The 71,095-nt window shown below is 43.7% G+C and overlaps 3 protein-coding genes across 8 annotated transcripts; all 3 read left to right on the top strand.

Annotated features, from left to right (window-relative positions):
* Positions 1-13,243: 13,243 nt before the first annotated feature.
* On the top strand, positions 13,244-50,743 carry atp2b3b (ATPase plasma membrane Ca2+ transporting 3b). 5 transcript variants are annotated; one of them, XM_076275511.1, is made up of 22 exons: positions 13,262-13,475; positions 19,041-19,238; positions 20,922-21,179; positions 22,509-22,634; positions 23,909-24,058; positions 25,808-25,831; positions 26,462-26,503; positions 27,420-27,584; positions 28,383-28,597; positions 28,772-29,014; positions 30,762-31,003; positions 31,726-31,960; positions 32,319-32,498; positions 32,734-32,821; positions 33,083-33,189; positions 35,286-35,477; positions 36,657-36,870; positions 37,312-37,523; positions 38,597-38,704; positions 39,312-39,494; positions 43,100-43,186; positions 50,204-50,743. In XM_076275511.1, exons 1-22 carry the CDS (start codon positions 13,262-13,264, stop codon positions 50,651-50,653), a joined length of 3,933 nt encoding a protein of 1,310 aa, XP_076131626.1. In that variant the 3' UTR covers positions 50,654-50,743. The 5 variants fall into 5 exon arrangements, with proteins under 5 accessions (XP_076131627.1, XP_076131628.1, XP_076131626.1 ...); XM_076275512.1 differs by lacking the exon at positions 43,100-43,186 and having other exon boundaries at positions 13,244-13,475; positions 23,909-24,034; positions 25,769-25,831; XM_076275515.1 differs by lacking the exons at positions 25,808-25,831; positions 43,100-43,186 and having other exon boundaries at positions 23,909-24,034; positions 50,204-50,390; positions 50,514-50,743.
* Positions 50,744-56,837: 6,094 nt separating this feature from the next.
* Positions 56,838-64,933, top strand: haus7 (HAUS augmin-like complex, subunit 7). Its single transcript, XM_076276239.1, has 10 exons — positions 56,838-56,905; positions 59,302-59,417; positions 59,701-59,762; positions 59,909-59,970; positions 60,352-60,473; positions 60,912-61,079; positions 61,839-61,944; positions 62,701-62,925; positions 63,413-63,524; positions 64,711-64,933. The coding sequence occupies exons 1-10, from the start codon at positions 56,840-56,842 to the stop codon at positions 64,773-64,775; spliced, it is 1,104 nt and encodes a 367-aa protein (XP_076132354.1). The 5' UTR covers positions 56,838-56,839; the 3' UTR covers positions 64,776-64,933.
* Positions 64,934-65,032: 99 nt separating this feature from the next.
* Positions 65,033-70,003, top strand: LOC143114572 (ninjurin-1). Of its 2 annotated transcripts, none has more exons than XM_076276240.1 (4): positions 65,033-65,596; positions 67,079-67,310; positions 68,708-68,837; positions 69,219-70,003. In XM_076276240.1, exons 1-4 carry the CDS (start codon positions 65,531-65,533, stop codon positions 69,283-69,285), a joined length of 495 nt encoding a protein of 164 aa, XP_076132355.1. In that variant the 5' UTR covers positions 65,033-65,530; the 3' UTR covers positions 69,286-70,003. The 2 variants fall into 2 exon arrangements, with proteins under 2 accessions (XP_076132355.1, XP_076132356.1); XM_076276241.1 differs by having other exon boundaries at positions 65,034-65,596; positions 68,708-68,871.
* The last annotated feature ends 1,092 nt before the right edge of the window (positions 70,004-71,095 follow it).

The following is a 71,095-nucleotide window of genomic DNA, read 5'->3' as shown; positions in this document are numbered from 1 at the left end:
ATCAACAGCCCTTGGCAAATATGTGTTCACTTGTTAGTGGGAGCAACTTCATGACATCATTGCAGCTGCTAAAAGAGCATCCCAACACACTGATCATTTTTTATTTGCTTGATTGCCAATACAGCTGCTCCAAGCTCCATTCAATGGCCATTGATAACATTTTTTTGACTAAAAAATCAAAACCAGGGTTGTACTTATAAGCATGAATGCAATGAGTGTGGTTTTGTGGTACACCACAACCCATCTCTGCAGTACAGTACAGTAGCCTCTTCACCATCATTGAAGTTCAGAGAGGGATAGAATGAGGATAGTTTGATGCTGGCACATTCTGACTTGCTGTTGGAGCCATTTGTTATTTTCCTATAAGCACATGCTGGACCTTCTTGTACAGTTGTTGTAATATCATTCTGGATGTGAATCCAATGTGATATTTCTGGCTTCTCATGTACCAGTTCACAAGCATGCACGCACCAACCATATGCACACCATCCCGCCTCTCTCTCTGTCTCCCTCCCCCTTCTGCAGTGAGTATGGCATGTGTCCTAATGCCGGGCATGATGAATTATGGAGAGGGTACATGTGCAGCCGCATTCACTTCCATCAATAAAACATCAGCATGTTCTTCAGTAAAGGAGAAGGGTGCCCAGTAAAGCTGGGCTGGGATTGAAAGTGCAAGTTTGCCCCGTCTCCCGTTCCAACTCCAGTCTGCCATATTCTTCTCGCTTCTTCCTCTTGCACTCCCTGCGTTCTGTGTGCCGTCTCGTGTCTTATGTGGTTCCCGCAGTCCGTTTCAAGCTTCGACTCCGCCGTTGAATTCCCTCTCTGACGTCACTCCTCTCAGCCTCTTCCAGGCTGAGCCTTGTTGTGCTATACCCCGTTGTCTCTTGGAATATTTTCTCTCTCTCTCTCTCTCTCTCTCCCTCTCTTCACCTGTTTGTTAAGATCACAATCCAAAACTAAGCTTAGCTCCTTTGCTGGGTGCCCCCCCCCCCCCCCCCTCTCTCTGCCATCCCTGCATGGCTTTTCAAAGTTCCCTTTATTGTCTCTGCCATGTTTTCGCTTCACCAGCTTCATGGGCCATTTGGGGGTTGTTTTCTTTTTGTTTTGTTTTTTTTAACTCAAGGGGAGGACAAAACACTCAAATAAACAAACAAACAAAAAATAAGTGTATGTCCACTCAACAGAGAGTTTATCTTGGTTGATAGTGGCAATGAGTAGGACAAATGAGATAGGACAAAATGAGTTCTAATCACTCTTCTCCTGCTCACAGACTTCTCCCTCTTCGCCCGTGAGCTTTTCATCACATGTCAACGCTGAGGGCTTGAAACCGACTGGGCAAACGTTGTGAACGGAGTGGTTTCTTTGTCGCCTCAGAAGCCTGAATCACTGCCAGTAGTTTGGGCTGACGCCAAATCAATCAACTTTCAGGAAAGAAAGAGAAGAAAAGCAGGTGATGGATAGGGGGCTTCTGCAGGGAAGAAAGATGCAGGATGATGAGGTAAACTATCCGCTTTAATTATAGCACACGAAAGAGACATTTGAGGCAAAAAACACACATTTAAATCTATCAGTGCAATACAAGGGTGTTACCAATAACAATAGTCATATGGAAAGCGGCTTACTTAATATATATATATATATAAATGGGAAAAAATAAAAGACCACTGCACATTTTTCTTTCTGATGTCACCCTACGGTTGCTGAGTGACATTCGAATGAGATGACAGTCATATTAGATAGATACTTTATTGATCCCCAAGGGGAAATTCAGGGGGTCTCAGTAGCATACAGACATCACACACAACATGCATATTAAAAGGATGACATCAGAAAAATGTGCAGTGGTCTCTTAATTTTTTGCTGTATATATATTAATGCAAAGATGGCACACCATGTATGCCAAGAGCAAATACAGTGTCACTGATTCTTTGAGTTTGTTATGCCTCAATACACCTAAGTAGTTGCAGTGGAGTCGACGTAAACAGTTCAGAAGTATTTGCTGGAGTACTCAAACAGTGTGGATATTGCAAAATGATGCAGAAGGAAAGGGCTAAAAGCACTGTGTTCCATGCTAGTGGAGGAGGAGCCAGAGGAGCCTCGTCTGGCAATGGGAGTGTCAGTGAGTGGACTGTGGTGGGGGCCCATGTGGTGAATGGCAGCAGTCCACAGACTTTCATCTCAGGCCCTGGCTCTGGTCGGACAGCTCTTCTTCCAGGGCTAATGCACTCTCCCTGGGGTGGATACAGGGAGAAGGAGAGAGAGATGGAGGAATAGATAGAAGAAGAGAGATAAGGAAGAAGAGAGGGAGAGATGGAGGAATAGATAGAAGAAGAGAGATAAGGAAGAAGAGAGAGAGGAAGTACAGAGAGCACAAGGTATAGGGACTTGGATGGAGGAGTTAGTTATGTATTTTTCTATACCTATCTGTAAATAATGCATACCTCATTTGAAGGTTCCCTTCAGTCTGTGTTGATGTGTTTGCATGCGTGCGTGCGTGCGTGTGTGTGATGTGTTTTCAGTGCTAAATGTGGTTGCATGTTTGGCGTTTGCATATGATGAAATATGAATTTCCATGCAGAATGCATCATCTTCCAGAAGGTGCTAAAGTGCAAGGTTTGCTTACGTAAATCGCACATCAGATAGCAATACACAATATATGATTCCTCTTCTATATGTTTTCCCTGTCATATGGTGACATCAGTCTTACAGGGGGAAAAAACGACTTGCTTTATTTCCTAGTATATTGTTTGTGTGTGTGTGTGTGTGTGTGTGGTGGTTTGTGCAGGTGTGCATCTTTGCATATGAAGGTTGGCGTGGCAGCAGCAACACGCTAGGCCTTTCAAGACCCCTGGCATTACAACTAGTACATTTAAACCCTGCATGCATGCTCCCAGATGCCAGGGAGGCCTGACCTGTCTGGTTGTGAGGGGGCAAGGGCGCCTGCAGGAATAAATGTTACGGTATGCAGACAGAGGGGGTACATGAATAAAAACCCATCACAAATGCCTCCAATGGGAGAAGTAGTCAGGGTCAGGCCATGTTTCATTGGTCTGAGGCACACTACATAATTAGCCTACTACACTGTACACTGTAATAATGGATCAACGGCTCCTGAGTATTTGGAGGGAATGCCCTTTTACATTAGGCTATAGCGATTTTTTCATATTGCTTACAAGGCTCGACTAGGCTATGTTGTGACGTGAATATTCACATGTTATTGACGCACCTATTTATTTTTAACTTATCTTTCTCCGTGAAGCAGTGTCGTGGAGGTGATGGTTTGGCTCTGTTGAACTTCACACATGCATTAGCTTTCATCTCGCTCGCTATATTGAAAAGGGGCGGTTGTCAGGTGGCGCGCCTGCTGACGTGATCGCACAGTCAGAGGACAGAGGGAGGGACTTAAAGGATGAAGCGGAGGCAGGGGTGGAGAGAGTGAGGGAGAGAGGAGAGTGAGTGAGTGAGTGAGAGAGAGACCCCCTCCCTTCCCTGTTCTCTCCATCCGCGCATAGCAGCCCGCGCGGATGCTGCGTCCGAGGTCCTCAGCGCCCGACTCAGCGAGGGGGTCCTCATCTCATCGCATATAAATCCAAAATATCGCATCACCCACTTCAACAGTCTGTTTTTCTTTAACATTTTGAAAGTCTGGCCGTTCTTTTGTTTTGATCTCAACAGCCTATTAAACAACCCCGTAATTTTCACGTGCTTTGGGACAGTCACCTTTATACGATGTCTCCATCTCTTATTTTTTTTCTCTGCAGAAGCCCAGTCTAACCAGGCAACAACTGCACTATTTTAGGATCAGACATTTCATCAACATTACTAAAGCGACATAATATCGCGATTATAAAGTGCCACCGTGTAACAGCAAGTGCTGTATTTTCGGCAGATGTCGATATTTTTCATTTTCATTTCTAAAGAGAAGATTACTGGATTTTCCATTTTCCTGCATCCCTCGCTGATGTCCTTGGAGCATGGCCTGGTGAGTCGGTGCTTTTGGTATTTACCTAGATTCTACACATGTGCTTTACATTTAACAAGTATGTATAGTCGATAGATTCCGTAGTTTATTTCCGTTGAGCCGTCTGTTTACACGTTGTTGTTTTTGCGGTTAGAGAATAGGATGTTTTTTTCCAAATGATTAGAAATCCCGTCTAATGTTTTATCTTTGTCAGGATTAGTGATAGATGCCAATCTCGTAAAACTGCTGCAGTGTAGCAGCAGAACAGATAAATGATATGTTTAAGTAAAATTATAAAGGACTATCTTTCCTGTAGGCTATAGTATAAACAAAGTCCCTAGGTAGCCTACATCTGTCATTACAATGTCATTTTGTTTTGACGGTAGATCGGTCAGGATACATTTGTTTCTGGTAGGCTACTGGTTCTATTATTATTTAACCCCCAGAATAAATGGGTTTATTCCTTCTCGTGCACGGTTGGAATGACTATTGTTAAATGGGTTTCTTATAATCGAAATTGTCCTTAGTCGACTTTCATCATAACCACCTGAGGTAGCCTACATTTTCCACCTGTAATGGTTTAGCTTATGTGTTTGTGGATGACGGGATAAAGACCCAGAGCGAGAGGAGAAGCAACAGCAAGCGAGGTGATGCTCCAACTATCCACACCGGTAACCTTGCGGAAGGGGCATTGCGCTTACCGGATGGAAGTGGCGCACACCAGCTGAAAAGCCTGTCTGTACCCTCTCGTCCTTATCATACCATCAATTTGAATTATTATTGTGGATTTCCTAACAAGTGTGGTTTGAAATTCGAAGCAGTTTAGATATGTGTTTAATGTTGAGAGACAATCGCCTTGTGAAGGTGACCAGTAAAGGTCATTTTATTTTGGGAAGCATCATTGGCTACAGGAATCCATGAAATGACACACACAGTGTAAAGTGATTAATACTTATAAAAAGGCCAAACACCAGGCCAAATTTAACCCAATCATTTTATCTGATGCCTCGGATAGGCTACTTTGAGCACAACTGCAAGTGCATTTGAGTGGGGCGGGGGACGGGTGTGAGAAGATGCTTTGATCCTGCTTGATGACCGTATGTCCGTAATCGATACTCGCCTGTGATTGGGCACTTAAATACGATCGTCAATCCTGGACCACTGTGGCAATTGGTTTACATCATTTGAACGGGTGTTAAGGTGCTATAAAATTAAATTGATATTTTAAATATGCCTAATTACAGCAATGTTACGTAAACTTGTAAATTGATATAACATATGATGAAAAACAAAGCTACTTAGCACACTGGAGATTCCTCCACATCCTTTAAGAGACCTTCACTGCTTTTATGCAGTTTTTGTCATTATTGACTGAAAACACTTGTTAGCAATATTTCATGCCTTTCTTCCCTATAGCTATTACAGAGGGAGAAATATGGGCAGCTCTTAACTGGCATGGAAGCCTTGTGCATACAGACATAGCAGAAAATGGCATTTATGCGGTTCCCTGAGCAACAGATAAAGAATGTCCAAATATTTATTTGTGTGCGTGTGTGCGTGTGTGTGTGTGTGTGAGGGAGAGAGAGAAGCAGAGGCCCCTAACTGTGTTAGTCTTTTGTAAATATTGAATGCTGAAATGTGCACCCTCAATCTCTCAGCTCATATGCTGATTGCCCAGATTGGAACTTTCTTGAAAATGTGATCTTGAAGAGCAAGAATTGGTGGCCTAGTTGTGGTCCACACATTGTCCTAGTTTGTGTGTTTGAAATGCAGGGTTGGATAGAGGTGACCCAGTAGATGCATCACTAAAACTGTGCCTCACCGTCGGAGCCCTCTCCTCCTCGCCCATTAAAATTCCTTCACTGAAAACTGAGTCACCCCCCCCTCCCACCCTCTCTCTCTCTCTCTCTCTCTCTCTCTCTCTCATTCTCTCTCTCTCTCTCTCACACACACACACACAAATATATGCATACTTTTGAAGAGCCTTATTTTTTCCTTTGACTCATCTGTTATGACAATATGATACACACAAACAGCCATGACATATTTAGTCATTTTGATAGATCTGAGTCTATTTGTATCAATTGTCAAAAGTCATTTTTGTCATTTTGTTATGAATCATATTCAAACACTGAATATGTTATCTTTTTTAATACTCCTAATTTACCTTTCTTTTTAAAGTTGCTTTGGTAGCATTACAGCATTATTATATTGTCATGACAGAATCATGAAAATTACAATGGATAATTATGGTGGAGGCTACATATTTATCGGTATAACTGATGATAAATCACTATTTGTTTGAGAATGGAATCTGAAAGCAACAGAAGAGGTGGATAGAGCCTCATGGGCAGATTAGCGGAAACCTATACACTCTTAAAACAAATTTGTTGAAAATAACACAACCCATCTCTATGTCCAGATAGAGACGACACAGTTTGTGTTGTTTCTAACACATACGTTTAAGAGTGTACAACTGCATCTTCATCCATCTGCATACATACGGAGGCATTTGCATAGGACACACCCTGTTGCGCCCTCAATAGCTATGGGTGTGGCAGAGGACTCAGCCTTGAGAGATGTACAGCTTCACTTTGAGTGTACTGCCAGGACCATGAGCGAGGCCTCCCTATCTGTGCCCTAAGAAGTGATACAACATCCCAGAAATTCCCGTGTTGTCCAGAGACCTGTCTCAGGCGCCTGGTTTTGATGCCTGCGAGGTTGCAGGGCTTAGGTTACTCCCCACAGACTAATACGCCAGTGCGGGCCATGCGGAGCTTTCCTGAAATACTGGAACCCGTGTAATGAATACAGGCCACTGCAGCGAGGGTGGAGGAGATGGAGGGATTATGGAGAGAGAGAGGGGGGGGGCAGAGAGACTGAAAAAGAAAGGGATGACGGGTGACGCGAATGGAAGAGACAGGGAGAAATCGATGAATTTTTGGGGAGGACAGGGTGTCAAACAAATCCAAAGATGTGAATATTTTACAGTTGCATGGGTGTCATGCGTGTGGCCGTGAAAAACGCGAGTAACTGTTGATGTGAGGACGCCTGGCGCCCTGCCTGCCGAGCGTCTCATCTCGTGCGAACCGTCCCTGTCCGTGTGCAAGGATGCACTCGACTGTGCATAGCGTGTGGGCATATCAGTGCATGTTGCATGATGAAGTAATTCGAAATGTGCCTTTAATTAGAACAACAGACACACACACACACATAACGCATACACACTTATATATGTACATATACAAGGTAAGGATAGTCAAAAAGTATGCAAATATTTCTTGCTTCTCGTCTTGTTGATACAAAGCACATCAGAAAGAGAGTTCAAACACAGTGCACTCTCTATCAAACCTGCATTATTTACAAAGTAAACCCCATAGAACTAAAGCTGAATGGAGACTTATGAGATTAGAATACACTAAAAAGAAAAAACCTGCTAGAAACCTTGAAGAGCTGAAGGAAATCTGGCACAGCCAAGTGCTATAAGAAACACTAACCCAGTCAACTGAAGGCTCCCTAAATGACACTACACCATGTATGTGTTACACAGTGTTTGTCTGTGTGTGTGTGTGTGTGTGTGTGTGTGTGTGTGTGTGTGTGTGTGTGTGTGTGTGTGTGTGTGTGTGTGTTCTGCAGTCTATGGGGACTGTGTCTGTTCAACTCAGTGCAAATGAACAGGAATTGCCTTTATTTTGACTTGGTGTGACAATAATTCATTACTGTCTTGTCTGCTTGCCTGCCTCCTCGCCGGTACGAAGCCCTGTCAGTCCAGCTTTGAAATGGATTTGTTTTGCAGTTGCTTCAGCCACCGCAAGGTGAGGAGGGAGGCTCGTGGTAGAATGAGTTTTTATCTCTCTGTGTGCACATGCACACACACACATACACACACACACACACACACACACACACCAAACAAACACAGGTGCAGATACACACACGCACACATTGAAATGAAGGGTGTTATGTAGTCTGAAAATCCATCATCCCAGGGAAAAATAATGTCTGAAGCTATTTGATGTGTGACCTGGGAAATCTTAGTCGCAGAGGAATGGACGTTATTTGTTATTTGTCTTTCTCCTCCTCCTCTGTATTCTGTCTTTCTTCTCCTCCTCTGTATTCTGTCTTTCTTCCTTTGTTCCATTTTGAGAAACAGCCTATCAGGAGCCAGTCACCTCAGTCTTTCTTCTCTGGGAACATTTCAGGCCAGAGAATCGCATTCTGACAGCGAATTAATGTCAAGATTTTAATTCCATAAGATGCCTTATGTCTGCCTGGATTAAACGGGTGTGAGTTGACTAGCGCTTGCTAGAACTCCTCTCTCATTAGTGCTATTTTAAGCCTGTTAGAAACTTGTCGCTGGATCCTTCCAAACACTTTCATGCATGCACACCAAGACGAAGTCGTAGAAATGTGACACGTTCAGCTGATGCTGAAACGCAGTAGTAGTGACAACAATGTTAGTGGCATAAATAAAAAGCTTTCTTTAAGTACGCTGCCATACTGTTCTTTTATGCTCTCTGCTGTTTATGTTTTGAGCCATTGGAATCCAATAGGTAGAAGCTTTTTATGCAAATTCTGAGAGCTTTCATGACATTGCTCTTAGGGGAACCTTTTACATTTTCTTGGGTGTTATTTTATACTGCTTGAGAGCTGTCACCAGTTGGCAAATCTAAATTCTGTGTGTGTGTGTAAACATACTTGCTCATAAAATCACAATTCTGATTCGGATTAAAGGTTCCTTTATAGAACCCGTTTTGTTCCTAAGCTTTAGGAGTGTCGACATGTTGCATGTCTCCAGAGACACAGTCGGAGCGTGTTTTGTTCAGTTGGGAGTTTGTCAGTGTGATGACACCGTGCTCACTCTGCGAGTGTGTCAGTGCTCAGTGAGGGCCACTCTTGTGTGAGGCTGCGTCAGAACTCTCGCTCTCACTCTGTGTTGCACGGGCTTGCCATCTGAGATCCAGAGTGAAAGGAGCTGGGCATTGACTCATCAGCCTACAGCCTCTGCAGCTTTTCTCTTTCTTCCTCCTCTTCCTCTTTGCCTTCCTCTTCCTCCTCTTCGCCTTCTTCTTCCTCTTCTTCGTCTTCCTCTTCCTCCTCTTCGCCTTCTTCTTCCTCTTCTTCGTCTTCCTCTTCCTCATCTTCGCCTTCTTCTTCCTCTTCTTCGTCTTCCTCTTCCTCCTCTTCGCCTTCTTCTTCCTCTTCTTCGTCTTCCTCTTCCTCCTCTTCGCCTTCTTCTTCCTCTTCTTCGTCTTCCTCTTCCTCATTTTCTTCGTCTTTCTCTTCCTCTTCTTCTTCTTCGTATTCTTCATCTTGGTCTTCATCTTAATATTTCTTCTTTTTTCCATAAAACACTGCAGCTTTTCTACTGTGATTCCTGAAAAGCTCAGCAAACTTCTTTTTTAAAGTTTTCAAACAGTGAATATATATATAACAATCATTTCTACCCACATTTCCACCAAGATGTTTCTAAGACATTTCTTAATGCCTGACGTAAGTAAGTAAATGTAATTTATATAGCACATTTACATGTGTCTTCATATGTGTCTTATGTGCTTCACAATAAAAGAAATGAGGTGGTTCCAACTCCAATTAATACCTCCAGACAAAAAAACTAAAAGTACCTCCAGACAAAATACAAATAGAATCTCCATCCACAGCTCCCATGACTCAATAGCTGTTGAACGCAGGTGGGAAGAAATGAGTTTTTCGCAAGTATTTAAAAGCAGTCTTAGATGATGCTGATTTGAGGCCATGTGGTAGACAGTGGTTCAAAAGGTGCGGTGAATGGACACTGAAGGCACGGTCGTCTTTCTGTGTGAAATGCGAGCGTGATGTGTCCAGGTGTGCTTGGGATGCAGACCATTATGGTCATGATGGGGTGTATAGGTTTAACATGTTTGTTACATAACCTAGAGCATGACCATTTAATGCTATAAAAGCAGTCAATGCCACTTTGTACTGGATTCTATATTTTAAAGGGGCACTATGCAGGTTTTTTAGCTTAATTTACCTTAACTGAAGCTTCGAAGTCATTGAAATGGCTATATGACTTTTTTCGGGTTGAATGGTGGCCATCTCACTTCCCCTATAGCGCCTGTGATTGGAAAAACCACCGTTGCAACTTTGGGCCGGCGGGCCGGCGGCCTCAAAGACAGAAAGTCTCGCAGCCATAGCTCGCAGCCTTGCGATGTAACCGATTGCTTTATTGCACTACACACATACACGCTAGGCACCGGCTATAACAAGGTAGCAATGTATTGTTTTTAGCTGGAAAAAGCTGCCTTTAACAGCAGCATTGACTTGTTTGTCAAATTTCACTTCTGGATCAAAAAGCACTGCAAGATTATTGACCTGTGGTTTAATAAATGGGGTTAGGGGGCCCAGGATTCCCCTTTAGGCCCTCAGTTGGTTTGGGAGGACCAAATAGAATAGCAGTTTTACTGGCATTTTGATATCCTTGATAGCCATTGAGCCTTTTAATAGAGCATTGGTTACCAAGGGACAAATTTAGATATAATAGCAGATCATTTGCATAGTAATGAAATACGACATTATGTTTACAAATCATTTGACCTAACGGAGAGAAGAGAAAAGGGCCCTAAATAGACCCCAGTGGGACTCCAGAAGTCATAACGGCAGGTGCAGAGAAGCATGTCCCAATGTTGCCTGTGAAGGTTCTGTGCTTAATGTATGAGGTAAAATAGTAACCGTTGAAGTAGCGATCAAAGCATTGGTCGATATTTGCTTCCCTGTAGTAACTCAGTAAAATCATTTATTTAATTATTATTATGGTATTTTCTATGAAAATAATATATATATCATATGTGCGTGTGTGGGTGCGTTTGTTTATATTTCTGTGTGTGTGTGTGTGTGTGTGTGCGTGTGCGTGTGCGTGCGTGTGTGCGTGCATGTGTGTTTCTGTGTGTGTGTGCGTGCGTGTGTGTGTGTATTTCTGTGTGTGTGCGTGTGTGTGTCTGCATGGGTATGTGTTTGTAGGTGTACTGTTTGTGTTTCCATGGATGCGTTTGTGTGTGTGTGTTAATGTCAGTGTGTACCTACTTGTAGGTTCGAGTGAAAAGGAGAGGTACTTGGTTACTTTAGATGCATTACATAAGCACCACGCAAATTTATGTAAGGCTGGTTCTGTCTCTCTATCTCTCTCTCTCACACTTTCAACTTGAGCTAATTGGTGTGCGTGCCATCAGGGATGCAGGATGCTTGGTGGAGGTGTATTGGCAAAGGCTAGCATTAAGTTTAAATGACAATAGCAATCTATCACTGAAATTGAGCTGTTTACTGAACTACCCCTGAAAAAAAAAAGCCATCAATAAGAATGTTCTTGAGAGTGTAGCGCCCAGAGAAGTGTTGTTAATGCTCAAACATTAGCATAAGATTAGCATTTTTTGGAAGTGCTTTCCGCTGTAAATGCCTTTTGAAGCTTCTCATCTAAGACTTTGTTGTTACAAGTCTTCACTGCAAGTCCCTGATGTGTCGGAGCAACACTTGCGCTTTCGGCGAGCTAGCTTGCTGTATTTTGACAGCATTTTTCACACCCCCCCCCGCCTCCCCCGACCTGATGCTGTGCCAGGGCAGAGGCGATGTGCAGCGCTGAAAAGCCCCCTCCACACCCCTGGATCAGGGTGCAATGCTGCAGTTGAGAAGGGTGGGGTCAGGGATGAGAGGGTGAGAGGGTGAGAGGCTGACTCAGCACCTAAGAGAGGGCCTGACTCTCTGAGTGACTCACTCATAAATGAATACTCTTCGTTAGAATGGAGAGACACTGATGCATACTTGCACACCACACACACACACACACACACACACACACACACACACACACACACACACACACACATAATCTCCACACTCTATTTCACACATAGTCATACAGGAGAGCGAGAGAGAGAGATGTGCAGTGAGTGTGTGGTGAGAAGACTGTGACAGAAAAGGAGATACTTATAAACCCGTATGTTCATGTAAGAGAGAGATGTAACACCACCAGATAAGGAGATAGAGAATGTGAGAATGTTGAGAGAGAGAGAAAGAGAGAGAGACAGACGAAAGGCTGAAACATCTTTGTTTGAGTCCAGTGTATTGCTACGTTGCCATAACAACCATGTGCTGTTGACATTATTTTTGTTTTGTTTTATGTAAAGCGGCAGTTTTTTTTTAATTATTTATTTGCACTTCAGTATGTGTGCTTTACAATGCGTACATCCCTCATCTCTGATAATCTCTGTTAATGCTGAGATTTTAGTTTGTCTCAGCGTTCGTCCCTTTTGTTCCTCTATGTTACTGGTGGATTCATACTTCTTTTTATGGCCTTAAAACACATTCCTCTTGACTGTGACTTACCCAATGGAGTCAGAAACAGAGATAATATGAGGCAGAAGGGAGAAATGACCCTGTTTAATACTGCAATCCGCTACGTTAATGCCTATGTAATATTTAATTAACCGTACTGAGCCTCATTCTGCCTTTAATTAAAAGCACCAGAGACAGAAAGATTTGAAAGATTGGGGTTTTGAGTCCAAAGTTTGGTTGCTTTTTTCCCTTCTTTTTTCATCAATAAAAAAAAATGCCCATACTGTGAAAGTAATAAACACTCCCTCTCTCTCTCTTTCTCTCTCTCTCTCTCTCTCTCTCTCTCTCTCTCTCTCTTCTTTCTTCCTCTCTTTTTGCAGGTTACTTCACCAGTGCCATAAAACCACACACGCTCATCCCTAATCGGCGACTTCTTGACCTCTCCCAAGAGCCAAATTCTCCGGCCTTAAATTGATCGTCAGTCGTCCCTCTCCTTGCCCTGTTTAATCCTCCCCTGGCTCTGCCTCTGCCCCTGCCCCTGCCTGTCTCCCCCACTTTGGTTCCTGATGGATTGGGTGCACCCTGATCCATCAGACTGTTGACCCTCTGGGGAGGGGGGTAGTCTGGCGCAGGCAGCAGTCTTCCATTCAGAGAGAAAAAGGAAAAGGACGAGGAGAAAAAGGAGTCCAGCTAGCCGTCCTGTCCTCCTTGCTTGTGCTCCTCACATGGAGAGTTAGAGGCAGGGAGTCACTGAAGGAGGGAGAGGTGTGGGGGGTGGGAGAAAAAAAGAAAAAAACTAAGAGTTTTTTTATTCCAGAGATCTCCCTTTTTATTAATACCTGACCCATTCTCTTAGCTTTTCTTTTTTTTTTTAAAGAAAAAAACAAAAAACCTTAAAACGGCCCTAAACACAATCAGGGATACAGTTCCTCATATTGAACCAAGGGAAAATCCTCCCAATTTTAAAAAGAGAAAATGTCGACAACAGCGACAATGGGCGACATGGCCAACAGTACGGTGGAGTTCTACCCAAAGCGGGGCGGAGGCGGAGGTGCGGAGGCCAACCACACGGAGGACTTTGGGGTGACTCTGGACGAGCTGCGAGATCTGATGGAGCTTCGGGGGCCAGAGGCGCTGCAGAAGATCCAGGAGAGCTACGGAGACACGGAAGGGCTCTGCCAGCGACTCAAGTCCTCCACCACTGAAGGTAAGGCCCGCACAGGGTCACACACACACACACACACACACACACACACACACACACACATACACCCTACACTTACATTCATCTATCTATCTATCGTTTTCTTTCAATTGATCTGTCTATCAGTCTGGACAGATTGTCTGTACTGTATGTCTGCTTCCTCTGACGTTTTGTGCAATGTAGCGACTGCATCAGTGGTCTTCTGCCTGTACTGTAGTGTGTGGGGTTAGAGAGAAGCTGAGATGAATGTCCTGTATGTTCAATTCAGGGTTGAGATTCTGGAGCCTGCTCTTGATCTCAAGATCAAAGTCTTAGGTCTCTTCTTGGCCATGGGCAAACATTTTTGTCTCTTTCTCGTGACAATAAATGTAAAACTTGTATGAATGTATGAACTTTTTTGTCATCTTATTGATAAATAACCCGCAATCTTGTGGCTAAATAGATTCCATTTTCCCGCTCTTTTACTAACTGACGTTGGTCAACAGCCGATCCTCTAACAACAGGGCGGGGATGAAACGAAATCACCTGTTATAGATATGTATATATATTATAGATGTACTGATAAACACACAGAAAAATTTAACTGTTAAATTTAACATTTAAATGTATGTGGTTCTTCATTGCTTTGTAGTGTTCATCGGTTCATTTGCATGCACATTAATTCTTCTCTCAGTCTCGATTTTGTTTTATTATCTCAACAGTCCTCACTGTTAAAAGTCTGGATCTTATCTTAGTGTAGATGGGTCTGGGTGTGGGGGCTTGTCTTGGTGTGTCGCTGTAAAGTGGTCCTGACTGCACCGCTGGCTGACTGACAGAGGGCCAGGCCAGATAAATGTGCCGTGTGCGGGGACCAGGCACCCTGCGGCTCGGCTTCACAGACACTTAGGTGGGGCCTGACAGGAGCGACACCCACAGAGAATTCACCTTGCCCCTCTCCCCCGTCTGTCTCTCTCTCTCTTTTACTCTCATTCTCTCGCTCTCTCACTCTCTCTCTGTTGCTCTCTTCTCCCCATGTCGTTCTCTCGTTCTGTCCTCTCTGACTGTCGCCCTCTTTGTCTCTCCTATCTTTCTGATTTCCACATTCTTCTCTGGTCTTTCTCTGTCTTTCTCTCTCTCTCTCTCACTCTAGCTCTCTTTCTCTTTCTCTCACTGTTTGTCATTAATTCCTAGACATTCTTGTTATTCTTTCTTTTCTTCAGTCATTCTGTTCACTTCTTAGCTTTTTTTTCTCTTCCTCTGGTCCTTTCTTTCTCTCTCTCTCTCTCTCTCTCTCTCTCACTCTCACCACAACTCTCACTTAGCCCCCGCCCCCCTCTCTTTCTCTGTATCCACCATTTCTCTTCCTTGTCTCACTCGGCCAACTTCCCACTCTCTGTACAAGCGTTCCTGTTAGGTTGCTAGGCTACGGAGCTGTCGGTGGCAAAGTGGGTGTAGGAAGAGGAGGATACTGGGTAAACAGCTCTCTGTTGTCAGAGGAGGGATGCGGATTGAGGGGTTCTTGACGGCAACCTGGACAGATCCCTACATTTTAAGCTGAGGTTGGTATCCTCGCTTCAAAGAGTAAAAGTCCTACCATCACTAAACCAGGTGATTCTAATTAGAACAACTCTTCAGACAGGTAGATGAGATAGTTAGTGCAGTCACCTGAGTTAAGTGCAAAGGTGAAATCAGTGCATAGCATGACTTTACCCTCCCCTGGTTTTAGGGCAAACTTGCCCCTTCCCGCTGGTGCCCTCTGTTGTATTGTCATTGGTACATTGCTGTGCAGAAATATTAAACATTATATAATAAAACAGAGACAGGGCAACTCATTATTGTAAGATTCAGTGTAGCCATAAGTGGTGGGGCATCTCTGATTGTGTTCTCTTGGTCTTTTAAGGTGTACCCGTCACTGGTGGTGTGTGTTACTGGTGGTGTGAGTGAGACTGGTGGTGTGAGTTACTGGTGGTGTGTATTGTATTGTGTGTTCAAGGTGTGAGTAGTACTGATCTATAAAGTTATGCATGTTATGGTCATCAAAGGTGTAGGCCTACATACAGTATTACTGGTGGTCTTTGAAGGAACAAGGCAACAAGCCCTATTTTTGGGAAATAAGCTTATTTGGTGGGTACCCCAGAGTTAGATAAAAGAATGCTTGCCCTTCTCTTCTCTGTGCATGTAATAACCCAGTGTGACACTGTTACTCTAGCTTAGCATAATTCACTCGAAATGGGTTACACCAGTTAGCCTATAGCTCCCTTTTAGCTATAGCTATATAGGCTAACTGGTGTTACCCACTTCCAGTAGTTCCGCTTATCTAACTATGGACGACAAATTAGCTAATTGTCCAAAAAGTTGTCCTTTTAAGGAGTTTGGTTGCTATGGTTTTGTGATGGCCGAATGCTTGTGTATTTTTGAAGTACTTTGTTTGTTCGAGTGTATGTGTGTGTGTTGTGTGTGTGTGTGTGTGTGTTGTGTGTGTGTGTTATGTCGTGTGTGTGTGTGTGTGTGTGTGAGTTTGTGTGTGTGTGTTTGTGTGTGTGTTCGTATGTGTGCATGCCTGTGTGTGTGTGTGAGAGAGAGAGAGAGAGAGACTTCTAATTTATTTGTCCTTTGGTGTTTTTATTGGTGTGTCTACTGGCTGTCTGACAGATTTTTCTGGGTGGTGTATGTTTGCAAAGCATGACAAAGCATGAGAGCAGGAAAGAGAGAGAGAGAGAGAGAGAGAGAGAGAGTTTGAGAGTGTTTGAGAGAGAGAGAGAGAGAGAGAGTGTTTGAGAGAGAGAGAGAGAGAGAGAGAGTGTTTGAGAGAGAGAGAGAGAGAGAGAGACAGAGAGAGAGAGAGTGTTTGAGAGAGAGAGAGAGAGAGACAGAGAGAGAACTAGACAGACGGAGGGGGAGAGATGATGGTGACCAAGTGATGCTGAGTGAAACTGACACTGTGAAGATGAGGTTCTGTAAATGGAGGTGCATTAGGACTCCTTTCATCACCCGCAGCACCTTCTCCTGGTAAATAAGCAGTGGGACGCTCGGACTGGAGAGGGAACCAATCACATCAGCACCTCTCCTCTGGTAACACGATCCCCAATAAAGGGTGTGGACCCGAGCTGTCAGTCAATCAAACCTCAACACACCACTGACCTCCTACACTGCAGTATGAAAGCATATGAGAGAGACAGGAGAGAGAGAGAGAGAGAGAGAGAGAAAAAGAGAAGGAGAAATGAGGAGAGAGAAGAAGGGAAGAAGAAAGAGAGGAGATGGGGGAGAGAGGGAGAGAAGGAGAGAAGAGAGAGAGAGAGAAGGAGACAAGGAGAGAGGGAGGGAGGCAGTCAGAAGGAAAGCCAGAGCTACTTGCCGCATTGTCAAGGACACATCAAGGGGAGATGGTGAACGGAGGGGAAGAGAGAGGGAGTGGGGGAGAAGGAGAATAGGAGTAAAGGGAGAGAGAGAGAGAGAAAATTAGATTCTTCAAAGGGAGGGAGGGAGGGAGGCGCAGCCAGGACCACTCAGCATTTTTTACTCATCTTCCTCAGGTGGCTTCCACCCCTCCATCACACACACACACACACACACACACACACACACACACACACACACACACACACACACACACACACACACATGCACACACCTACACGCACACACACACACTTACGCACACACACACAAGCACAAGCACACTTAATCTTCCCAACCTTTGCTCAAACTGGGTGTAACAGTTAGCTCTCCTGATGCCAGACACCTGTTACTAGCGCGAAGTCAGGTTGGAAATGTCCAAATAGCACTGCAGTCTGACCATGTCTGCTCATCTAGAGCTGTTTGCAGTGAGTGTGCACTGGAACCACACACAGTACACTGGCAGGCTACAGCACTAACAATCTCTGTGCATGTTAAGTGAGAAATAAAGAGCAACAGTGCTCCTGGCATTCCTCTGAGGTCCTGGTGACTCGACTCAGCGAGTGCGTGGCGAGCTACTTCACAGTTCTCTGCTGTGACCTTAATTTGCATCGTTACTCATCAGACATTCGCGACTAGACTGAACCAGTTTTGTGGCCAAGTTTTCAAGCCCAAATCCAAGGTTAAAAGAAAGACCCAAAACGCAGCTCTCTCTCCTAGAATGAGAGAGGGAGAGAGAGAGAGAAAGAGAGAGCTGCCATAACTGCTGGCCAATCAAAAATCTGTTTACTCCATGTACTGGACTGCTTGTGTGAGGTGATATCATCTGTAGCTGGGCGAAAAGGTGCCTCAAGACAGGAAGTTGAAGAGCCCCACACGATTTTGTGCTTGATGTCTTCATCACCATGGAAACTGCATGCTTGCTATGCTATGTGTGAGGGAAAGACAAAGAGAGAGAGAGAGAGAGAGAGAGAGAGAGAGAGAGAGAGAGAAAGAGAAAGCGAGAGATAGAGGGTTGTGGCTAGATGGGATACAGCTAAGAACGGAAGTCACGTAACAGATAGTGAAATCTCCAGTGAAATCTCCATAGAAATAAACAGTATCAGGACAGGAAGTAACCTAACCCTAACCCTAACCTTAACCCTTAGCTGTATCCCCTCTAGCCACCACCGAGATAGAGTGGTTTAACCATGTTGTAGTTTGTGTTGCAGTCTTGTACCTCGCACCTTGAGTTTTTGGCAGGAATCAGCTCTGTTGGCCCTGTCCTGCAGTCTCTGTTCTACTCTCTGCTCTTATCTGGCAATCTGACCAAGGCCTGATGAAAATGGATTGATTGAATAAAATTGATGGATGTTGTCATAGCAGATGTAATGCATTGCTGATGGACGGTGTGATAACAGCAGAAGGGCTTGTGGATGTTTGAAGTGATATACAGTATAAGGGTATTTGCAATCATAAGCAGAAGAAGGCACTTAGTGCACCACTTAGCTGCTGCATATAGTGGATATGGTTTAGAGTTCAAGATTATTCCTGTTTTTCAATAATACTAGATATTATACAGCATGTTATCTGTTCTGCAGAGCATATGAAATTGTAACATATTCACAATTATGTTAGAAATGCCATTACATATGACACCATGATATAAGGTTTATGAAAACTAACATTTTGTAATAGCTGTGGGCATTAGACAGCAATGTACTGACCAGTTCAACATGGAGGTGTGGGATTATATCTCTATTTATGACTGGTATGTCAAAAATAAGCTATGTTGATTTTGAGTGAAAGATATTCACTAGATTCTCACAAAAAATCTTTCAGTTTAATTCTGCAAGAATCATCATGAAGTTAGTTCGCCACAGCAGTATTGAGTTTTAATGGTTTCTTGGGACCAAGAAGAGCAGCACTTTGCTTTAAATAAGTGTTAGCGATCGTAGGATTAGTAGGATGTTGCATAAATAGTGTGCAGTGCATATGTGCATTGAAGTAATAGTGATAGGAACTGTATAACAGCACAAGGTACGGATATTGATCTGGATGGTATGTGGGCGTCTGCATGTTGATTAAGTCTGGTGGGAGAGAATGTAATGGTTTAGAACATCCACAGCCTACGGGGATGTTAACCTGTGCTTGTGTGTGTGTGTGTGTGTGTGTGTGTGTGTGTTTGTTTGTTTCCATTTCCACTCTCTCCAGGCCTGTCGGGGCATCCTGCGGACCTGGAGAAGCGCGGGCAGGCGTTCGGCCAGAACTTCATCCCCCCGAAGAAGGCCAAAACCTTCCTGGCGCTGGTGTGGGAGGCGCTCCAGGACGTCACCCTAATCATCCTGGAGATCGCCGCCATCATCTCCCTGGCCCTGTCCTTCTACCAGCCACCAGGGGATGAGACCGAAGGTAAGGGCATGCACAGAGAGATGCGGAGAGAGGAGAGGAAAGGAGAGAGAGAGAGAAAGAGAGAGAGGGAGAGAGAGAGAGGCCGACAGATCAGACTGATAGTTTCTGCTACTTTAACTCTGCAACTTTAGGAATGATGGATGCAGATTTTCTCATCATCATTTTCCAACATCAAACGGAGGAAAGCGAACTCATTGGGTCTGACTGATGGGAAGTGGAGGGCTTGAAGGAGGGATAGGAGGACATGGGCAGAGGAACGAAGAAAGAAAGTGCATGGAGGAAGGGAGCAAATTAATAAAATATGGTGTCTCCGGATCGATAAAGAGAGATGGAGAGGAATTGAGGGCTAGAGAGCAGAGGAGAGGAGGACAGGAGCATGGAGTGAGAGAAAGAGAGAAGCGAGGGTTTAACATCAAAACTAGGATGTGAAAAGGAATGTGAGAAGTTGACGATCATCCGGATAGATCAAGCTGCAAAAAGAGCCAGTTGATGGGGTTTTTGCTTTCCAGTATGCGCCCCATACGGACTGGATGTCTGCGGATGAGAAGTGGACTTTGTGCACCGAGTCTGTGTGGGCAAAAATTAATCAGAATTGAATACATGTAAACGGTGGTAAGCCGGATGTGAGGATAGTGTGTGAGAGAGAGAGAGAGAGAGAGAGAGAGAGAGAGAGATGGAGAGTGAGAGACAGAGTGGGTGGAGGAGTGATGCTGAGGAATGAGTGAGTGGGTGAGTGGGTGGGTGAGTGGGAGGAAAGTAAAGTAAGGAAGGAAGGGAGGGAGAGATGAAGGGAGAGAGAGAGAGAGAGAGAGAGAGAGATCGGAAGTAGACAGAACAGAGAGGGGAGGGGTGGTAGGTAAAACGAGAGGAAAGGAAATACTGTTGGAATGAAGAGAAACGTTAGAATTCTGTGGTCATGTTGTATGGAGAAAATCAGTGGGTTCATGAATAGACCAGATGTAAGTGGGAAGACATCATTGTTTTGTTTATCAAATATATACGAACATTTTAATCTAAACCTCTCAATCAGCTTACTGCGTTGAATTCATTTAATGCATGATTGTGTAGCCTTCTTAAGTTGGGAACACATTTAAGAAATGCAGTTCACTTATTGACCAGCCAGTTTAGTCAGACTGAACCGCACTGCCAGGAAGACATACACATAATCAGTGCTGTACGTGTGCACCCTGGAAACTAAACCCATGGGATCGGGATCGGCATAGCTTTGCTAGTGGGTCGTTCTACCAAAAGGCTACATGCCTTTTCAACCTGTGGAAGAAGTTGCAAAAGTGCAACTCCAAGTAAAGGTCAACTCCCTCAGTTGATTGTCAGATCAGTTGAAGCCCGTGCAGGGTTATTTTTTTATCATGAGAAAAATTTGCGATGACCCTTTGTGGACTCATGTCCACAGACGCGTTTCGGCCTAAGCCATCGTCAGTGTGTCACTGACGATGGCTTAGGCCGAAACGCCACTGACGATGGCTTAGGCCGAAACGCGTCTGTGGACATGGCATTAATAAATAAGTAAAGAGAATGTACTTGAGAGTGCGGTTTTTCTATTCTAAGTTGTGACCTTTTGGCTCGCACCCGAAATTGTTGTGAGATTTGGAGTTGAGCGCGCCTGCTCTCACTGCCCTTTGTGGACTCATCCACATGATCTTGACTGCCCCTACCCCAACCCAGCCTGCGGCAATGTGCAGAGCGGTGCGGAGGACGAGGGCGAGGCGGAGGCGGGCTGGATCGAGGGGGCGGCCATCCTGCTGTCTGTCATCTGTGTGGTGCTGGTGACGGCCTTCAACGACTGGAGCAAGGAGAAGCAGTTCCGCGGGCTGCAGAGCCGCATCGAGCAGGAGCAGCGATTCGCCGTGGTGCGCAATGGCAACGTCATCCAGATCCCCGTGGCTGAGATGGTGGTTGGGGACATGGCCCAGGTTAAATACGGTCAGTCTGCAGCCCCCCATTGCACAAACACACACACACACGAACACACACACACACACACACACACACACACACACACACACACACATCAAACTCCTCCTGCAAACCCCCCAAACGCAGTATTTTAATGATGCCTAATTATGTTTAATGAGTCTTGTTAACTAGGGCTGAATGAACCTGTAGAGTCTACTTCTGGGAGCGTTTGGAAATTTTGAGGGTTTAGCAAAAAGCATATACTGTACATTGCAGAACATTCTTTATTTGTGTACCGCAGGCTAAAATATCCCTGAAAATATTTATATCAGTAGATACAGCTCTATTTTTATTCAAACAGGCAGTAATGTGGCCCACATTCCTTTTCCATCAAAAAAAAATAGGTGTTCATTTCTTTATTTATCTGAGATATATTTATGGACATTGCAGGAGACATAGATGTTTCACATTTTGCCATTTTTATCACAGTATGTTGGATATCCAAGAGAGTTTAACTTGATTTCAAACACTGAGCCAGGCCTTTTGAAATCCCCTTAAATACATCCAGTGACATTCTCTCCTCTCTCCCTCTGCTCTGCGGTTCCTCCTCTCCTTCGCTATCCTCTCCTGTTCCTTCTCTTATCCTCTCCTCTCCTCTGCTGTTCCTCCTCTTCTCTCTTTTCCTTTGCTGTTCCTCCTCTTCTCCTCTCCTCTTTCCCTCTTCTCCTCTGTTGTTCCTCCACTTATCCTCTCCTCTCCTCTGCTTTTCTTCCTCTCCTCTGATCTCCTCTGCTGTTCCTCCTCCTCTCCTCTCCTCTTTTCCTCTGCTCCTCTTCTGTTCCTCTCCTCCTCTCCTCTCCTCCACTCCTCTGCTGTTCCTCCTCTCCTCCTCTCCTCTCCTCCACACCTCTGCTGTTTCTCCTCTCCTCCTCTCCTCTCCTCTCCTCCACTTCTCTGCTGTTCCTCCTCTCCTCCTCTCCTCTCCTCCACACCTCTGCTGTTTCTCCTCTCCTCCTCTCCTCTCCTCTCCTCCACTTCTCTGCTGTTCCTCCTCTCCTCTCCTCCACACCTCTGCTGTTCCTCCTCTCCTCTCCTCCACTTCTCTGCTGTTCCTCCTCTCCTCTCCTCCACTCCTCTGCTGTTCCTCCTCTCCTCCTCTCCTCTCCTCTCCTCCACTCCTCTGCTGTTCCTCCTCTCCTCCTCTCCTCTCCTCTCCTCCACTCCTCTGCTGTTCCTCCTCTCCTCCTCTCCTCTCCTCTCCTCCACTCCTCTGCTGTTCCTCCTCTCCTCCTCTCCTTTCCTCTCCTCCACTCCTCTGCTGTTCCTCCTCTCCTCCGCTCTCCTCTCCTCTGACAGGTGACCTCCTGCCAGCCGATGGTATCCTGGTTCAAAGCAACGACCTGAAGATTGATGAGAGCTCCCTAACGGGGGAGTCTGATCATGTCCGCAAGTCTGCCGATAAGGACCCAATGCTCCTCTCTGGTGAGCTGCTTTCTCTTGGCTTTTGTTAGGAATACCACAGTACTACATTTAAGCATTTAAAAGCTGCATTTGAAAGCTACTCTATGTTGCTTCTTTATCTTAAAATAACAACTTAGATCACATTTTAATGATAATTTGACTTACAGTATAGTACGGAGAATGACATCTCTGCCCATGCGCGCCTGAAATGTCGTTTGTTTCGTGAGCCACCTTAGTGCCAAATGGGTACCCACCCAGTGTGTTGAAAATGTACGCCAAGGGATCTAAATACATTGTATTGCTTGGATGCTGGAAGGGACGTCTGTGGTATTGATTGTACACGTAGCTGCTTGATTGCATGACATCTTTTGTATGTACATATGAGCAAGTATGTGTGTGCTTGTTTGTGTTGCTGTGTGTGTCTTGTGAGAGGGCTGGTAGAAGAAAATTGCCTGGGCCCCTTAACAGAAGTGGGGCATTTATTTGCATTACACACACACACACAATCACACACACACACACACACACACACACATACACACACACACACACACACACAAACTCTCTCTCACACACACACACACACACACACACACAAACACACACACACAAACTCTCTCTCACACACACACCCACACACACACACACACACACACACACACACACACACACAAACTCTCTCTCACACACACACCCACCCACACACACACACACACACACACAAAACCACCATGAGCAGGGAGGCAGGTGATAAACACTCCCGTGCTCATAGCCCAAAATGTGATACCGTCCTCCTGAGATAGTGCACCTGTACTGTACATGTGTATGGCCAGCAATAAAGCAAAAGGCCTCTTTACCGTCCCGTGTGGACGGATGGTGTGTGTGGCTGCGTAGCCCAGCTGGTGACCTTCCTGGTGCTGTGTGTGTCGATGCGGGTGAATGAGAGACGGGGGACAGATCCAGATGTGCATAATCAGATCTCTGAGTTCCCTGCATCCTGAGCTGCGCTCACAAACGCCAGCGCCAGCTTCGTTCATCCCCAGCGGATATTTTTAGAAAGCCAAACATGATTCTGTCTACTTTCATTTGGGGATTTCTGGAAAAGGAAGATGTCCAAGTCTGTAGACTAGCATCTTATTTAGGGAGATAATTGGCGTGCCATTTGTGTGTGTGTCTGTGTGTGCGTGTGCGTGTGTGTGCGTGTGTGTGTCTATCTATCTCTCTATCTCTCTATCTATCTATCTATCTATCTATCTCTCCATCTCTCTCACTCCTTCCACCCCTGTCTCTGTCAGGCACCCATGTGATGGAGGGCTCGGGGAGGATGCTGGTGACGGCTGTGGGAGTGAACTCTCAGACTGGGATCATCTTCACTCTGCTCGGAGCCGGAGAGGGAGAGGAGGAGAAGAAGGAGAAGAAAGGTAGGAGAGGACCAGCCCAAACAGGTCGCTCGCAGTGCAGGCAGAACACACACACACACACACACAAACACACACACACACACACACACACACACACACACACACACACAGATATGCTTACAGAGCAGAAAAAACACCAGTCATTTCAAGAAACTATGGGGGGGCGGGGGGCGGGGGGGGTGGGGGGGGGGTGTCATTCCCTACCGATAACTCTAGACATACAAAAAAAATTCTCGATTTCAATACATCAAGAGTGGTGTTTGCCATTGCAGTCAGGGATTAAGCAAGTGTGCAGGAGGCTACAGACAGGATCATAGCTGAATCCCAGGGCTGTGGTGTGGTGTGGCTGGGCTGTTTTTTATGAATGAAATAGAAGAAGACGGAGGCAGCAGAGAGGCACAGGAGCAAGTGAGCAAGTGAGGGAGGGAGGGAGGGAGGGAGGGAGGGAGTGAGGGAGGGAGGGAGGGAGGGAGGGAGGGAGCGAGGGAGGGAGGGAGGGAGTGTTTGTGCAGTCTCTCGTCTCCGAGCCCTCGTCTGAAAGTCTGAGACTCATGGATAATTCAACACGGATCCTCTCCTCCTGCCCGCTGCCACCCGCCATCCACTGCAGTGAGCGGGAGCGTGCGCGCGGGACAGGGAGTTATACTGGGAGACGCTGATCAATTATTGAGACAGGGATGGAGAGAGGGAGAGAGAGAGAGAGAAGGAGCGAGGTGTGTTGGAGTGGGAGAGGTGGAGAGAAAGGGGAGAGAGAGAGAGAGGGAGAGAGGTCTGCAGAGGGAGTGGGAGGGGGACAGGTGGAGCAAGAGCAAGTGAATGAGAGATCATCTGAAAGTCAAAGGATGGGTAAGAGAAAGAGTGATGGAGAGAAAAGAAGAATCAGAAAGGGATGGAATGAAAGAAAGAGGTAGAGGGACAGAGCAAGTGTAAAAGAGAGAAACACAGAGAGAGAATTTGAACAGAGAGGGAGAGAGAGAGGTAATGGAGAGAAGAGAGAGGGAGGGAAGTTAGGAGAAACATATGTAGAGGTAGAGAGAGTGACTGAAGTGCATGACGTGAGAAGTACCGTTTCCTGACAGGAGCTGAATCTGGTCCAGACTGATCCCAGATCTGGCCCTGATCTGGTTGGGATCCGGCATGAGCCTGTAGGAGGTCCCATTTCTCTCTGTTTATCTCTCTATTAAAACCCATCGGTGCTTTTTCCCTGAAAAGGAGCCTTGTTCCATATTTACAGGGGAACAGACGATGGGGAACCTTTTCCCCCCTGCGATTTGCATTTATTCATGAGCGGGGCACATGAAAGTTAGCAGCAAGGTTATTGAGGCTGTGTTTGACAGTTCCCGAACCGTGATGTAGGATGGTTTCGGATGACGTTCTCAGAAGTTTTTTTTTGTCGTTTTCTAAGATCAACATTTGATGATTTCTTTGTGTGGATTTTTCAAAGGCGTATTTTTTTGCCACATTTCTGTTTTTTATTTTGCTCTCCCTCTGGGATCACCTGAAAGCTCCACACAATGCTTTACAGTGGGAGTCTATCGTGTCATTCTTCAGTCATGCTGGTTCACATGTTCACTGCTCTTATTTTCTTTTTTCTTTGTTTTTGTTCTGTTTTCTCCACCTTTTATTTATTCTTCTCTCTGACCCCCACAACCCTCACCCACCCACCCACCACGTTTTTACACCTTTGCCCAAATAACCCCACTAATGTTACCACCCCCCCCCCCCTCCCAACAGAGGACAGTAGTTTCATGCCCTCACAGTCCGCTGAGGCAGGCAAACAGAGCGCCATCACCAACGGTATGTCACACAGCCCCACCATACCCCACTTCAACCCCACTAACTCCAGAGTCTCGTGTGCTATGATGGTCGATCACATGGCCATGAGATCCCATCATAGCCTGCAGTGTGTCGCCACGGCGACGGGTTGAAGGACAATGGTCAGGGGCGGCCTGGTGCCCTCTGTACAAACATTTCTCTGTTTATGTGCTACCTGTGTGTGTGTGTGTGTGTGTGTGTGTGTGTGTGCGTGCGTGCGTGCGTGCGTGCGTGCGTGCGTGCGTGCGTGCGTGCGTGCGTGCGTGCGTGCGTGCGTGCGTGCGTGCGTGCGTGCGTGCGTGCGTGCGTGCGTGCGTGCGTGCGTGTGCGTGCGTGTGCGTGTGTGTGTGCGTGTGTGTGCGTGCGTGCATGTGTCTATGTTTGTATGTAGTGTGTGTGTCATTGTCGTTTTAGGCATTGCTGTCCCCTGTGTCTTGCTGTTGTCTCCGTCCTCTTTGCCATTCAGTTACACTGTGTGCTTCATGGTCCCTCATGCTGCCTCTGTCTGTTACTCTCTGTCCCCCCATCTCTATTTCTTCCTCTTTTTTCCTGCCCTCTCTCTCTCTCTTTCTCTCTCTCCCTCCCTCCCTCCCCTCTCTCCCTTTTTCACAGGCAAGCAACCAGATGCGGCAGTGGAGACCAATCAGAATAAAGGTACTAGAGTGAATGTTCACCAGATGAGGCAGGTTGTCAGAAGGGGAGGTGAGAGAAATGAAGAGTGGGAAAGAGAAAGAGAGAAGGAAAGAGAGAAAGAAAGAAAGACAACGAGAGGGAAAGAGAGAGAGTGAGAATCTATGGTGTGAAAAAACCTGTAGGGCTCAGCCGAGTATCTTAAGATCGCGCGGCCGAAGACGAGCCTAATTAAATCAAACGTGATAGTGAAGAGAGAAGGCAGATCAGCGGTGTCACAGATACTATCGTCCAAATCAAATTAACTCTGTGAAATCACAGAATTTCCGGGTTCGCGTCAAAAGGGATGGCAACAATGTGCATAACCATCACAATTTCCCACGATTGCAGCCCACTTTTAGTCAGATTTGGCCAGGAACTGGGCCATACACAGACCAGATCAAGGCTGGATATGCCCAAGGCCAAGCTGCTATCAAAGCTCCTGCTTTTAGCTGTACAGAGATAAGGGGAGATGTTTACCAGATTAGGGAGTTGATCATGTCATTTAATGTGCTTTCATTTCAAATACCTGTCAATGTATTGTATATCTGTGAATATATATGTTTGTATGTAAGTTATGTGTGTGTGTATGTGTCCACTACTGTCTTGAACAAGTCCCCTTTGGGTGCTGTGGTTTTCATATGCTCAGTGTTCCTATGCGAGTTTGGAAGCATCTATTGCTACTAGCAATGACATAAGGAACCAATGTAAAGTACTGGCCACAGTAGATTGGTCACAGTCATTTCTGAGGATCCTGTTTTGGTCCTAGTTAAATAACGGTACCATAGCCGACCCTGCTCAGCATAATGGGGTTTGACAAGGAGTACTTTGTCGCTGAGTTGTAACGTGACCAATGTGTTGTCCGTATGTAATGACACAAACTCACATCCCGCCCACCCAGCCAAGAAGCAGGATGGAGCCGTTGCCATGGAGATGCAGCCTCTGAAGAGCGCGGAAGGCGGCGAGGTGGAGGACGGCACGAAGAAGAAAACCAACGTGCCCAAGAAGGAGAAGTCCGTCCTGCAGGGCAAGCTGACCAAGTTGGCCGTGCAGATAGGCAAAGCAGGTGAGCACACGTGTGGCCTACGAAGAGGACTTAACATCAAGAGTGGAGAGTTTACACAGCACCACAGTGAGAGGGAAGGAGAGGAGCTGAACTAACAGCGATGGGCAAAATGTAGAGAGCAAAGCTACAAGCTACTCTACAAGCTACAAGCTACTCTATAAGCTTAAAAGTTTTACTTTTAAACGAGGTCGCAAGTACTGTCAGTTAGAGTTTCCAGGCAGCTACAGTGTTACACTCTGGGGGCATGTTCATGAGCCCCCATGTTCATGCCCCCAGAGTGTAGCGCTGCAGCTACCTGGTTGCTTTACCAATTGTTTTTTTTGTTTTTTTTTGTACTGACAGTACTCAGTGACCTTGAGAAGCAGAGATCTATATAAAAAATAGCTGGATTTCTCCTTTTAAACTACATTTAAGGTACATTTTGTAAGTAGCTTGCCCATCACTGTTAACTAATCATGTGTTCACTTCTTCTTGTCATTTCCTTGTTCGGGTGTTGATATGAGTTTTTGAGTCTTGACCAGTAATACCCATGTGGGCTCAAACCCAGGCTCACAACAATGGAATAACCAAGAGCATTATGGTCTGTTGAGCCAAACGCATGACTCTGTTAGCGGTGGTGCTAGTTATGCTAACGGCTGCTGATCTCAGGCAGTATTGTTTACTTACAGCACCTTTGCATTTGAACAATCCTGTCAAATTCAGACTAGATCCGGCTTTACCCCATATACTGCTGTGTCCTCGCATCCTGAGCCTGAGTGTGGATAGTTAACCCTTCTTTTCTCTGTTCTTGTTGCCCAGGTCTGGTCATGTCGGCCATTACGGTGATTATCCTGGTTTTGTACTTTGTGATTGAGACGTTTGTGGTGGAAGGCCATCAGTGGCTTGCGGAGTGCACACCAGTCTACGTTCAGTACTTTGTGAAGTTCTTCATCATCGGAGTGACTGTGTTGGTGGTGGCTGTACCCGAGGGCCTGCCCCTGGCTGTGACCATCTCTCTCGCTTACTCTGTGAAGGTAAGGTGTGTGTGTGTGTGTGTGTGTGTGTGTGTGTGTGTGTGTGTGTGTCTGCATGCATGTCTGCATGCTTCAGTCGATATAAGAAAGCATCTCCTCCTTTCTTTTCTCTCTTCTCTCTCTCTCTCTCTTCTCTCTCTCTCACTCTCTCTCTCTCTCTCTCCCCTCAACCAGAAAATGATGAAGGACAACAACTTGGTGCGCCACCTGGATGCCTGCGAGACCATGGGCAACGCCACAGCCATCTGCTCCGACAAGACCGGCACACTGACCACCAACCGCATGACTGTGGTGCAGGCCTATATGGGTGACCAGCACTTCCGAGAGGTGCCAGACCCCAGCCAGGTCAACGCCAACATTCTTGAGACCCTTGTCAGTGCCATCGCCGTCAACAGTGCCTACACCTCCAAGATCATGGTGAGGGGGCCAAGCAGACCGTGGTTAAAGTCGCAAGTAACCTTTAGAGCTGAAATTATCATGTGTTACAGGAATATGATCAGATAATGGTACTTGACTTGCATCAAAAAATACCTGTAGACAATACATACCCATGGTGCATTGTAAACAGATCCTGTTTAACACATCTAAACACATTGTCTGGCAGTAACATTAAGTAATAACCTAATACTGTGGAGACCACTGTGAGCAGCTACAGTGCCTGCAACACACCCAAGATCACGGTGAGGGTACAGATGGGTTGATTTAGTTTAAATCTCTATTCAGTTTTGGTTACTGGAATGTGACCAGATGACCATCAGAATCCAGCATTGTATTCAGGTCCTGTGAACTGCTGCCTGTGGGCTTCTATCTGGTCATAACATAATCATAACTAATGAAATGGCTGAAACTGAAGTTGCTCTAACTGTACGATACTAATTGATGAGCGTTATGCCACTCCATGACATACCCTAAGCCTCCGGTCAGTGTCTTACCCCCCAGGCCCGCAACTGAAGCACTTGGTTCACAGAGCGTAAAAATTGTTTTAGAGAACTGGTCTAATTTTTTTGAACGTACACGCCGCTATCACTTCTGGTGTAACTAGTTACACTACATCATAGTGGAAGCAAATTGTTGCAGCAGACGCAGTGCAAATAGAATGCTTCAGTTACAAGCCAGGTTTAGCCTCTCTGCAACACTTAGCTACCTCGGATGGCTTCTTCCATTATTTTAGGGCCATTGAGACGTTATGTTAAGATTTCCTGGAATAAAAACATGCACAATACAAAGCATGCTGTGAGGTGAAATCAGATCTCATTGACACTAAAGAGAGATGTGTTGAATATAAAGATATACTGTATGTTATTATGATGTGCACATGTAATCCAGCTAAAGTTTATTCAGATTGCATCTAGATACTAAACAAACATTAATGCAGGCTGTGGGCAGTTAGTGCCTGTAATGGAGTCTCGTAGACCAGGCTGAAGTGTCCTCCAAGGTTGTGAATGGATGGAGTATAGTATACACATCTTTTAGGCCTCAGTTCCATCTTTATAATCTCGTTGATGGCCATCTACTGTACTGTCTCTTCAGATGGAATGTAAGCCAGGTATTTTAGCCCTCTTACCTTCTCCGGAAGTATCGTTGGTCTTGGGTTCAATTCTCAAGAATAATACACACAGACATGAATGCATTCACTTTAAGCTTATACAAAATAGTCTCTTCCACAGAAGGCCAAACTGCAACCTACTGCAACTCATCCATCTCAACCTTATACAAATTATTATGAGATTTAGACTGTTTGTAAAGCCCTCACTTATTCAGCTGTACCAAGCAGCGGTTGACTATTCACTGTGTGTATTTTCTTCAGGGTTACTGCTGAAAATGTTGGGTCTTATTAAAGAAAATATGATCTTCTTTTATCTTATATGCTCTTATCATAGATATGTGCTCTTATGAGGACGTTATATGTTCACTCAGTTGAATAAACGTCAGTTTATTAATAAATTGGTTGTACCATGGAACAAACAGTGCGGCGCTTTTCTTTCCTCTTACTCTTAAGATGTTCCATGAGGATCCCATCAGTGCAGGGGTGTTGGAATCGTTCTAGCTTTCCCCCACCATACTGCAGCCCTTGTGTTTGTTGGAGGTCATTGGGAGCAGGGTGAATCAGCCTTTTAAAAAGCACGTCTTCCCACCGTCTCTCTCTCCCCTCTCGCTCTCTCAGCCGCCTGATGTCGAGGGCGGCCTGGCCAAGCAGGTGGGCAACAAGACTGAGTGTGGCTTGCTGGGCTTCGTGCTGGACCTGAAGCGGGACTACGCCCCCGTGAGGGAGCAGATCCCCGAGGAGAAGCTCTACAAGGTGTACACCTTTAACTCCGTCCGCAAGTCCATGAGCACCGTCATCCAGCTGCCTGACCGCTCCTTCCGCCTCTACAGCAAAGGAGCCTCCGAGATTCTGCTCAAGAAGTGAGTGTGAAGCAGTCTCAGTGAGGATGAGTGTGGATGAGTCAGTACACTTAGCGTTGCACCATGCATTGAAATGAAACTACTTCATACTAACTTATTTATTTATTTTATACTAATATATTTGTTTTTTGCATTGTTTGATTTTTAGCATGGCTGTATAAGTATTTTTAGTATACGTTATCATTGAATTAATTTTTACAATTTGTGGTATTTATGCAATTTTTACTTTTTTACGTGTTATAGTGTAATGTACCATAATGCTAGGGCCCTGTAGGCTAACTATGAGCACCGGGAGACCAATTTAACACAGTATGTGTAATAAAAATCAAAGTTGAGAGGTCTTATATTTCAAGGATACTGCACACATAATTGCATAATGAAGTCCATGCCGTAAGTGATGTTTTGATTGACTGATCGATTGAGTCCATGCTTGAGGAGACATACATTACGTATACTTTGCCAATTGCCATTTAGCGTCGCCATTCAGCTTGCATAGTAAATTCCTTGTTCATTTTCATGAAGCAGAGCGGCATTATGTAGACTAATTATTAGCTCTATACAATTCTGCACCATGTTTTGAGTGTGTGATTGGCACACGGAGGCAGCTAGTGGATGCTCTCTTTTGTTCAGAGCGTGTTTGTATGTGTTATGACTAAACAATAAACACCCACTCTCTCCTGAGCTATGCCACTAAACGCCCACTCTCTCCTGGGTACTGACAGGTGTTCGTCCATTGTGGGTACCGGTGGCGATGCACGTGGTTTCCGACCACGAGACCGCGAGGAGATGGTAAAGAAGGTGATTGAGCCCATGGCTTGCGAAGGCCTCCGGACCATCTGCATCGCCTACCGGGACTTCCCTGCCAACCCCGAGCCCGACTGGGATCAGGAGGCGGACATAGTCACCGATCTCACCTGCATCTGCGTGGTGGGGATCGAGGATCCTGTTCGACCTGAGGTACGGAAAGGGGGAGATCATGTGTGTGTCTATGAATGTCTGGGCCTGTGTGTTTGTGCTAGTGTGTGTGTGTGTATCTGTGTATCTGAATGTTTATGCATGTTCATGCATGAGAGAGGAACAGAGCATGATGCTGTGTGTGTGTGTGTGTGTGTGTGTGTGTGTGTGTGTGTGTGTGTGTTTGTTTGTTTGTTTGTTTGTGTGTTTGCATGTGTGTCTCTCTGCATCACTGCACTGTGTTGATTTTGCTCTTTGATCTCTGTGTCAGCTGTGTCGCGCTGCTCATCTGTATTTGTGTGCGTTTCGCCCTGATTCTGAGAGTGACCGCTGAGTCTCATTCATTCTCTCTTTGCCCCAGGTTCCCGACGCCATCCGCAAATGCCAGCGAGCGGGCATCACCGTCCGCATGGTGACAGGCGACAACATCAACACGGCCCGTGCCATCGCTGCCAAGTGCGGCATCATCCAGCCCGGCGATGACTTCCTGTGTATCGATGGCAAGGAATTCAACCGGCGAATCAGGAACGAGAAAGGAGAGGTGAGTTTGGACAATTTTATCACTGGTCTTGTTTGCTGATGTGGATAAGATCTCTCTGTCCTTTGCCCTGTACCTCTAAAAGCTACAGAGTGGACTATATGTAAGTGATGAATTATTTATGACTGAGCATTATGCCTTTCTTTCTTTCCCTCCCCCTCTCTCTCCCTCTTTTTTCTCCCTCTCTGTCTGTCTTTGCACCTAACTTAATCTCTCTCCCTCTCTCTCTGTCTTTCAGATTGAACAGGAAAGGATTGACAAGATCTGGCCCAAGCTGAGAGTTCTGGCTCGGTCATCCCCTACTGACAAACACACTCTAGTCAAAGGTCAGTGCTTAGTCATTTTTAGTCAGGCGCCTGCACCAGACACCTCTGAGCCTGTGTTATTCACTCAGGCATCTTCTCTGCCAGCCCTGTAAACAAACACAACATATCTGCATTTGTCATCGCACATCAAATTGTACCGCTGTTGATGCCAGTGTTGATTATGTCAGTGCTGGCGACAGTGTTTAATGCATCTTAGATTGTAGATGTAAGTGTTGGATGGGATTCTATTCAGGCGGTAATGTTTGTCGTGTTCATATGCAGGCATCATTGACAGCACTGTTTTGGAGCAGAGGCAAGTGGTGGCTGTGACTGGAGATGGAACCAACGATGGACCCGCTCTTAAGAAAGCAGATGTGGGGTTTGCTATGGTGAGTTCAACATCCGTTGAACTGAGAGTGTCAATCACATAATTGTTATAAGTTTCCTTATAGACTGAGTGCCTCAAAAATTAGATTCAGTCAAGACAACTGACATAACAGAAACATTAGATTACATTACAAAGATTACATTTTTATAAGTAAACCAAATCAATCAATGTTGACTTGGTCATAATGTTGACAGGCATGTATTATGCCTGTTCTTTTACTTGGCTGAGGATGTGTTTGGTTTTATTTGAGTGCAAGGAAGAGTGATTTTGAGTCCTTCCAACACAAAAGCAGATCCAAAGCAGACAGATGGACCCAGGCTGGTGGTGGGTAAGCAAAAACGTATAATGTACAACACTGACCAGCCAAACAAGCCAAGCAGACACTGAAATGATATCAGAAGAGCACTGGCTTTAAAAACCCTGTCCATTGCTACTGTAAGTAGGTGGTGATATACTGTAGGGTTTAAAGCTGTGTGGACTGGACTATGTGAAAAAGGTACACACAAAAGTTTCCTGACCAAACCTCCTGTGTCATACATCATCTGCATGTAACCACATTACCTCAGCATTGAAGGGATTTGTGCCTCTTTGTTTCGTTCCTGCCCGCCTTTAGAACCCAACTGCTAATGCAAGGTCCTAGCAATAGTACTATTAATGCAAGACACTAGTATTTTTTTTACAACCCAACTGCTAATGCAGGGCATTATTAGTTTTTCAGAACCCAACTGCTAATGCAAGGCACTGAGTACTACTGTGTGCTACAGTACAGTAAGTAAATAACAGAACATTTTAACCATGGGCAATGTAGAGGTTAGACTTGCATTGTGGATATGAAAACAAGGTCTGGATGACATAACCAGAAGACATTTTAGCATTAAAATGTATTCAGGAAGTGAAGTTATTCCCTATGCAGTAATGGATGATCTATTGTACTGGTCTGTACTTAAATAAATATGGTCACTACTCACTTTCCTCACAGCCTTGGAAAGAAGTGTGTTCTACATAAAACACTGCTCAAGAAGCATGTTATGTTGTTCACTTGCTCTTCCTGATTTCTCTCATGTTAAAAAGGGAAACGGAGATCTTTGTTCTTGCTCAATTATCATGCGGCAGAGAGTTGTTTTTTTCCCCTTCTTTTTTCTTTGATAGGACCATTGCAGACTGCCAATGACACCTTCTGTGCTTCTGTCACTTGTTTATTTTTTGACAAACCTTTTCAACACGTAGTCAGTCTGTACACCCCCCCCCCCCCCCTCCCTGGAGCACCCCTGAGGGGCCCTGCAGTGGCCACTGGGTTTTTTGATTTGACAGTAGCCTCAGGTGCAGCGGAAGCCACACTTATTTTCCAGCCTCATTGTCTGCCCGTCTTGTTAGGGCATGTAGGAAAGGTCACTTTACTTTTATACACCAGTGTCCTCTTTGTTTGTTTTTCTCATTGATTGTGAAGGTGATACATCAAACACACTTTCTGAGTTATTTGACCAACATTCTTCTTCTTTGACATTTTTCTCTAATATTGTTCTTTTCTGGCTAGAATGCTCCTTGCACAACAATCTGCCTTGCAATTGGCTGTCACTGCATAGGAGTCTATAGCACTGTTGTAAAGGACAGTAAATGCAAACACTGGGAGTTATATAGGAGTACCGGTATATCTGTGCTTGTCTTCAAGACCGATTGGCTGTTTATGGAGCCATACTGTATGTTTGTGTATGTTATTGCCTCATGGCAAATTGGCCGTCCGATACATATATCTGCACTGGCTTAGCCTGCCTCATTATTAGGAGCCAAGATGCATGTAGGGTGTTTCTCAAAGTTTTCCCCTGGTTCCTTCGTAGGGCTGGGCTCTCGGTTTGGTGTAAATCCCCTTCACGTCTTAAACCTCCCCTTGCTCTTAGGGCCAGTCAGATGATCTGTCTGGCTGACATTTCGAATGTCCCATCTGAGATCCCGTAGCTTGGCGGGCAGAGATATTGGCAAAAGTGCTTTTCCCATTTGTGCGTCGGCGGGATCTTCTGGGAGGCATGGAGTGGACTGGAAATAAATGTTCCAGATTTTTCTCAAGCGGAGTGTCTTTCTCCATCGCTGCTTCCCCCTCAGGGCATCGCCGGTACGGATGTGGCCAAGGAGGCTTCTGACATCATCCTGACAGACGACAATTTCTCCAGCATCGTGAAAGCCGTGATGTGGGGGAGGAACGTGTACGACAGCATCTCCAAGTTCCTGCAGTTCCAGCTCACTGTCAACGTGGTGGCTGTCATAGTGGCTTTTACAGGGGCCTGCATCACACAGGTACTGTATGTTCTCTCTCTCACACACACACACACACACACACACACACACATAAACAAATTATCGTAGTGTCTGTCATAGTGGATTCTGCTGAGGCTTGCATCGTACAGGTACTCCAGGTTCTCTCTCTTTCTCTCTCTCTTTCTACCCCCCCTCCTCTTTCACATATATGCACACTCAGTCACACACACACACACACACACACACACACACACACACACACACACACACACACACACACACACACACACACAGTCATAGTGACTTTTACTTGAGTGTCATAGGAGTACTACTTGTGCTTTCTCTTTCACACACATAGGTATACAGGCACATCCATTCATCATAGAAGTGCTACATGTGCTTTCACACCCCCACACACCCACACACCCACACACCCACACACACACATACACATACACACCAATCCACACACACACACACACACACACACACACACACACACACACACACACACACACACACACACACACACACACACACACACATGCATTGCACACCCACTCATAATAACAGCACACACACCTACACACACACATTCACTTCAAAATATGTCTTTATGTGCTGTGCTGTGTGTGTGCGTGTTCCAGGCCCTTTGCGTTATTAAAGTAATGTATGTAGATGTAATGTTGGGAAGTAATGTATGCACGCACACACACACACACACACACACACACACACACACAATTTTACACACAGATATACAGGCACACCCACTCACACATGCACAAGTTCACAGAGACATCCATAGACTGCTTGCACACAAACAGGATGTACAGTAGATTGAATAGACTCTATCATGTCTATAATCTATAATAGACTCAATGACTTCAGTGTGCCTTTGAAGGGTAGGGTAAGTCTCCCACAGTATCATGTCAACCTTTTGGCCCCCTGGTGGTCCTGTGTAGTACTGTGCAGATGACATTTCCTGTTCACATACACACTGTGACCATCACTTGTCACTCTTTACCACAATTCAACTCTTTTTGTCTGTGTCTTTCCTATCTATCTATCTATCTATCTATCTATCTATCTATCTATCTATCTATCTATCTATCAGTCTGTCTGTCAGTCTGTCTATCTGTCTGTCTGTCTGTCTGTCTGTCTGTGTCTTTGTACCTTATCATACTGAGGTATTCCTCCCTCATCTCTCTCTCTCAGGACTCTCCTCTGAAGGCGGTGCAGATGCTGTGGGTGAACCTGATCATGGACACCTTCGCCTCCCTGGCTCTGGCCACTGAGCCGCCCACTGAGTCCCTGCTTCTGAGGAAGCCCTACGGCCGAAACAACCCGCTCATCTCCCTCACCATGATGAAGAACATCCTGGGCCACGGCATCTACCAGCTCGTCATCATCTTCACTTTGCTTTTCGTCGGTACGGCAGTGATCTCGTTTGGCGGGTGTGGGGATGGGGGGGGATTGGGATGGGGGGGTCCATGTAGGGGCAGTAATAGTGGACTGTTCAGTTATGCTGAGAAGCGGAGTCAGTCATTAAGTGAGTCATTCGCTGAGACTGGGAGAAATTAGAGAGAGAGAGCAAGAGAAAGAAAGAGAGAGCAAGAGAAAGAAAGAGGGAGAAAGAGAACAAGTGGGAGAGAGACAGATTATAGAGAAGGGGGGCGAATGGATCTCTACAGCTTTTGATTTTCTGTGCACTTTAATTAGATAGCTCACTTTAGACACTTCACAAACAGTTCATAAATCAAATGTGATTACACGTACACACGCCAAATCTGCTCATTGAATCATCTCCCAAACATGCACATTTCCATATCTGTTCCTCCACCCACCTGCAACCCCCCTTCTGCTTCCTCAGGTGAGAAGATCTTCAACATCGACAGCGGCCGCAACGCCCCCCTCCACTCGCCTCCCTCCGAGCACTACACCATCATCTTCAACACCTTCGTCCTTATGCAGCTCTTCAACGAGATCAACGCCCGCAAGATCCACGGCGAGAGGAATGTCTTTGACGGCATCTTCAGCAACCCCATATTCTGCAGCATCGTGCTGGGAACATTCGGTATTCAGGTGAGACAGTGTGTGTGTGGTGTGTGTGGTGTGTGTGTGTGTGTGTGTGTGTGTGTGTGTGTGTGTGTGTGTGTGTGTGTGTGTGTGTGGTACCCAAGTCCAGGTAAATATTATGATGTGAGACAAACATGTCTAAACAGACCTTATTTGATGGCTCTGGAAAATATTTTGTGAGTTTACTGTCACAAATGGAAAAACAAAACAGCTATGCTTGTGAACAGCATAGGACAGGCTCTTGTGAACTGACATTGACATCATCTATTTATACCTAGCAAGCGTACATCCTTGATCAAAGACAAATAACATCTGATTACGTAAACTGTAAGGTATGACCTGTGAGTGTCAAAAATAAGCAGCTGTGCTTGGATTGGTATTTGTAAGTCCACCAGTATGACACCCAAAACAGAACCCTGAGTAGTCTTAGACACACAGCTGAGCTCATCCTCGGCCGCCTCGTCCTGGTCAGGTCAGGGCGGCTTGGGTTGGGGTGGGCGCTCAGAGAGGCGAGACTGCTTAGCAGGGGACAGAATGTGCTCTGGGCCCGTGACTAAGCCGTCGTCAGGCCCGGCCATGTGTCAGGACTCCTGACTGGGCTCCACCACGCTGATGCATCGGTGTCAGCGGCGGAGGTGTTACTGCGCCGAGCGTAACGTCTTTTGACGTGGCCTCAGATTGCCTTACTCCTCTGAGCCCCCCCACCCCCCGGAAAAAGGGAGGTCCGGCCAGACCGCTGATTTGCACGCAGACATGCAGCCTGTCTGAAGCTCCGTGGCTCTCTGGAGAGTTCTCTGGGAGAACCTTTTTTGACTTCAAAGGTACTCTTGGATGAGGAAGATGAGTGTGTAAAAAGGATGTCTCTGGTAATTAAATAGGTGCCAATTTAACCATGTCCCCGTTTAAATTGTGTGCCCTGTCTCTGAAAGTGTTTTATAATTTATACTGTCTGACCTGTGCATAGATTGCTGTTTTTTTTTTACATTTCTGTTGATTTCTCTTGTCATTGTCATTGGGCTAAACAGGGCTGTGTGTATGACAATGTGTGATGTCTGATGGGTTTGTCTGACTTGTTGCAGATCGTGATTGTCCAGTTTGGAGGGAAGCCGTTCAGCTGTGCACCCCTAAATGTGGAACAGTGGCTGTGGTGTCTCTTCGTTGGTGTAGGGGAGCTTCTCTGGGGACAGGTGGGAGTGTGTGCCTGTGTGTGTGTGTGTGTGTGTGTGTGTGTGAGTGTGTGTGTGTGTGTGTGTGTGTGTGTGTGTGTGTGTGTGTATGTGTGTGTGTGTGTGTGTGTGTGTGTGTGTGTGTGTGTGTGAGTGATTGTTTTTGTGTGTTTGTGTGTGTGTATGTGCGTGCGTGTGTGTGTGCGTGTGTGTGTGTGTGTGTGTGTGAGTGAGTGTTTTTGTGTGTGTGCGTGTGTGTTTGTGTGTGTGTATGTGCGTGTGTGTGTATGCGCGTGTGTGTGTGTGTGTATGTGTGTGTGTGTGTGTGTGTGTGTGTGTGTGTGTGTGTGTGTGTGTGTGTGTGTATGTGCGTGTGTGTGTGTGTGAAATACAGAAAGAGAAGTGCACGTGATGGACATAAAAGAGAGAGAGAAGTTGTGTGTAAGAGAGAGAGATAGAAAAAGCAGAATGAAGGAGGTTGAACAGCTATAAGACCATTGGATAGTATTTAGTATTCATAGTCTTCCCGCTCTCATGCATACACATACACTTCCCTCACTCTCAAACAGTTTGTCTCAGCATCTGTCTTTCCCAATTATCTCCCTCCCTCCCTCGTTTTGTTCCCTAGTTGATCGCCACTGTACCAACCCACCGCCTGAAGTGTCTGAAGGAGGCGGGCCACGGGCCGGGCACAGACGAGATGACGGAGGACGAGCTGGCCGACGACGAAGAGGAGATCGACCACGCGGAGAGGGAGCTGAGGAGGGGCCAGATCCTCTGGTTCAGGGGCCTCAACCGTATCCAGACTCAGGTGCTGTGTGTGCGCCCCCACCCCAGTCCTCCTCGCCTCTCCTCTCTCATCCCACACCGCTCTCTCTCTCTCTCTCTCTCTCTCTCTCTCTCTCTCTCTCTCTCTCTCTCTCTCTCTCTCTCTCTCTCTCTCTCATCTCCCTACCATCTTCTCTTTTGAAGGCCTGATGATGTAGCGGTTTGCCTGGATGATGGTGAAGCTCTAGTTCACCCCTAAGGAGGTTAAAATGATTTGATCTTTCTTTCTGCAACTCTTTCCTGCCATTTCTATCTTGTCGCATCCCCTCCTCTCTCCTTTATTCTCTTCTCCTAACTTCTGTTCTCTTTTCTTTCCTGTGTTTTCTTTTCTCCACTCTTTCTTCATAGGTGTCATTGTTCACTCTTTTGTCCTCTTTTTTTGTGATATCTTCATTTCTGATCTCCTCTCCTGTACTCTACACTGTCCTTTCCGCTTCACCTCTCTTGACCCATCCCATTTCACCAAGTCCTGATGAGCAGCGCTGTCTTCTTCTCTGCTGTCTCTCTTCACCTCTCTCTTCTTCTTCACCTCTCTCTTCTTCTGCCTCTTTCTGTCTTTCCCTCAACCCTAGGCCCCCTTTTTTGGGGCCCCTTTGAACATACTGTATTCCACCAACAGTGTTCTATAAAACACTCCTAGAACCCCCCCCCCCCCCCCCTTCACTGTTTGACAGCTTGATTGACCCCTCCACTTTCTCTAATCTCACTATGCGTGAGGAACAGATCAGTGTTAGTGACAGTGACAGTGACAGTACAGCAGCACTGGCTCTTCTACTCAAAGCTTATTTGAGTTTATTAAATCAGGACTAGCGTATGCCTTAACTTGACATACTATGCCTGAACTGCCATATTACTTTATTGTGTGGACATGCTACGGCATGTTTTGTTCAGCAGGCCTGATTTAAATGTGAAAAGTTACCGTTGGCAATTTATAGATGTTTGTTCTATGAATAATCTTGTCAAAGATACTTTACTTATGTCATGTGTTCAGCTGACAATTTCATGCCTCTTCCTTAGTTTGTAGTTTGTGATTTGATTTCCTCTCTCTCTCTCTTTCTCTCTCTCTCTCTTACTCTCTTGCTACGCCTAATTTTCTAATTTACATGTTATGTCTTTTATTTCAAAGGCTGAAATGACTGTTTGCCTGTCTTGTTTTTCCTTTCATGAAATGTGCCTACCACCTTTTCTCACTCTGTCTTTCTCTCTCTGTGTTATCAATTTGTCCCACTTCTAATATCTGATAAAGAATGTTCTCGACACAGAGTGCTTAAAGCTTTCCCTTTTAACTGGAGAAATGTTATCTAGAGACAGCATGCTATTTCTAGAATTCGTTTTTGTCTTTCTTGTCATTACTTGTTATACATTAATGATGTAAAAGGGAAATGTTGATAGTCCTTCCAAAATATGTCACCTGAATTCAGCCTTGGTTGTACAATTATGCAAAAGCAAACGCCAGCTGCACTATAGGGTCTTGTCCTTTTACAACTAATTCATGGGAAGCTACCTCTATGTAAAAGAGTGGGAAAGGTCTGTGTGCATCTGTACAGGTTTTATGTCCTATTATGGTAGGAGCATTTTAGGCTGTGCGGCGTGCGTGTCAGAACAGGTAAAAGGTGTGTCGGTGTGTTTAGAGGCGTGCATTGCAGTCTGCGAGCCTGTCAGAACAGGTAAAAGGTGTGTCGGTGTGTTTAGAGGACTTTGCTTGCCTCTGACTCATAGAGGATCCCGGCAGTGGGTTGGCAGCGGAGAGGGCTCCAGCCTCTTGTTAGGGTAGGAGGACAGTGCGGCATGCAGAGACCTCCATCAGTGGGATAGAGCGAGCCCAATAAAAGTGCATTAGATCCAGAGGAGGTGTTGTGGGTGGGGGGGGGGTGGGGGGGGCACCGGGGATCGTAGGATCAATAAGTGTCCCGCATACCTACCTTTGGAGTGCCCTCTGTCTGAAGTCTAAAGTGCCTTTAAAATGGGCTCTCGCTCTCTCTTCCTCCTTCTTTCTTTCTCTCTCTCTCACCCTCTTTCTCTATCGTTCTCTATACATCCCTCTCTTCCTTATGTAGTTCTGCCTCTAGTCTACTTCTTACCTCTCTTATTTCTTACCTCTCTACTCTGCTTTCTGTCCACTTCTACTTCTTACCTCTCTTATTTCTTACCTTTCTTCTCTGCTTTCTGTCCACTTCTACTTCTTACCTCTCTTATTTCTTACCTCTCTTCTCTGCTTTCTCTCACAGTTTTCTTTCTTTTCTTTTCTTTTCTCTCTCTCTCTCTCTCTCTTCCTGGCCTCACCTGTTATGGTGGTTCTACTTGGACAAGACGTTTGTTACAAGTATGGTAAAGCTGTTGGAGATTATGTCACTCATACACACCCACACACACAATGTACACTTCACCCCAGACTCCATTATATATTGCATATACACACACATACACACGCTCACACACACACACACACAATCATGCAATCAGAGGCCCGCTGACGCTCCTTTTAATGAACTCTAATGGACGTATAAAGTGCTTTGCACCTCTCGAGCTCCATACGTTCGGCCCCCTATATAACTCCATCAGTGCAGACACACATCAGGGGGGGCTGAGCAGAGACAGGCCTCTGATGTTGGGGTGCTAAGCGCGGATGGCACGAAGTGCCAGCAAAGCTCCTTACAAGGTTTCCATCGATCCCCCTCCCGTGTTCAATACTGAGTAGGCAAAACACAACACACATTACAAGGGCCGCCCTAATATCATCAGTCACTTTAATTTGATCAAGGCTTTCACTGAGAGTGGCTCTTTTGCAGAGTAGCTCCATTGATTTTTCATCAGTCATCTTTATCTTTATCTTTATTATTATTATTATTATTTTTTAGAGTACAGTGATTACACCCGGATTAATTGTGAGTGGGGGTGCCTTGGCAACACGGGCAACCTATTTACGGTAATACCTGTGTGTATCCATTGATTTTATTGGATAAATAATGATGTGAAAGCTACCACAGCTGTTCCCATGATGCATCAGTGAAAGATGCCCCACTCTACAAAATGTGGTCAAAAACCTGTGGGGTCTCTGAATTTGCATTGTGGTGCGATTACCATTAGGTAGGTCTGACATGCTGTGTCATAGTGCGTCAAACTACTATCTCTTGTTACTTTTGTCTTGTTTTCTCCTCCCACTGGGGAGAAGATGCCCGTAGTTTGATATAATGGACTCATGATTGATATGGACATTCAGATGCAGGAAGGACCAAAGGTTAACTGACATCTCAAAGTGGTAAATAGATAATCCAACAGCATGGGTGTGTTTGTTTGCAATGGTGCTTTTGCTGTGGTCCATAGGTGCCTTTTTACCTTGCTGTTGTCCCTGTCCCACAATTACAAGTTGTTTTTTTCCGAATGTTGGTTACCATAACCTCTTTTTTTATAGAAATACCTCAAGCTCTTTTAAGTGTGTTATATTTAAGTGTGGTCCAGTGAGCAAGTACATAAGAAACTGCTTTCTCCTCCTACTACTCCTCTCCCCCAATCCCCCTTCTGAATTATTTCTGTATGTGTGTGTGTGTGTGTATATGTGTGTGGTGTGGTTCTCTCTCTCACCTGCAGATGGAGGTAGTGAGCACCTTCAAGAGAAGTGGTTCCTTTCAGGGGGCTCCGCGCCGGCGGTCCTCCGTGCTCAGTCAGCTCCATGACGTAACCAATATTTCTACCCCCACTCACGTAGTTCTCTCCACTGCCAATGCAAGCGCCGCTCCAGGGAGTGAGTCTCCACTACTGCTTTACCCCACTGGTGTCACACGCAGAACACACACACACACACACACACACACACACACACACACACACACACACGCACACACACACACACACACACACGCACACACACACACACACACACACACACACACACACTCTCGCACACACGCACACTTGTATGGTTTGCAAATGCTAATTCAACACAAAAAATGACACTAAAAAGATAGAACACCTACTATGGAACACGTTCCTGCACCCTTATTGTTGCACACACTTTTACCACTACGCTACACACACACACACACACACACACACACACACACACACACACACACACACACACACACACCCACCCACCCATACACCCATGGTATCGTGTCCAGTTGTCACCTGTTTTTCTTTGGGATTGCTGGTCTTCGGTGGTTGTGTTTGCGCCTCTGTGATTGTGGCTCTTTGCAAGCTCGCCTGTGTGGTTTGCGACCAACTGTGCCAAAGATGTGGTCCCCTGCCCCCACCTTCTCCCCTGTCTATGTGGCCATGCCAGTCTGGTCCCTAATTTTCCCACACCGTTGACTTGTGGTTTGCTGTCTTGATGGTCTTGTATTTGTTTTGTTTTTTTGTTTTTTTTTCACTGGTGTTATTTTAATTTTGTCTACCCGGATGGGCCAATTGAGCCATTCTCTCTCTCAGTATTACATAGATTTGGATACAAAGCCTACTGGTCTTGTTATTGGTAGCGATATTTTTTCACACATGAGATTTATGGTTAGAAATTGGAATAAGAACATAAGGGATGATTTCCTTGACAAGCCTGAAACCTGGCACAGGACTACACTGCATTTTGAATGGGGATCCTGTGGTAGGTTTCAACATGTACAGGAAAGCAGTCGTTTGACTTTATTGTTTAATCCACGGTTTGATTTGACCTGATATCTTCTACTATATTTGGGAGTGTTTTGGGAGTGTTTTGCATTTGTGGTTGTCAATCATAATGTTAAAATTTCTCTGTAATGTTTCAAATAGAGAAAAACACATAATTAGTACTCACTTAAAAAAATATAGACCACTAAATGGCAAACAGTCTCTGGAATTGGCTGCGGTTGAAAAACAGCCCTAGATTGAAAAGAGAGATGATGAAATATTGGCCAATCGCCTGCTTTCTCAGAGAAGGGGGGAAAAATGTGGAACCTGCCAGATGAAAGCCTGTCAGATGAGGAATTAATGAGAGAACATGGCGCAACTTTGTTTTTGAAGAAGTCTCTGTTGACAAGCGTGGTTGCCACAAAAAAGGAGCGAAGCATATTAAATGTAAATCAAATCCAAGCGTACTCAGAAATATCTTGACAAATAACGGTTGTGGCAACAAATTTGTGAATCTTGCACACGGGGGTAAACCTTCGAGTATAAGCCCTTAAGTGTCCTGCTGTGGTTGTGTAAAAGTTCTTCCTTCTTCCTGCCTCCCTCCTCTCTCATCTTCCTCTCTCTCTCTCTCTGTCTTCTTACTGTTTCAAGTGATATCGATCGGAATGTTTTTTTTCTCTGTCATGTGGTATTCTGAGTGTTACCAGGGAGACGGTCTTTCTCCTCAGTCCTGCACTGCTTCTCTAACGTTTTCTTTTGCAGATTTCCCACAGGCTGTCTGTCCCTCCTCTGACACTGCACCCTTCGGTCTCTCATGTACTATTGGTTATTCCATATCTGCCTCTCTCTCTCTCTCACACACACTCTCTCTCACTCTCTCTCTTTCTCTCTGTCTCTCTCTCTGTCTCTGTCTACTGTCACATTTCATGGTGTTCTACTTGCTTACAAGTCTCACAATTTGTACATTTGAGCTCAGACTCTACAGAAATCGTGTACTGACATAATAGGGACACAATGTAATATACTGGTTGTTTATTTATTTATGTGTTCATTTATTTATAGTCGTATTGAGTTTGATATCAATGTAAGACAGAGCGAGAGAGTATTGTGTTCAATTTAGAGATTATTCCATGGGTAGTCCCATAGTTGATATAAAGTTTGCCGATATGGACTATTTTCTATCTTTTGTTATCTCTGGTCATCCATTCACATTTTCAGGTTGTCACAATTTTCAACACTAACCGTCTGACTGTCAGTTCCTTCACATATCATGTGTGTGTCCCATCTCTTCTTTTCACTCCAAGTATGTGAGTGTGTGTGTGTGTGTGTGTGTGTGTGTGTGTGTGTGTGTGTGTGTGTGTGTGTGTGTGTGTGTGTGTGTGTGTGTGTGTGAGAGAGAGAGTGTGTGTCTGTCCACTTGCGGTATGTTATGCCAACCAGTGTGTAAATGAGATTTTTCTGCTTTTAACCCTGTGAACCCTCCATCTGTCTGTCTGGCACTCTTGTCACATTCTCTTTTTTCCACCATTGTAGAGTAGTTTGGGGAAAATGAACCTCCAATATTCACACACTGGACATGAGATAGACAGCACAGCAACAGGTGTAACTGTTTCAATGAACAAACCTCAGTACTATTTTTGGAATGAAACACCAAATGAATATTCTCTAGAAACATTCTAGAACATTCCATAATTTGATTCACTGAGGACTAATGACCCTGTGCAGACTAAACCATGTCCACTACTGTACTGTGTCTCATTCTGTAGTCAACTGCCGTGTTAAGAGTAGTATTCTACCACCTCTTCTGTGGCACATTTGCTTATGTGGAGGAATGCATGTGTTTTGGAAAGCAGTATATCTTAGTTATGCCTTTCCCACAACGTCCAGCAACACTGTATTTGGCTCCCGTGGGGCTGTCTTGTACAGTGCATTTGTTACAATGACTCGACTGTGAATAAGCAGCCAGATCTATGGATCGAGTTTGTTTTCATTTTACATGGTTACGTGCAGGGGTTTGGAAAAGCATGCTCATGTGCCTTCTAAATCTTAAAGACGCACACTTTAGAATTGATGACCCTCTTACCGTTTTGGCAGTGTATCTATTACCAGCGCTCAACGCCATAGCTCCATTTGCAGAAATATTTACCTTATATGGAGACAGTTTTATTGGCGAATGCCAGAGTATGTCACTGTTTATGTGTGTGTGTGTGTGTGTGTGTGTGTGTGTGTGTGTGTGTGTGAGTGTGTGCGTGCGTGCGTGTGTGTGCGTGTGCGTGCGTGCGTGCGTGCGTGCGTGTGTATCTGCGCATGAGAATGCAAGTGTGTGTGTGGGAGAGCTTCAGGAGGCAGGGAAACTAGTTATCTAACATTGCATCTCCTGTGCTCTTGATTGCTGACATCTGCACTCAGCAGTAGGTGCTTGTCAGTCATTTGCATTCTGTTTTTCTCACAAATTTTTACCTGCTTTTCAAGATGATTATTTGATGAAATGGTTTCATCAGACGAAATTTCGACCAAAACAATCTAGTTCACTTATATAAAGGGCTCCTTTGTCTTTTACACTTCGCACTCTCAAGGCAGAAGGGGACATGCAATTTATTTCGAGGTTCATCTGAGACTTGGAGTTTAAAGACAAATCAGGATAACAGGGGAGGTTCTGAATTGAACAGGATGTGAGGTCATCAGCATTAACGTTTACTTTTCCATCACAGCTTCTCTAACCACTACCTCTCCTGCTTCTCCTCTTCCTTGGCTCCTTTTTCTCGGCTTCGTTCTTTGTGTTCTTGATCATTTTCTTTGCCCAGTGCACTTAGGAAGGTCTATTGAGTAAAGCATTTTTTTTCTTCAACTTTTTTGTTAGTTTGTTTGTTTTAACAATGACGTTTTTCCATCAAGCTTTTCCTTTTGAAGGGCGGCGTGGGGACACAGTGGACATTGATCTGGCATGCTAAAACCCAGAGCTAAGGGGGAATAAAACAGCAACTGATTCTTAACATCCTTCATCATGGTCCATCTCAAAACAGATGTGGGCGTTATACTCGAAAGTTTACCCGTATCCATGCAAACAAAGGAAAAAAAAATGAAAACAAACAACGCCACCGAAAGAAAGTGTTTTCAAATCTTTCAGATTTGCATGAAGTCTTTTTCTTGCTGACAAACAGGCTCTTTGGAAAAACAGATAAGCACTTAACCAAATGCTTGACCGTTCCTTCCTTCCTGTTTGTTTGTTTGTTAGTTGGTTTGTGTTTGGAATTTTATTTGTTTTACTTTTAGTTAATTTAGCTTAATTTTCCTTTGCTGTGTGAATCTGAGTGGGGGTAGAGGGTGTTCGTTTGGGGGGGTGGGGCGTTACCGGGAAAGGGCTGAATCGTTGACTGCACTTACCTGACCACGGCAAAGGAATGTGTTAATGAATGTCCTCACACATGAGCATATACACTCAAACACGTGAGTGTGTGTATGTGTGTGTGTGTGTGTGTGTGTGTGTTGTATGTTTGTTCCTGCTTTGGTCTGATTCGTCCTCTCAGCATGAGCCTGGCTGGGTGCCATCGTGCATCTATTTATTCGTTTGTTTATTTATTTTCCTACTTGTTTGTCTGAAACAGAGACGAGGCAGCTGCACTGGACTGGGGGAATTAAAACACACACACACACACACACACACATCCTCATGCACCCTCACACACCCCAGTCTCTTGTTTTCTGACCATGTTTTTTGGCATTCCTCTCTTCTCCTCATTAGCTGGCCTGAGAGCTTCACCGCCAGCTCTTCCTCCTCTTCTTCTTCTTGTCCCATCTGCACCTGTCTGCTCTGCTGCATGTCCAGTGATGCTCGCGCTACCTCACCTCTTCACCCACTCACTCACTCGCTCACAATGCTCACTCTTACTCACTCACTTTATCGCTCTCAATGCTAACTCTTACTCACTCACTCACTCACTTTATCGCTCTCAATGCTAACACTTACTCACACACTCACTCAATCACTCATTCACTCACAATGCTCAATCACTCACTCACTCACAATGCTCAGTCTCACTCTCTGGCACTAAACACACACAGACACACACACACACACACACACACACACACACACACACACACACACACACACACACACAAACATGATGACTTATCCTCTCATTCTGTGTGGCCCAGACCCGTATTGGCTTGTAAATCATTCACATTCAAACTACACGGCATTGCAGGGTAAAGTCCTATACTTGTGTTGGTTATAATATGTATAAATGTCAGGTTGGATTTGGTGAAATGTCTAGGTTCATTCAGTGTATATCAGCTGCTGAATGATTGCCATTGACCTACATTTATTAATTTGAATTGCTCAACTGCAATGCCTAAAATCTAAATGCTCAACTGTTCAGTGAAGCCCCAAAGTGCCCTAATGTCATTAACCTTTGTTTGCACTTTCACATGCACCATTTTCCAATTTTTAACCCAGATGTCACATTGCAGCACGGACTTGCTTATTGAGCATGGAACTGTTTGCATGGTTTAGACACCTATTCTCTGCTGTTACATATTAACTTTTAACAGATGAATGGATAGTGGGAATTGTATTGAGCCCATGCATGGACACCACAAAAAAAGATATTGTGCATAATTTTATAATTTAGTCTAATAGGACACTGTCAAACCCAACTCTCTTGCTTTTGCTAACTCAAAGTGTTTGATGGCTTGATGATGCATGCTGTCATTTGACATCGACCACATGTTCGCGTGACTGGAATTCCATTGCCCCTTCCATTCCATTTTGCTCACACTATTTCATACTCGTAAGTGAACACTAAATCCTGGATGTTCCAAAGGCCAGTGAGGCTCCAGGTCCTGTCCTCTTCCCTGTCCTGTTAGTAGGTGCAATGCCCCATGTCTTTTCCCTGTAGGATATAGGTGCTCCCTGACCCTATCCCTCTAAAGCCTCATTCAGAGACCCCTCAGTCTCTCTATCAGTGTACCTGCCTCCTTTGATTTCCATAACTGTGTCTGCCCGGCATTCCATTGCAGATTCTAACCCACACGTTTTTGTTTTGTCCCTTCGTTGTACTCTGCCAGAGGGCAGCCGACTCTAAAACACATCTGGCTTTGATCTGGCTCTGATCTGGCCTGGGTCTGGGAGACCGGGCCCACCCGATCAGAGCCAGATCCGTCAGAGAGTCAGCTGTGGTCAGGGCTATGTGTGTATCAAAGCAACGTGCTCAAAACAGCAGTATACTTTATCGTCAATTTAAACTGCAAGTCTCTTATCTGGTCAGTATACACACATAGTTAGCATTGAGTTTGTATTGGCTTGTACCTCTGTGCTTAAAGTGTGTCTCTGTGTGTCTGAGGCTTGGTGTCTTTTATGTTTGACCTCACACGAATGTCCATTGTCTTGTTGACTGTGAGTGAAAATTGTGAACTGACAGTTTGAGATCATTTCCAACACTTTTTGATTTTTATTTCTTCTGGTTTGGTTTCTTTTGTTGTCATCTCTCTTCCTTTGTAAAACTCTTCAGATCAGGTTGTGATACACTTTCATTTTAGGTTTGCACATAAATCTTTGATCATGTTAGACATCAGAACGCCAAATATTCACAATATCCATTCCCTCACAATTCCTAGAAGCAGTCAAAATTATTTTTTCACCAAAGATAACAAGCATAAACAGACTAGAAATGATCCCATATTGTATATCATATATTTTATAGCAACCTGATCTTGAGTTGTGTTTGCAATCTTGAGGCATGTACCAAACAGATGGAGTTTTGTGTCCCAATGGTTCATGACTGTTACTGACTATCTGCTTTCATTTCCCTCCTAACTCTTCCTCCACCCAAAATCTACCCTATTTTATTTCTCTTTTTTTCTCTCAATGTCTCCTGTTCCTCCACCCCACCCCTGCTATCTGTCTGTCTCTCTCTCACTCTCTTTACCCCTCTTCCTCTGTGATTCTCTGCAATCCTTTGTTTCTTTTGCACTCTCTCTCCGTCCCTTTCTTCCTCTTCTTCCTCGACCATTCTCTCTTTCTCTCTTTTGCTCTTCTTCTTCCTCCTCACCCCTTGCCGTCCCTCTCTTCTGGCACCCCCTCACCTTTAGATGAGAGTGGTGAAAGCGTTCCGTAGCTCCCGTAATGAAGGCATCGAGAAACCCGAATCCAGGAACTCCATCCACAACTTCATGGCCCACCCCGAGTTTCTCATCAACGACTTCATCCACAACATCCCATTGATCGACGACACCGACCTCGAGGAGACCGAGTCTGACCTCTCCAAGCACAACCACCACCTGCACTACCAACAGCAGTACACCAACGTCCACCCGGCTCTGCGTAAGCCCCCACCACCACCCCCCCAGCCACAGCAGCGCACCCGACCCCGGCCCTACCGCCAGTATAGCCTACCAGTCACCCCCAACCGCAACAACAACAACAACAACGCCATCGAGCACGGGCGGGGGGCCCTCCCGACAGACCCCTCCACCCATCACTGGACCTCCATGACCCGACAGCAGGGCTGCCCTCTCCTCAGTCTGGAGACCTCGTTATGACTGCCACCCCTCCACACTGGGTGACTCGTATGAAAAAAAAAAAGAATAAATCTATTTAAAAGTATTTAAAAACAAACGAACAAAAAGACTTCTGAGGACCACAGGTGTGTTGAGGAGACAGACTAGAGGAGAGGAGGCACAGGTGGGTGTGGGAGGGGGGGGGGGGGGGGGGGGGGGCGAGTAGGGGAACGGTCCATCGGGTCGGAGTCCAGTTGGTGCTTCACTTCCTTAATGCACACAGATCCAGCCATCCAGCTGCCCACACGCCCACCCACCCATGCATAGTCACAGTGGATCCAATCACCCAGTGAGTCTCTGCCGCCATCCTGATCCACAGTCCCCTCTCACCTGTCTGTGCGAAACCCACTCATCCAAACCTCTGGCACCCCCTCTCCTCTCCTGGGGCAGACCTCCTCTCGTCTCGGAACACTCGTTCTGCGAGGGAACGGCCGGCTTCCGGTCCACGGGGCCTCCTGAAGGACTGCAGGGGGAGGGCGTGTCGGCCGCAGCCCTGTGAAGGCGGGTCTCGAGCAGAACTAGACAAGAGGAGTCGGTAAACTGTGACCTCCCAGGACAACAACAACAACAACAACAGGCTCCAAGGAGGCCAAATAAAGAGGGAGGGGGGGTCTACTCATTCCACCTTTTACCGACCTGTGTTAGTAGTGTTATAGTATCACTGACAATACCTTTTAAACATCTTCATCCTTAAGACTCTTTATTTATTTATTTATTTATTTATTTATTTATTTTGTTTTTTAATAGTATGTAACAGATGCTTTATGGATTAGCTTTAATATTGATTTGTTTATTTATTCATTTCATAAGTTGTTTGCTCAAAAATCCTTCTTTTTTTATTTCCATTATCACCTTGTCTCTATCTTCTCTCTCTCTCTATGTGTGTGTATGTGTTGTGTCTGTCCTGAAAACAGAAAAAAATATATAACAAAAGTACTAACAAAACAATGATACAATACATTGAAAATCCTAATCGTTAATAAATTATAATGCGTCTGCTAGGAAAACATAAAAGAAGAAAAATTTACAAAAAAGTAATGCCACCACCATACCATAATCCAGTGAGAAAAGTAAACAGACAGAACCATGCTTTTTGTTTTGAAACTAAATCTGTTTCTGCAAACCTACAGCCGATTAAGGTCTGGAAAGAATTGGCAAGCGTATCCAAATAGCATCTTTCGTTTTGATTGACAATCCTTGAACAAATATGATTCTCATTTCTGCAGTTCCTTTGTTTGTTTGATTTGGATTTTGCCAGATCCTGATCAACACATTAGTTCAACATCAGGGTTAGCCCCTTATCTTTAGAGTTATTAATCAGAGTTCAAAAGGAAGAGAAGGATAGTGGGATGATAGCTTTGTTTTCTTATCTGTGCGTAGGCCTAAGCCCTTTCCCTGGCCTGCATCTCTAGATGCCGAATAGCTGAAAGGGTATGACCAAAGCAGCATGAGATGATCACAGAGTGAATTTATGTCCTCGTTGTGCATGTTCACTGTGGCTCTCGATGAATGCCTCGCTACCGATGGATGAGTTTTGAGTCTTTTTTTGAAAACAAAAAAGATGCATTGACCCTTTAAACAGATTCATCTACTATGTGAATACACTTTAGCAGACCCTTTAATTACATGTCTCAGCGTCATTCATGGGCTCATGGTGTAATGTAAAAAATAATATATATATATATATATATATATATATATATTATATATTTATTACAAATATAAAATGTCTCAAACCCTGTTTTTGTCATTCATATCTTGTAAAAGATATGAGCTATGTCCTCTCTCATTAGACATGCCAACGTCTGCATTTGCTCGTAATGACGAACAGTCAGTTTGTAACATCATAGTGGGCTACCGGAGGAAAATTTGACAAAAGATCACTGTTTTTTTTCCCAGTTAATTAATTTCTCTTGGATTGCACCTATTTGCACCAAACTGTACATCATATAATTCCTAATCATTCCACCCATACCATGACATGCTAAAACATTCCATTGATCAAAAGTACCACATAAGGGACAACTTCCAACTATATCTCACTATTCTCTGTTGGTACTGTTCAGATCATAATGCTTTTGTCAATGCATTGCAATGCAATACAATCACGTAAAGAATGGTACAGGCACTTATGCAACAGACTGCCCTGTCCACAGATATGTGAAATAGGCATGATGACTTGTATATAGGGCTCTCAGAAATCCTTTATCTGTATAGAATTATTTTCTAGAAGGCCCACTTTGTCGGAAAACTGGATATAAATTTGAAAGACGACATTGCAAGTGCGATCGCGGCCGTATTGATGTTGCATCGGTTTGATTGATTCTGTGCAGAGCATGTGTTGATATCATAGTGTGTGCCTCACTGTCGTCATTCTTTTTACTTCACCTTCGTCTTTTGGTGGTTACAATTTCACTCACTCACTGTATCCTGTGAGCAGAAGATGGATGTATTACTCCTCTCTCTCTCTCTCTCTTTGCAGCACGCATGTTGTGTGTGCTGAATTTAATGTGTGTTGTTGAATGCAAGTGTTCTGTCTTATATGGATTCAGAAGCTGACAGGGAGCAGCGCTCCCGAAGGGAACGCAGGGTCCATCCCTCTGACTCTCATTTCATTTATTTTAATTGAACATAAATTGTTCTAATGCCCACACTTTGTTGGAGATTAAAAAAAAATAGCTGAGGTGATAGTACTATATATAGATATAAACCTTGGCGTAGTGCATTGATTATCATTCCCTCCGTTTGTGTGTTTTGCCTGTATTGGAGTCACATGTTCCTGACAGTTCCAGTGGAGTCTGATGGTCAGTCAGAGCGCTGGCAGGTCTAAGGACAGGTGACCTCACATGAGAGGTTAAAAACAACAGAGCTGTCATGCTCAAATGTGCAGATCAGCACAAGGGAGAAAGACTCACTACATTAAAGCTGTCAGCTTCTCGTATAGCTGTGTAAACATCATTTGTTCTGATTCATATTCAAATGCATACACCAACAGATGGGTGTCTATCCTGAAAATATGACTGGCAAGTATATTCTGCTACTCATTCTGTAACCACTCTGTCCAGACTGTACTTAATTTGATTATATTGCCTGGAACTGGTATACTTTTTCTGCCATCACCAGATTCCATTTTAAAACTTAAAATGCTGACTAAAAAATGAATCCAAAAAGTCTGTCTGCCTTTTTGTTTTGTTCCATTCTGTTGGAGTTGGAAAGTCACCTGAGGTGAAAAAAAGACACAAAATGTGAAAAGAATATATAATATATTTAATATAAAAAGTTATAAATTATTGTACAACTGCACCACCGCTGTACATTTTGCCAAAATGTGCACATGTGCATCTTTTCTTTACTTTTTAGGACACAAGGTCATTTAATCACATTTTTCTTTCTTTTTCCTTTCCTGATGCAATTGAACAGCTTGTAAATTATTATTATTATTATTATTATTATTATTATTATTATTATTATTATTATTATTGATTCTTCCCACAATGCTCTTTCTACTGATGGAATAACATAGACAATTGCACATTCTCCTGAGCATACTCTTCTGTGCTACAAAGAAAAAAAGACAAAAAAAATCAGACTATAAAATATATTAACTACCTGCCTGTTACTTAAGAGAAAAAAATATATATCTATATATGATGAAAGAACACACCTGTATACTGTAGACCAAACTGTATGGAACTCTAAGAATTTACTGGGAAAATAAGTCAACACTTTTTGTCTGTAAAAAAAATCAAAGTATTCTACAATAATAACTTTGACCAGTGTCCGTGGTTGTGTCTTATTGTCTGACTGTACTTGCATCTCCTTTTATTGCATGTCTGACGCTTTGTATAGGTTAAATCTGTATTTATCACTTTTATTAACCATCAATTGTTTTTTTTTTAGTCCTTGTTTCCTATAATGTTCACATAATTCCCCGCTGAAAGGATGCAAAGGAAACTCATAAAATGTATTTGTAAACTTCATGCTCATCATCCGTCAAGCTTGACATCAGGATGTGTGGCACTCCCCTGAAGGAAGAAGGAAGTTCAAAGCATATACTTTCATAGATGCATTCAAAGCATGATATACATGACAGATGCCATGAAAGATAAAAATATCTAAATGCATGGTGCAGTCCATTATGATTCCCCAGGGTCTGGCAGAATTCAGTAAACTACAATTTGGGGCACATTATTGTAGGATATATGGTCCAGCATATGGTGCAGCTCTATTGTCTACAGAGTGGATTTTACATAGGCTCCAGCCCTCTACCACTACAACCGCCGTGACATGTCATTTTAGACCCCTAAATGACTCTTAAAATAAAATAAAAAAAGATCTGCTGGTGAAATTTGAAGTTTAAACTCCATCGGTCAAAATGACCGCCTTGGTTGGCTGTTCTTGTAGTTTTGACATTCTAATGCTAACTGTGTTGAGAGACTTTCACAGCCTTATATATGTGCTCCTCCAGGAAGTGATAGGGGAGATACCTCTAAACGTGTGCCAAGTAACAATGGCATACATGTGGCAAATAATGAGGACAGGCTTCTCCCAATGCTGGAAAATGCTGGAGCAAGAACATGAAACACGGCAAGTGCTATCCAGTAGACATCCTGGATATTCACTTTAGCCTTTAGGGCCCGAAGTGTGTTTGTTTTAACCCAAGTGTATCTACGCCATGTCAAAGAGCCTGTTGAGGACAGAGGGCTAGTAGGCCTCTTCCGCACAGACTGTCTTTGTCAGAGTACTCATGCACACAGGCAAATAACAGGTAGATAGTAAAAATCAACTGGCACAGGAGTTCTCACAGTTCGTTGACTTGAGTGTGAGTATATGCACAAAATCTGCACGACCCATTATTCAACCATGCTTATTTGAATTTAGGGAAGGCATTTTTTTTATTATTAAATCTACTAAACATGTAAAGGTAGGTTCCATGATTCTTGTGAAAGGTTGTTGATATTTGAGCTCATTTGCTAATCAAATTGCACCCTACTTTCCATGGTCCTGAAGCAATGTGCTCATTGGCTGTTGAAATTGTTTGGTCTATCTGGCCACTTTGTTTTTTGCCCTCAGCTTCAGATCCACCATGTGTACTGAAAGCAGAGGTTTATTTGTATTTATTTATTTATTTTGATGTTTTGTTTGAGTGCACACCCAACGGACAGCAAGAGAACCATGAGGAACAATCAGCTGCAGATTAGAACTGCACCTCCACGTTTAACAGACCACTCCAGCATGGTGCTGAAGTGGCATACAGATTTCCAAAAGATTCCAACCTATTTTATACAGTCTACAATTTCAACCCACATGGGTATACAGGAAAGTCCTGTACAGGTAGCCTAGTAGGCCTGGCTACTGGAGGCATTCTGTTAGGCCCATGTCCAAAAGAACAGTTCCTGAAAATACTCCTATGCACGTGATGCTGCTGAGATTGTATTGACTTTCATTCCATTCCATTTATTGTCAGTGACGATTTATGAATCCATCATAGGATATTTCCCCTAATTAGTTCAGCATTCTAAGCAAACCAAGCGCCCTGGTTTATTCTGTAAGCTCCAACAAGTGAGGTATGAGTTTATAGGTCTACTGCTGCATATTTCATGTGATGATGGCACCAAAAAGCAAATTGACAAACACGGGGTTACAGAGTGTAAAAAAGTCCATGACAGGCTACGGGAGTTAGGCAATAAGGTCAGTGTAGCCTACACCAGTGGTTTTCTAATCTGGGGTACGTGAAGGCACTCCAGGGGGTAGCCTACGTGAGATTTTAAAATATACATATATTTAAAAAGTAGAATCCATGCAAAAATACTTTAAAAACAATTATTTAATAAATATTTCAGGAAAATATAAGTTCGTAAAATGAATTTTATATTTCAGTAGGCTATTACATTTTATTATCCTAAAAACCCAGAGTCCCCCCCATACCAGGATGGTTTTAAGTCTTTTTTTTGCTTTGCGCTGGTTAGGGGGCTGAAAAAATATTTCACAGGGGGTACATCACTGAAAAAAGGTTGAGAACCACTGGCCTACACCCCCTTCCAACTTTTACACTCCAACACCATAGGTGGCAGTAGTGCGTTTGCTAACTTCTATAAAGGCACCAGTTGAGCAAAGCACCAGTAGGGAAAGCAGAGCAAGAGCAAGCAAAGTGCGATTCCTGCTGATATGGCGGGTGGTTCAAAACAACAACATGCAGCGAAGCTGTCACAGGAGATTTACAACACTTTACAGGTAAACTTGGAGTTATTTTGAATTTGGTCATAAACTGCTGTATGATCAACTACCGAAGTGCATAATGTCAGGCTTTGCTTATGGTAAAGTATTATGTCAGTGCTGTTTTCTAGCGTTAGCTAACGTTAGTAGCCACCCTGAAGTTGTTATTTAGTAAATTCGCAGATGTTGGTCTTCTCATTTGAAGTGATAAACTACCCACATTTCTTAATTGAGTAATCTTTGATTTTTAAGCATGCTAATGTTTAGGTCAACGTCACACTTAACCTGTGGTTTGCTAGCGTTTTGCTAGCGTCATGGTCGTCCTAAACGTTGCTAACGTTAGTGGGGGGTAAAATGTCCAGGGGCGAGACATTCTTTACCGTGAAAACCCGTGTAGTGATCATCACCACATTTTTCTGCGATGTCAAAACTTGAAGCCAATTAGTCCTCGTGCCTGCGTCCGACCCTTAAAAAAACATAGTAATAACAGAGACGGTTGTATATTAAGGATCTTTGGTAATAAGCTAGTGTGGGTGTGTGTGTAGGTACTGGTCATATAATTAGAATATCATCAAAAAGTTGATTTATGTCAGTAATTCCATTCAAAAAGTGAAACTTGTATATTATATTCATTCATTACACAGACTGATATTTCAAATGTTTTTCTTTTAATTTTGATGATAACAAATTCAGTATCTCAGAAAATTTGAATATTACTTAAGACAATACAAAAAAAGGCTTTTTAAAAAATGTTGGCCAACTGAAAAGTATGAGCATGTACATCACTCAATACTTAGTTGGGGCTCCTTTTGCCTGAATTACTGCAGCAATGCGGCATGGCATGGAGTCGATCAGTCTGTGGCACTGCTCAGGTGTTATGAGAGCCCAGGTTGCTCTGATAGTGGCCTTCATCTCTTCTGCATTGTTGGGTCTGGCGTATAGCATCTTCCTCTTCACAATACCCCATAGATTTTTTATGGGGTTAAGGTCAGGCGAGTTTGCTGGCTAATTAAGAACAGGGATACCATGGTCCTTAAACCAGGTAGCTTTGGCACTGTGTGCAGGTGCCAAGTTCTGTTGGAAAATGAAATCTGCATCTCCATAAAGTTGGTCAGCAGCAGGAAGCATTAAGTGCTCTAAAACTTCCTGGTAGACGGCTGCGTTGACCCTGGACCTCAGAAAACACAGTGGACACCAGCAGATGACATGGCACCCCAAACCATCACTGACTGTGGAAACTTTACACTGGACTTTAAGCAATGTGGATTCTGTGCCTCTCCTCTTCCTCCAGACTCTGTGACCTTGATTTCCAAAGGAAATGCAAAATTTACTTTTAACAGACAACATAACTTTGGACCACTCAGCAGCAGTCCAGTAATTTTTGTCTTTAGCCCAGGCGAGATGCTTCTGACGCTGTCTCTTGCTCAAGAGTGACTTGACACAAGGAATGCGACAGCTGAAACCCATGTCTTGCATACGTCTGTGCGTGGTGGTTCTTGAAGCACTGACTCCAGCTGCAGTCCACTCTTTGTGAATCTCCCCCACATTTTTGAATGGGTTTTGTTTCACAATCCTCTTCAGGGTGCGGTTATCCCTATTGCTTGTACACTTTGTTCTACCACATCTTTTCTTTCCCTTTGCCTCTCTTTATGTGCTTGGACACAGAGCTCTGTGAACAGCCAGCCTAAAGTAGCAATGACCTTTTGTGTCTTGCCCTCCTTTCAATGGGCAATTGAAAGTGTCAATGGTCGTCTTTTGGACAACTGTCAAGTCAGCAGTCTTCCCCATGATTGTGTAGCCTACAGAACTAGACTGAGAGACCATTTAAAGGCCTTTGCAGGTGTTTTGAGTTAATTAGCTGATTAGTGTGGCACCAGGTATCTTCAATATTGAACCTTTTCACAATATTCTAATTTTCTGAGATACTGAATTTGGGGTTTTCATTAGTTGTCAGTTATAATCATCAAAATTAACAGAAATAAACACTTGAAATATATCAGTCTGTGTGGAATGAATTGTATACATTATACAAGTTTCACTTTTTGAATGGAATTACTGAAATAAATCAACTTTTTCATGATATTCTAATTATATGACCAGCACCTGTACATACTTTTATCAAAGATCTTAGACTTTTATGATGTTCTGTCTTGCTATGTTATTATGCTTCTGTAGTAGGCATATGATATGTACCAAAATACTATATTTTTATATCAGGCTATATCCCAAAATACTATGACATTAAGTTTGACATTAGTTCCAAATTATAAGATTTCTATATCTTTCTTCCGTTCTTTTTCACAAGGGGAACCACAGCTGTGAGCGTATCCCTTACCAACCCCACTATCACTTCTGCCATATTGCTTAAATATTGTAACTTAACTAAATAAGATCGTTCCAACGTTTCACTTTAGACACTTGGGTGCCCTCTGGTAGAAGGCCTTTGTCTGAGGGAAGCCGAAAGCATTCAAGAACTTATGTGCACCCCATCTGTTCATCGCACTGAAATTTTAAAATGGATATGTGTCAGGTATGTATATTCAAGCATTTTGCCATTTTTCCAGAATACCACTTGGTCAAATACTAGGTCTATTCCCCTACAAAAAAGTTCACTCGCATGTCATTACATAACCCATTCCTACCCCGGAAAGAACACCAATTAGGCTATCACCCAAAGCACAAGTACATTATTGAACAACATTTATGCAAACGTTAAATTACTAACACATTGACATCTATGTGTAGATGTTTAGCGTTGTGAGGTCAGAATTAAAATGTGCCATGTGCCAAAATGTGTCATCTCTTTCTTAAAGCATTTGTCCACAGTTGAATGCAAAGCTCGATGTGCTGAAGAGTAAAGAAGGTCAGGCGGATGGTAAGACGGCCAAGCTGGGTGGATGGATGTTGTCACGTCCCCTGCTGAAGGCTTATTTGGGCGTTTGTCAAGTCACAACATTTCAAGTGATTATTTGGGTAGTGGACTTTGCCTGACTATCTAATGTTGCATTATCTTTCATGCAGTACTTGTTCACTTTGGCCATGAATTGATGCTGTGTAATCTCAACGACCTGGATTTAATAAAGGTAAAAAGCAGTTCAAAGGCCCACTGGCCTAACTCATACATTTTAATAATTTAGAATAAGTTTAGCCGTAAACAAATTGTTTGTTTTGATATACCCATGTTTTGCTTGCACACCAGAGTTTTCATGCACACATGTCCTTCGCAGTATATGCGGCTCTTTGTCAAACGAGGTCTGACCCTTTGGGGTGATTCAGATATGATGCTAACATGCAGACATTAGGCTATGTGTGAACGACACTGACGCACATGAACAGAATGTGATGTCAAGCACGTTGATGTTTTTTTCATGTCCACTTAGGGTCTCAGTGTGATTTTAAAATATTATTGATTTGTTGTGGTTGTACTGTCTCGCTGTAAAACTCCTGATCTTTCCGTTCACCAGGGTGATGCTCCTCCACTGCGTCAGCTTTGCTTCCTAGAGCAACTCATAAGTCTGATATCTGGCCCTGTATCCAATAACAGCAGTATTACCTGTCCAGACAGCAGTACCGCCTCCTCTGATGGGTATGTTATACCTCTAAAGCCTGACAGGGATTTTTTCAACACAGTTCCCAGGGCTGCTGCTGTTTAGTATTGAAGTATACAGAATGGTACCGGGTTACATGTATAACTTATGTATTAAGCCTATCTTGTAGTTTTGTAGTTGTTTTTACCACTATTTTAGGTCTGGCTTTTCTCAATCTTCTGTCTTGTCTGTCCAAACCTTAGGTTGTAATGCAATATTATTTTAAGGGTTTATGTATTACATGATTTTATTGTTTTAACTGTTGTAATAAACATCTAATTGGAGCCAAAGTATTATTGCTCATACCCATCTGATCCTGGTTCTTTGACTCATGTTCAGGGCTGCCATGGTTGTAATATTAAACTAACGTCTGATTGGAACTAGCTAAAGTATTGCTGCAGGTGCCCATCTGATGCTAATGTTTGCCTTGTGCCCAGGCCTACTTCGTGTGGGGACCCTAAGGCCCCCAAGAGGAGCAACCGGCTGTTGAGGGAGCTCGTGTCCCAGTCCCAACTGCTCCAGCAGCTGCAGTGCTCAACCCTCAGCCCCCTGCCATCCAACGTCAGGTGCCTCATGGCCACGGCAGGCAAGACCTCCTCTGCTGGGCAAGTGCTCCGCTTTGGACAATATATACCAATATATGGATATACTGTGAAAGAAATTAAGGACTTGTGTGCACTTAGGTGTCAATAAATAAGTGGTGCTTTATGAATGCAGAGTAAAGGCCTATTCACACCAAGAACGATAACTATAACCATAACGATAAAAGCGTTCACACTGAACAACGATAAACAAAGTCTCTCCTTGTGTTAATGAATGTGACGGTTAAAATTTGATGGGTTCTGATTGGCTATTAGCTTTTTATCGTTCTGAAAATCGCTCTGAAAGTGATCCCCAACGATATCGTTCTTCATGTCGTTATCGTTATAGTTTATGTGTGAACGTCGTCATTCATATTAACGAGAACAATATTTATTTATAGCTATCGTTATCGTTCTTGGTGTGAATGGGCCTTAAGGCTGCAACTGTTTTGTTTTTTTTAGTAGAGCATAAGGCTGCATTTTTTTCTCTCATTTGTTTCTCTCATTGGCTCAACCCAATTAATATGTTATCAAAAAGCTGGGTGTTTTTTTTTTTTTTTTTTTTGAAATCTGCTAATCAAATAATTATTGACCCACTAATACAAAGTGTTATTTTGAAATGCAGTCAGTATTTACCTCCCTGTTGATAAGTACTCTTAACACCACTTGAAGTGTAAACACTATTAGATTGTCAACTACCCAGTACCCATACAGACAATCTTATATAATCGTGAAAGTAAATTTTGTGTGTCTAATGTGAAACATTTCTGTTTTGTCATAAAGGGGAAAGCAGAAGTTCGTCCCTAAGAAAGTCACTGAGGCTGAGCTGATGGAGGCCACCGCACAGCTGCAGTCAACCAAGAACACTTTGGAAGAACTTCAGAAAGAGGTTGGTCCCCATATAGACCCTTGCAACAATAAAAACAAAAACAATGCTTGAACGTTCTATTTGGGCCCCAATCTACTTCTAACATATGGAAGCCTTGTGGGGCCAACTATGATGCTGATAATGGAACTCTCTTGAAAGGGTCCATAAAAGCTTCAAAGTCAAAAAGAGATCATACACGGGGGCGCTGTGGCGCAGCAGGCTACAGCGCCCGTACCATATACAGGTCCAAGTGCCCACGGGGACCCAGGTTCGAATCCGACCTGCGGTCATGTCCCGATCCCACCCCGTCTCTTTCTCCCACTTGCTTCCTGTCACTCTCCACTGTCCTGTCCAAATAAAGTCAAAAAGCCCCAAAAAAATATATATATAAAAAAATTAATTAAAAAAAGAGCTCATGCACAAGATGGGACAGAATTTCTTAAATATGCTATAACATGTTACACGTGGAGCACATTGGGTCTGTGCTTGTCACATGAAATGTACTACATAAATAAAGTTGACTTGACTTGTTGATTTCACATGAAGGCCACAGTGGGGGAAATCAGTGATGTCAGTTTTGTTCATTTTGGGGAAAGTGGAAAAACAAATGAGCTTTCTAGGTGACTTGCCAAATGGCATGTGTGCGCTCCTGCCCTGTTTGAACGGATCCCCTGCTTACACTGTTTCTATATCTCTCTTTCTTACCTGTTCTCTTGTTCTCCTCCGTCATTCTCCCTGGTGCCTCCCACATCATCATCATCTTCATCCTCATGTCAGTGTGAGTTCCTGGAGTCTGACACGTCGGTCCCTAGCTCCCCACCGCGACATGATCTGTCTCCGTGCACACTGCGTGTCGCTGCCACAGACCTGCAGCAGCTCATGTCCACCTTTGGCCACATCTACTACGACTTCAAGGGCTACTGCGAGAAGCCTCTGCCGAAACCTCCCCTCAACACAGACACCTTTCAGACAGTGCGCCAGCTTCTACACGCCAGCAACATGGTATAGCTTATTTATTTTCAGTATACATTTACACTCTTTAGATTTACTCTACACATCTACATTTACAAATGCACTATTCATAGTGACCACTCACAAGTAAGGCACTGACCAGGTCATTTAAGAAGTCATTGTTGGTTGATTTTACACAAAAGCCCTTGAGAAGCTTCAACAAAATACAGTAATGTAAGGTTTAAGCCCCAGAACTCTAAGTGATCCCCAACAATGTCATTCTTCATGTTGTTGTCGTTATAGTATTGGCGTGTATATTGTTGTTTTAATGAACTGTTATCATTATCAGTGTGGATGGCCCTTTATTGTAAGTTAACATTAAATGTACCGCTTTGCTCTTTCTTTCTTTCTTTCTTTCTTTCTTTCTTTCTTTCTTTCTTTCTTTCTTTCTTTCTTTCTTTCTTTCTTTCTTTCTTTCTTTCTTTCTTTCTTTCTTTCTTTCTTTCTCTGGTTTCCTCTCTCACACGGGCACCCTCAGGAACTTAAGGCATATGAACATTTGACAGACACCTCATCATCCATGAATGATACCTTAACCGATCTGCAGACTGGAAAGCGCTTTCACACCAGTGGAGAAATGCAGAGCCTAAGTGAGTAGATGTTACCAAAAATATATATGTACTATATTATACAAACATATATACAGTGCCCTACACATTTATTGGAACCCCAGGTAAAGTTGAGTAAAAATAAGTTTAAAAAAAATTCGCCTCCTTGCTCACTGCTTATTTAAAAGGCATACCAGGAAAGAGCCTTTCTTGTCATTTAACTACAAATATTACTGGCTGGAGTTGCTACTGGCACATTGGTAGGTTTGGCGTACATGAGTGAGTTTGAGGTCATGGCATCATGAACTCCATGGAAACCTGCATTATAAATCAAGATCTGGATACCTCTGCCAAGACACTAAAAGTGGGTCATGGTGTGATCATCATCACAACATGGGAGCCTCCGTCTCCGACACTGTTCGTTAGTTTGTAAGGAGGTTCTGTAGACGGCTCGCTGAGGGGGTGCTATGTTCTTTGGTATCTACAGTGCTATGTGCTCCGCTCTAGTCATGCACTGGTGGAGACAGGCTCCTATGCTATGATCACAATTGATCTGCGCTCGATTGCTCTTCCCTAGTGACCAGCTGTTTTTGTCTCCTGAAACTGAATTGTGAGAACTGAATGTGAAAGAGGGAACATTTTCAGTGAGGATAATTCATAAATCAGAGCTTCAATTTCAAAATATTATATTAAGTCAAGTTGACTGGGATTCAGCTTCAATCATTCAATTTTTGCATATACCATTTAAATTCGGTTCCTCAATCACAATTGCTCAAATTTGGCCATTCAAATGCAATTCAAATTCGGTTTGAGGTGTCAAGTTTTATTCCATATTTATTCAAAGATTTCAAACCTGTAGCCACACCAGGCTTGTAAAAATATTTTTTTTGAGGTTTTATGATAATGAGATGTAACAGGAGAAGATTGAGCTCTTTTATTGGCAGAGGGAGGCGACTTTAGACTTTGATTTGAATACAGGGGTGCCAATAATTGTGCCATGTTTGTTTTTGTTTGATTGATTTATGAGAAAACGTCTATCCTCATGATATATTTATCCCTTTGGATAAATTGTCAGCTAAGAGTGTAAATGTAAGTATTTTGTCCAGAATTATTGAATGGAAGAAAACTTGAAGGAATGTTTGTAGCATTTAATTTCAGCTGGGCAATTTCTTCAAAAGTGCACAAATTACATCATTGGATGCCGACTGATCGTTTCTATCTTTTACAGCTACCATGTTGGAATCTCTGAAGAATAAATACTCCAGCTTCCTCTCCACCCATCCTAATGAGTAATCTGCTGATCTAATAGAAGCAGTGTGTTTTTTGTAAATTATGCAAGTGTCTAATACTTTCATGCCCACTCCACTGTATATATCTTGAATATTGATGTAAAACATTTTGTCTTTTTATGTCAGCTAATAAAATGTCTTGTTGTAGGCCTACAAACTTTACATTTGAAAATACTAATAATTAAGCCTAATTAAAGATGGCTTTGCTAGGCCAGCCTAAGAACTCAAGCCACTTAAAAGTAGAAGCTTTTTGTTTCTGTTTTATGTATTTGTTTTCTTTTTTGGGACTTTCAAGTCTAGACTTAGTTCTAATCTATTTCCTATGAGGGGGAAACCGACTGAATGAATTGATCATAGCCTACACCACATATTGAATAGGACCTAGTACGTTTTTTAAAATTGACATTTTTCCTCTTGTGTGATGAGTTCGTTGGGCCACTCAAGAAAGATACGAAAAGCGACGAATTGGTGTTTCCTCTTGAAGTCCTACATGCCAATGGTGATGTCTCACCAGAGTGCGGCGTTATCTTTTAACATCTGCTTGGCAGAGACATGGGAGGGACTCAACTTCAATGAGTAGCCTACTTTGTGAGTGGAGACCTGGTTGGGCAACACTGTCCCTTAGTCGCTATTATAATTTAATGAACGACAGCCTATAGAGATTTTGTTGACTTGAGGTGTGTCACCGTTGCCGGTCATTTAAAGTGAATAGAAATATAATTGATTCTGTAGAGTTGACGCGGGTTACAGCACTTTGGTATGGAGAGCGAAGGTCGAGTGCCCAATGGAGAAAATATGGCTTTGAACAAATTGGAAGAAGAGGAAGTAAGTTTAATCCAAATGTCTTGTTTCATATCATCGTAGAGAAGCGATATATAAACTTGTAAGATATGTCCTGTCCTCTGATGCAGCCACTAAGCAAATTGACAACGGAGCTTTTTAGGCTAACCGGTTAGACAGCCAGGAAGGATGTTACACAATTTAAAGCTATTGTTTACGTCTTTTTAAAATTATCATTAGCCTATTATTTAATTCCAGTCACTAAGAGTGTTGTGTGTTGTCCTTCAGTCAGGCAGACTCCACCTTTGACGGCCGTGTAGCCTAGGGAATTGACCTTGACTTTTGGTGTTTGTACGGCAACTTTCGCACGGTGTCATTGGAAATTGAATCCAAGTGTAAACCTTTAAGAACTTCCACCTATTGTTTGAAACGCGGGCATGTGCTAGCCTACATTAGTCATTAGTAGCCTATAATGCCTGTATCATTTTCTCCTAGCCATGTATAGAAGCCTACTTTGCCGAAACAGATTGACATTTGCATGTAGTGACAAGCTCATTAGACAGAAACCAGCCAGGTGAACACACCTTTCCCATGGGGCCCATACCCAATTCAAGCATGACAAATCTCTCTCACACACACAAAGTGAGTGTCCTATGCCAAAGCAAATAAAGAAGGATTGAGTGAGTGTGAGAAGGAAGTGTCCCACACAGTGGTTTCTGTGGGTTTGAATTGATCTCCCAATTCCTTACTCTAGAGTCTAGGCCTAATAAAAAAAATAACTTAGGCGAAAGGACAATGTGTCACCTTTGTCAAATGATTTCACTTCCTATGAAAAGTGTATTGGACACTTTGTATGTGGTGTTGTGTTATGTTAACATGACAGAGCACAAACACATAGGGACAGTTGTATAATACAACACATAATATAGAATTGTGTGTGAATTATTTTATGTAAATTCTGTAAATGATAATAACTTCAATGTGTTATTGATGGTGTTTTTTCCCTAATATTTTTTGGATGAATGAATGAAAAGCATCTGATATCTTAATGAATGACATATACTTTTACAAAACAACAAACAGATATCAATTGCCAAGTTGGTTTAAGATTTTTTAATTATACAAGTTGTATTCATTAAAAGCATTCTAGGACGGATAACGTATACGTGGTAGAATGTCCCATTATAACATAGGCTAATAATAATGCATGTAAGATTTAACTGAAAGTCGGACAGTTTTGTTGCCGTGGTGAAATACACTCTAACCGCTGTTTGCATGTTGAAGTCTCGTTCCAGGGAAAACATTTGTTGACCAGAAGGTAAAGACCTTCCCCATTTTAGTCTACGGTGAACAACCTTGAGAGTGACGTTTAACTGTTCTCAGTAGCATGAAGGAGTTTAACTTTTACTTCAAAGAAAAAGGACCCATTGATCTTAGCGCTACACATGAACATTCTTAGATGTGCTGTTCTGCAGGAACAACCACACAGCATGTCCTGCTCATTCAACCTTCCTTCTTCCACCTTAGATCATTGGCCAAACAGGGCACTTAAATCGGCCAATCGACATGAACCACTACGCCACCAAGAAGAGCGCGGCCCAGAGCATGCTGGATGTCGCCCTGCTGATGGCCAACTCATCGCAGCTGAAGACGGTCCTCTACGTGGGGCCTGCGTACCGCTTCTTCATCCCTCTCATTGTGCTCTTAAGTCTGTCTATCACACTGCAGGTGGTGGTGGGTCTTCTCCTGGTCTTCATCGGTCAGTATACCATAGGTGCTATTCAGGGCCGTAGGGTGGATTGTGCTGGGGGAGTGTGTGTGTTGGGGGGGGGGGGGGCATGCTGAATTGCAGTTATGAGCATATAGTGGCAGAGAGTCTATACCATTGCATCAGAGTCTTACATTGCATGCATCTTGCAATATTTATGTTATTTAATGTTGAAGTAGGTCACTGCGCACTGCCCAGTTTTAAATCATCTATGTAAATCAGTGCTGATGTACTGTACTTGTACACATATACTGCACTGTTGGATAGATGGTTCAGACATGTGTGCGCTATACATTAGGCTGTACATATTTATTCATTTATGGGCATGATTTGATGAAGCTATGACATGACAAGCCAGTGCTGACCTTTTTGGGTGTTTATCTGAATGGTAGTAGATTATTTTGGTACCAATAGATTGACTGTGTGATGAACTGTCAGAGAGTGGCAAATGGTAGAATGATAGTTTTTCTTTTAGGCAGTTTTGTACATCTCTGGAAATGACCACATTCTGCCCTTCTGGGTCATTTATTTTTTCTTGGAAACACAACTGAGGCCCACTACCAGGTCTTGTGAGTCTGTATCTCAAAGTAGATCAATATAGGCTGAAATATGAGTACTTTAGACCCTTATTTGCGAAGATATGCTCATGCTTTTTGCAAAATGCCCTATGGAAACTCCCCATAGGACTTTGGGCTACCCAAAATGCATACTGACAATAAAAAATGCTTACTGTGTGGCAACCTCTTGGTGTAGAAGCATAATTCTGGTCTCAAATGAAAGGTAACACTTTGAGGTTTCTTGTAGACTTGGAATGTATGTCAGGGGTTCTGATATAGAATGACTACACAAAATATGGAATGATTACATAAATGTCTCTATTTTTGCATTTTCTTTGTTGGTTCAATGGGTGTGTATAAGATGGACTATACATCTGCACAACTAATATTGGATAAAACAACATGAATGTTAAATTTCTAGGGATTCCTGTGAATATTTCAATACCCAATATGCTGTATCTACTTATTGCTAAGGGATATACTGTACACTGCAGCTAATAGTGAGGCACAAAAGGCGGAGGGGGGGGGGGGAGAGGGGGGCATTTTTGATCAAATTTAATTGAGACATAGTAAGATTAATCTGATCATGTAAAGCACTATACAGATTGTACATGAAAAATGTTGTCATATATGGATTCCCAAGCTTTTAAATGGTGTATAATATTACTATGCTACATAGCAATATGGTGCATACAATTGATTTAGAATGTTGGGGGGAGGTGGGGGCCACTGCAGTTGTCCCACCTGCGGGACACCCGAAGTGTAAACTGCTAAGTCATATGGGCTCACGGTACTGGTCTGACCCCATCTCTCTCTCTTTCATCCTTCTAGTCAAGTATGATCTGAACGACGTAAGGAAACAGCGAAAACTCAACACCATGAACAATGTGGCCACAGTGATGGTTTTCTTCACAGTTCTCATCAACATCTTCATTACTGCTCTAGGATTCGAGTCCAGTCGGTGAGCAACGTCTCGGTCTGGATTTCACCCGCATGTATGTAGGATGACGCTGCATGACTGTGCCTTACTAACTGCATGTACATAACTAGCTCTCAGCAGTCATACATACTTTTCATTACCATCATCACTTTTTATTTTGTATGTTTCATGGCACTATTGGTCTGATTTTTTAAAATTTTATTTGAAAGTAGACATTATTTGACACGTGTTGTGAAATCATATACTGCATGGTATGACATGTATCGTCATACAACGTATGGATTTCAAAAGTCAATTGTGTCATCTTGTACTGAACACATACATGTTTTCCAGTATTGCTTGTCTGACCTGAGGTTTCGAGTTAGCATGCAGTAATCTCCGGTTCCCCGTGTTCTTTTCCAGGGTGGGCCTTGACATTGTGCCGGTTCCTCAAATGCTTGGGTCTGACAACCACACAGGTGCGGGGTAGTGCCCTCACTGGGTCAATCGTCTCGGTAGAGAGCTTGGGAGGAGAGGGCTCTGAAGGGACACTATTCACATGCTCACCATTCACCCTGTGCACAAGCACTTTCAGATTATGACTCAAGAGCCATCCCTCTGATTCATAATATACTGTATGGCTGTATATACTGTATATACTATAGGCTACAGTTAGGGATGTCCGATATTGGCTTTTTTGCCGATATCCGATATGCCGATATTGTCCAACTCTCAAATTTCGATTCCGATATCAGCCGATACCGATGTCGATATATGGGTTATTTTTCCTCAAAACTAATTTAGGTAACATCACATATCTCCTGTTGTGGAATTAACACAACATGCTTAATGTTATTGTGATGCCCCACTGGATGCATTCTTGAATGCAACAAGGCTTTCCAAATGTTAACATTGTCTGTGCAAAATAAGAAAAATACTTGTAACATAGCAGAATGTAAAGCCAACTAAAATAACAGGCTACCCTTTTTCTGTGTTAAATGAGCCTGCATTTGTAGGATGCTTCATGAACTGTTTCTTTAACTAAAACTCAATCACCTTAATTGAATGAATGCACAAATATGAGTCAATTACAATGTGGCAAGCAACTATACTGCACAATTTTGAAAACATTTGTTTGAGCTACAAAAAATACTTCAGGCTTGAGGTGAAGTACAAAAAATAAAACATTTTAAGGTGTACAAATCTAAGCAGCCTTTGTCCCTAGCCCATTACTTGGGCTAATGCAATCATTGAAATTATAAACTGGGCTCAATCAGCACTGCTCTACATGAGCAACAACAAAGAGATGCAACATTAAGGTAGTGTGCAATAAGAACAAGGAAGGCACAAAGTTTCAGTCCAGACCTTCCAGAGTAGTAAACAAAGTCCTCCTTTAGTATTAGTCCAATGAACGGGGCTAAAAGACCGACTGGCCTTCATAACGGGCCATACCCACTATCAGGCTTGGAATTTCACCATTTTAGGGGCAAGGCCACTTGGCCTTCAGTTGGGCATATTTGGTGGGGGGCACAAAGGCCACATGTCAGGGCACCAAGGCCAAAGTTAACTATAGTAGGCTATAAAAATTATCAAAGTTGTATTCACTGCAGTAGACCTGCATCACTGTATGAAACATTACAAAAACATAAAACATGACATATTACATATAACTGTAAATCATCTGATCATCTAATATTTTCAGATATCTAGGCTATATTTAACATTTATTTTATATTTGGCCTGTTATGAAATCATGTATTGAACAATTTAAGCACAGCTCAGCTTTAAGAAACTCAGATGCATGCTTAGCATTTTGTGATCATTAAGGCTACTTTCACAAACTCTTATAGTCAGCTGTCCTCTGATTTACCGATATCTAGGCGACATTTGTAATATTTGTTTTGTATTTGGCCCGTTATGAAATAATGTGGAACAATTTAAACACAGTGTAAAACTTAAATCCCAAATTTGGAGACATCCATGTATGTTGAAATTTACTGCAAATTCAAAACGGGATTAGTCTAGAACGGCTAACTGTACAGGGGACTGATTTACACCTTTCTGTTCGGTAAGGTCTGCTGTTTATTCTGATATATGGTTTGTCATATGTTAAACGAAGGGTTCTGAAGTATTCCACCAAGATGAATGGGTAGGGAGATGGACGCAAAACCTTCAGTAGAATTTATGATTAAATTGAATGATATTATTTACTTTTCTCGCGAACCGTTCACCACAGCAATTAGCGGCTAACATCGTTTAAAAGCTGAGAAAAAGCTCTTTCATGTGATACTTGTGATGTC

This window comes from Alosa pseudoharengus, unplaced genomic scaffold (assembly GCF_046254945.1).
Source record: "Alosa pseudoharengus isolate Yale_2024_CS ecotype anadromous, Long Island Sound unplaced genomic scaffold, YU_APseudo_1.1 YU_APseudo_1.1_scf_9, whole genome shotgun sequence".
NCBI lineage: Eukaryota > Metazoa > Chordata > Actinopteri > Clupeiformes > Clupeidae > Alosa > Alosa pseudoharengus.
Note: the sequence above shows the minus strand (reverse complement) of the source record. Positions and strands in the feature narration are given on the sequence as shown.

Excerpts from the sequence above, each read along its gene's own strand:
- atp2b3b (XM_076275511.1), top strand. The coding sequence starts at position 13,262 with ATGGGCGACATGGCCAACAGTACGGTGGAGTTCTACCCAAAGCGGGGC. Across the intron at positions 25,832-26,461 it reads ACAGAGCGCCATCACCAACG|GCAAGCAACCAGATGCGGCA; the intron begins GTATGTCACACA and ends CCTTTTTCACAG. Across the intron at positions 39,495-43,099 it reads TCAACCGTATCCAGACTCAG|ATGGAGGTAGTGAGCACCTT; the intron begins GTGCTGTGTGTG and ends TCTCACCTGCAG.
- haus7 (XM_076276239.1), top strand. The coding sequence starts at position 56,840 with ATGGCGGGTGGTTCAAAACAACAACATGCAGCGAAGCTGTCACAGGAG. Across the intron at positions 60,474-60,911 it reads AGTACCGCCTCCTCTGATGG|GCCTACTTCGTGTGGGGACC; the intron begins GTATGTTATACC and ends CCTTGTGCCCAG. Across the intron at positions 61,945-62,700 it reads TGGAAGAACTTCAGAAAGAG|TGTGAGTTCCTGGAGTCTGA; the intron begins GTTGGTCCCCAT and ends TCCTCATGTCAG.
- LOC143114572 (XM_076276240.1), top strand. The coding sequence starts at position 65,531 with ATGGAGAGCGAAGGTCGAGTGCCCAATGGAGAAAATATGGCTTTGAAC. Across the intron at positions 65,597-67,078 it reads ACAAATTGGAAGAAGAGGAA|ATCATTGGCCAAACAGGGCA; the intron begins GTAAGTTTAATC and ends CTTCCACCTTAG. Across the intron at positions 67,311-68,707 it reads TCTTCTCCTGGTCTTCATCG|TCAAGTATGATCTGAACGAC; the intron begins GTCAGTATACCA and ends TCATCCTTCTAG.